Below are 60948 nucleotides of genomic sequence, written 5' to 3'. Positions count from 1 at the left end.
GAAAAAACATGTTATAATATGATGTAAAGATGAAAATAGTTTTGAGCGTTTTATGTTTTGGGTTATTTGTTAATATTTTTGTTTTAAAGACAAAAAAAACTTGCCAATCGCGCAACATTTAGTAGCATGTGCATTGTTTTGTGACAGATTTTACAATAACATATTTTCATCCCTCCCATTCAAATATCAAGATGCTCCCACCAAGTATGTATAACTTGGACGAGATTCCTAAACTTTATGGTGGGGAAATTTAGATTTGAATGTTGATCAAGTAAGTCAGAATTCCTTGAAGTTGCTTCCCAGCACATTTTCATATTTCATCTACAGAAGTTCTTAGCTAACTCATACATATAGAGCAGTGGGAAGAATTATACAGTAACCAAACTAGAGGGCTGCTTCAATTGTTCATAGACAGTTCTATTGTCAACAATCTCAGCTGCTGGTTTACTTCTCCTATAATCAGTTAGAAACTTACTTCTAACAGGCTCACAGATACAACAAAGAAGGTTTACAAATATTCTGTTAATGGTCTGCAATATCTGACCCATCTAGCTACTTCATAATAATATTGAGATCATTGCCAAACTTGCATACATACTCTACACACCGACATTAACAAGCATGGAATGGAATTCAAATGAAAAAAAATCTCAACAAGAGAGGTATAGATTCATGAAAAGAATGTTTTAGAAGCTCACCAAAATTACTCTCTATTTATAAAAATTACTACTCTTTTATACAATCGAATTAAGCTACTAAAGAGCTCAATCGCTTGAAACTCTGATTTGGCTGTGCATAGGTAACTGAATCATTCGCAGAAAGGCCATGTGCACCAAAACTGAGATACCGGTTCATCAACTTCTTATTGAAGGAATTCTGTTTGTGGTTCATTTGTGGTGGTTTACCATTAAATGACGGTGTTAAGTTAGAGGTTCCAGCAATGTCAACACCCTTTTGTTTATCCATTGAATTAGATGAAGACACTGATGATCCTGACATACTTGAAGGCGACCGTGCCGGAGCAGCTAAATGTGGCATTGCCTTGATAACACCTTGCATGAGTCCCACAGTAAATTTCTTCTTGGTGGATGGGCTTGGAAGATCACTCCTAAGAGAAAATGTCCTTTTGTTGTTTGGAAAGGATGACAAATTCGAGTATTTCTGCCGAAGTGGGATTAGACTGTGCTCCAAGTTTCTACACATACTGAATGATTCTAGCGAAGTATCATCTCTTAACACTGTTGTAGAGGCTTTCTTCTCTTTCTTACGGGGCCACTGGAGTAGAGACTTGAGGCGCCTTGCAGCATCACTCACGGAACCTGCTTTCTTGTTGTCAAAGGAGTTGGTTGAGTCACACCGACTTAGTTCACCTGAGCATGCACTCAAATCCATGCTTGCCTGATCATAACTGGCATCAGATGCATTCTCAATGCCCGTGTACAAGAATATCTCTGCATCAGGGATTCTGAAAGAAGTTCCAGGACTGTTCCCAATCCCCTGCATTTTTAGATGGGAAACAAGGGCACTTCTTGCCTCATAATCCTGACAATTGGAGATCCCCCCGGCTGAAATCAACTGCTTGATTAGAATTTCAGAAGATGCTGATCGTGGCCATTGCTTGAGAATATCCAGAGGGGTCATCCCATCAGCATCACGGATATTCAATCCGATTGATGGGACAGTCATGAGGAGTTCCACGAGATTACATTGGATGTTCTCAATTACTGCCATGTGAAGAGCAGTTCTTCCGTCATTGTTCCTGACATTGATGATGTCCTGCATGTTCACAATATTACCACATACCAACTCCGTCATGAGCTCAATCAGCCTGTCCAGTCTCCGAAAACCAGGGGTCCGGAAACCAGCCACGGCCATATGAAGAAAAGTATCTCCATAGTTGTTCGTTAGAGATGCTAACGAGGGAGATGCAAGAATCAGGACCTCTACCACAGCTAAGTAACCCCTGTAAGCAGCCACATGTAGTGCTGTATTCCCTTGATTATCTGTGAAGGTGATAATATCAAAGGATGCTACTACATATTTTACTACCTGCACAAATTTAATAGTCAGTATAGCAATGAAGTAACAGGTTTCATGAGGTCTGACAGAGTGTGAAAAATGAAGTGGACATATTAAAATACTGTTTTGCCCATCCACAAAGAAAATGTTGTCACAGCTTAAAGATTTGACTAAAACAAACAGAACTTTTCAAGAAAATGTTGTCAGCTAAGGATTTGATTTCTAGCTGCTTGTCAGCTGCATATATATAGAAAACTGTCTCAGTTCTTTGCCCACAAGTAATGTATCCCTCTTATCAGAATTCTCTCTGAGTTTGGGTTATATGCACCATTATGCAAATCGTGTATTTTTCAGATAAGCAATGTGTATTTTATTCAGCTTCAGGTGCCAATAGGCAATCACAACATGAAGATCGAGCAGCAACACCTTAAAGCCAAATTTCTGGGACTGGATTTGATTGCCGTATGAGTAAAAGAAAAAACGAACTCACTAATAATTTTGGAAAATATCTCCCTTTAAGGTTTTCTTTAAGAAAACCTTTCTCAGTCACGTGTATTCCCAACACAGCATAACCTCAAATCCATGAACAACATAATTTTTATTATGTCCTGAGCAACAATAGATACACACATGAACAAGAAAACAATCCGCTCCTTCTACAAGTTATGTTCTAAGCACCAAAAACAATCCATGGCCCTTTCAAAATCATACTAACTAGTATTAAAGCAACTGGAATGCACGAATTAATAGTTGAAGCATCTGCCAAGTATAAAAGATAGGAAGCCTCACCTCAACCTGCCCTCTGCCAGAGGCTGTATGCAAGATTGTAGATCCCTGAGCATCCTTATACACTAAAGCATCAGAACAATCAGCAAGAAGCAACCTTAATATCTCCAAATTCCCTCCTCTAGCCGCAGCATGAACGGCCCGGTTCATCATTTCCCACTTGAATTCTGGACTAACATTAACCAATTGCTCCTCCAGTTCACCTCCATTGCTATGGCAAGACCCAGGCGACAGAGCCAAATCAAGCAACAGCCTGAAAACCTCAGAATTCTTGCTCCTGGCTGCCGCGTAAAATACATCAGTGACACCATACTCTCCTTCTCCAAACACAAGATGAGGGTCTCTCTCTAGCAATTCCTTAACAAAACCCACATCCCCAGCTGAGGCAGCAGTGTACAGAAGCCACCCGCCATAGCCAGCTCTAATGAGAGAGTTATGACCCGTCTTTGTTTCACACTCGAGGAGGAGTTTTCTAGCCACCTGAGAGCGACATCTGGCAACGTCGTCGAACTGAGCTTCGTCGTCCCAGACTGTTTCAAGGCGGCGGATTCGACGGAGGGAGGTGAGCTTGATGAGGAGATTGGTGTCAAGGTGGAGAAGCTCCCTGACCAGATCATAGAGGCCATTGGCAGCCGCCCAATCAATGGGCGAAGCATACCACCATTGGTCTCCGGTGCTCTCCCACCTAAGAGGGAAGTACGAAGGCGGCATTTTAGGCCGGAACCGAATATAAAAACCACCTTCACTGGAATTTAGTCTTTTCAGGCCAAAACCGCCGCTCAGAACTTATAAAGTGGAGGCGAAAAGGTAAGAAACCGATTCTTTCAGAAGGGGAAGTTTCGGAAAAGCGAAGATGATGAGGAATAAGAATCAAACTAACAAGTAGAATACTCAGGCAACTGAAAGACACAAAGAGTGGGAGGCTGAAGAAGGCGCGCAATTATCTAATTAATTAAACAGGCGGATAACTGACCCAATGATAATGATTCAGAAAAAAGTAAGGAAACCCAGTAGATGTTATGCCAAGAAGAAGGGATATACGAGAATTGGGAGGGAAAAAGAGGAGGCAAAGAGAGCCATTATTGCCCAAAAGCTAAGCAGGCAATGAGAGAGAAAGAAAGAAAGAAAAAAAAAAAAGACTTTAAGAGCGTATGAGAACAGAGAGAAATAGAGATTAAAGTATCTCCACTGCACAAGATAACAAAAGGAAAATGACCACTTTATCTTAGATTTATGGTGGAGAAAAAGTTAGGCTGAAAGCATAGAAAGATTGAGATTCTTTGGTCCGTGAGAGCGCAGGATAAAGTTTGAGAGAGAGAGAGAGAGAGATACGTAGTGTTGGTGAGTGGTGGCGGACCCAACAAGGTTGGCTCAGTTTCTAGGAAATCTAGGGATATCGTTGTTTACAATGGATGTATACGGCTCAGTTTGGAAGGGAATTAGCGGGGGTTCGGTTTTTTCGTTAGTGGACACAGAGAGGGAGAGAGAAAAGACCCGCGACAGATTGGGAACATGTTGATGTTTCTGAGCTTGTGGCTTTTTCTTTTTTGTCCCTCGACAAATGATATTTTTTACACCATAATCACATTAGGTTGATGTGAACCCATGTTAAAAAAAAAAATAAATAAATAAATAAAAATTAAGGGCTACTACTTTATTCCACATCAGCATGTAGTGTGATTGTGGTGTGGTTTTGATGTTAAGTATAGCATTGCTCTTACTCTTTTGGTTCATCTGAGTTGCCTTTGTCTCTAATCCGCTTAATATAAAATTACAATTTCATCATAAATTTAAAAACAAAAATAAAATAATTTTTTTTAACAAAATAACAAGGGCGGCTGATCATCACAACCTACATCATAGTGATAAATAGAAATCATTTGTATTTGTAATGTAAAATTATAATAAGATTTTTTGTGAATGTAAATCATAGACCAAACCTCCTAAAATTACTTGTGTTTATCTTATTTTATTTTATTTTTATTTATATATTATTTTCTTCGTACATAAGCATCACCAACTACCTTTTATTAGTATTAACTTTATAGTTTAATGGTATTCCTCTCTCTTGAGAGGGCAAAAGCTGCCGGTTGTTGGGTCCGTAGGTAGTTCTTGATGATGCATTTCCAACATTATACAGACTAGAGTCGTAAGTTTGCCACAAAGGACGGTGGGTCGGTGGCTATTTTAGGGTTGACCTAACTATTTGGGTGAATAAATGTAAAATAAGCTATTATTTAGGAAAGTCTTCAAGATGGACACCCTCCTCTCCTTCTCTTCTTTTTTTTTTTTTAATTTTAATTTTAATTTTTTATAATAATGGTATTCATATATTCTACTGTACATCTCCCATCTAACTTTCCTTCCTCCCTTCTCATCTTAAAAAAAAAAAAAAAAAGAACTAGATATATGCCAACAACAAAGTATAGGTGGAGCCAACTCACTCGTGCTCTCTTTGATGGATGGGACTTGTCTTAATCAGTTTGTCTTTAGTTTTCTATTCTACAATTGATTTTTTTTGGTCTATTATATCTTTTATATTATTTCTTAAATTCACCTTCTTTTACTTATACTAGCTCAGCCCCCAAAACGCCGTCCTCTGCCACTCTGACCGCTGCTGGCCACCACTCCCCAAATCTGGCAGTTTTCGGCTTGAGTTTGAGAGAAGTAATGTTAAAACGTCATTTTTAGTATAAAATATTATAACAGAGTAGTCTTTTTACAAAAGAACTCAACTTCTTTAATCCATCTAAAAACATTTTTTTTCCAAAAAAAATTAAAAAAAAATCTTTTGTTAAAATATGCATCATTTTAAAATCTTAATCTGTTGTGAGGATAGGAAATAACGATCAATTTAAAAATCCTTGTAGTTTTATCTTTGTTAATTGATAGTCTATTAACAATCTCTATTGCTCTCGTGTTAAAAATCCTATTGCTACCGGCCTCAGCCACTCACACACACAATGCAGGCTTCATTATTTATCATCAATTTTTATTTTTTTATTATTTTTGAATTTATCATCAATTATTAGTCTATCTAACAATGCCATGTTGTACTTTCTGTTGGCAGTTCAGGTTGTCTAAAAAAAAAAAAACGTGAACATTGAAGAAAAACTAAGTTCCACCTCATCCATATGACGATCTACTTTTTCAAGTCTCTAGGAAAGCAACAGTTTTACTTTTTACTGGAAAACTCGAACCATGCTTGCTAGTAATTTTTCTAATAACCATTTTTATTAAGATAATCTAAGCTTATAGATAGGCATTCTACATGGATAAAATTTTCGGCAAATGTGAGAGAGTTTTTAAGGAGTTTATTTGTTCAAGCAGATCTCAAACAGTTCACCCACCTGTTCCGACAAATAAGCTCCATAAAAATTTTCTCATATTTACTATTTAAATTGCTAATAATTCAAAGAATAAATTGATGAAAATCAAATCCATAAGAAATATATACTTAAGATAGAGTCAGGCCAGCTAGAAGAGAGAGGTAAGACAATAATCATATATGAGGCAATGGTTTGGCCCCATGTTTGACAAAACTTTGACTGTGAAATCACAAGGCATAGTTAGACGTAGATTTGGTAAAATAATCATAACAGTGGCCCGTCATGCACATGGCCAACATCAGATATGGCCCATCTTATGATTTCTTGGATCGGGAGTCTCAACCTATCCCTTACTTTCATTCTTTATTGGCTTGAATGGACAAACATCACGTGCAACAAAGAGGCAAACAACAGACAAAATTAAAGATGCAATGAGATCTAACTTCGTAAACAGTATATGATTTGGAATAGCATAATTCTAATGAAGTGGCAGATCTTAAGTTGGTAAAATGTCCACAGCCCAAAGCACGGCACTTTTTTTTTTTATTTCTTTCTGGATCATAAGTTTGGTATTGGCAAATTCAGTGTTAAAACATTTTTGGGTATCAATTGGACTCTTGGCTATTGGTGGTGTTCCAACCACATTTTGTAATGATGTTCCCATTCAAGGGAACAAAAGATTTCTCACTGTAAAAGACTGACAATTATGGCATTTTTATGGGAAATTCTCAATTTTTGTTTGTAGATCTTACTGACTATATTTGGCTGTAATTCTTTAGGGACTCCTTTATATACTACCTGCATACTCAGGATTCTCCTTTTATTACTAAGATTTTCATGTTACTCACAAAAAACAAATAATAATAATAATTATTATTATGTTCTTTCTCATAAGAATATGGAATGCAGGTCCCTACTAAAATGATAATTGTGTAACTTTTTCTAAAGCAACTTTTTAAATATCAGAAAGTAGCAAATAACAATAAATTAGCTCCCTAATTTAATGGTTGTAGTGTCTAAATCGAATTCAGGCTTAATAATAACTAAACAATAGATGTTATGGATAGACATACCAGTCCTCTAATGGAGGTGTAATGTCTCCCTGACTGCACCATAGAAATCATTCCTGCGACTTTTCAAATGAAACCATACACGCAAGAGTATTCCATTGAGAGACAGCACCATCTCTGTGGCTTGAACCCTTTCATTCTCAATCAGAGAATCAGAAACCACTCTGCACAAAAGCTTCTTACCTTCCTTTTTGCTACTTGAAAACCTTTAGAGAATTTATCATGCATGTTATTTCCTGGAGAGCATAACACCACTACGCAGGAAAAAGTTAAAAACCATAACCAACAGAGATGGGTTGGGGGGCAGGAATACCATTTTCTAAAGACAAGCGAGATGATAGGAACTCAAGGAAGTTAAATGTGCAAAATTGCATGAGTAAAATTTGGAAGACATCAATAGGTTCCGCAACAGCAGCTCAGAAACAACCAATGGTACCATACAGAAACCAACATCCCCACCCCCCAAAAAAAAAAAAAAAAATAGAAACTGAAACCATTTTCTGCACCCATAACATTCAGAATGGATGAACTTATATCAGGATAAACAAATAGGAGAATGTTCCTTACAGTCTTATGATGATCATTTGTGATTCCAATTAAGATGGTTTGCTGAATCCTCAATTAGTTATACGCAGATGCATTTAAAATTCTCCACGAGGAAAAAAAACATTGCTTTTTCTTCCCAGTCCATCAAATGCAAGTTGTTTATCAAGTAGGTGACATGGGAAAGCATGAACTTAATATGTCCCACAATTGACAGTCTTCGTGTGCATCCTACTGAGTATTAATACCTTTCGTACATGAATATTCCCAATCCTTCCAAAGCTCTTATTTGGAATACTGCCACTGATGGCAGATGTCCTGTGGCCTTGCCTGCTTTGTTGATATGCCTTTGATGATACTACACTAAAATGCCAATTCTCTTTGCCTGCAACATAAGAAGAAATGCTTAGATTTGCATGAATGATATAAATACAGCATTTTTATAACACACAAATTTAAAACTCATAACAAGTTAGCAACGATGTATTTTTAGTCTTTCAGACTGCATGATTTGACCAATTCTGACATACGAGTGTAAAGCCAAGCAATTACAGGGGTGGCAAGCACTTTTTGATGTGAAGCAGGTACATTTCATTATTTCTGTCTTGTATTCTGGGAATATTAACATCTACAACAACAAGATCGTTTTAAAGAGAATTTTCCCTGCTTCACTTTGGAATCATGTGGTCTACGGCAAATTCAAGGCTTACACTATTAAGTGTTGTTTACTATCTCCAGACCTTAAAGATCAATCCCAGATGACCAAGAATGATTTTTAGATTTCAAATTAATTTAAACTTCGAAGCTGCTTCAACCTTGCACATCGGATATTAGCAAATTAAGAGTACAGCTAGCGGTGTGTTGTAAGACAAGGAAGTAGATATGTTATGTTCTCTCAGAAAGAGCATTAAGAATAGCTTGTTCACCTTGACATGCTTGTTACTCGAACAACTTATAACTTTTTCATCAAACCTTCAATCCTTTCAGCAGCATCATACATACTCTTCTGTTTGACTTCATCCAATAGCAAACGGCATGTCTGATATCTAGGAGAGATTCCTTGACCAATCATCTCCTCAAAGAGTGAGTAAGCCCGCTCACATTTATTTGCTCGGCAAAGCCCATGAATAAGAAGTGCATAGGTTGATATATCAAGACAAAGGTGATGCTTATTGACCATGTCATCCAATAATTTACTCAAAAAACTGTCCGTATTCCCAGTTTTAAAGCACACCTTGAGCAACGGGTAGTATGTCTGAACATCAGGCTTACAAAGGCCTGATTTTTCTATGTACCTGAGGACATTCAAGGCTTTTTGTTCCTGACCATGATGGCAAAACATAGCAATCATTGAATTACAGGTTGACGTATTTGGGCTAACCCCAGTGTTGGGCATCTCCACCTCAAAAACACGAACAGCCTCCTCTACCCGGCCAGCTCTCCCGAGAGTATGGATCAATGCATTGTAGAAGAGCGTATCAGGTTTACACCCAACCGATCTCATTCTGTCGACAATATGCAACGCTTCCTCGAACTCCTCCGACTTTGTCAGTGAACACATAATAGTGGTGAAAGTAACAATATTCGGTGGGCACCCCTGAGCTTGCATTTCATCAAGCAGCTCATAGGCCTTAGAAAATTTAGATTGCCGGCAATAAAACTGAATGATTGTTGAGTAGCTAATGACACAAGGGAGACACCCGTTTCCCCTCATCTCCTGTATAGTCCAATGCGCCTCATCAACCCGATTCATTTTGCACCAACCATGAATGAAAATGTTAAACGTGTGAGCATTCGGTAAAATATGTGGCTTGAGCTCCAAGAACACCTCGCGCGCCTGCTCAACCTTGTTCTCTTTGCAAAGGGTGTCGAGCAACAAGTTCATAGACTCCGTATTCTTCTCCAACCCCAAAGTTCCCAACTCATCAAACGTCGTCACAGCCTCTTCCCACTGCCCAGCACCAGCAAACCTCCTCATCACCTTCGCTACAGTGCTAAGCCCGACAAGCTGACACTGACCCATTTCTTCCAGAACAGCTTTCATCTTACCCATTTGCTTCATTTTCCCCAATATGTCCACCAACATATCATATGCTTCTTGTGTGTGTCTATAACCCGACCGCGACTCTGCCCATCTGAACACACCCAAAGCAGACTTCCAATCATCCTTAAACCTATGAAGCAACTTATCAACAAGGCCAGAGGACAACTCTATGCAATTACATGCTTGATCATTCAAGAGCGACCGAACAACTTCATCTTCGCTGATTCCAACAGGAATTTTAGCGATGACAATGTCTAGATCGGACAATGTTTTCGACTCCAACGGAGCAGAAAGACATGAATAAAGAGCGCGAGACGATATCGTTGGACCGACAAGGTTATGAATGTGTTTAGCGAATTTCTCAACATGGAAGATCATGGAGATGTTCCGTCCAAATGAATTCTTGACGGTGAAATTTTATCAGAAATACTTTGAAATTCCACAAACCTGAATATGGTGTTGGTCGTAGTTTAAATCATTTAAATATAAATATTGTAGAGGCCGGCGAGGGCCAGGTATTGGCCATTTCGGGCATCCGGCCATCAACATGTGGGTTTTGAAATTCTAACCGTTACTCGGCTACAGTGAATTTTATCTGCCGGGTATCAGGTTTGCGGGGTGGGCGAGAACAGGGCCAGTAATGCGGGTTTGGCGGGGGTGGATTCGGGAGAGAGAGAGAGAGAGAGAGAGCGTGAGTCAAAGAGAGAACGAAACAGAGAGAGCGTGAGTCGAAGAGAGAGCGAAAGAGAGGGAAACAAAGAGAACATGAGTGAAACAGAGGAAAACAGAGTGAAACAGATGGATAGGTAGAGAGAGAGAGCGAAAGAGAGAGAATGAAAGAGATTCAGAAAGAGATTAACCTGGATGCTGGATGATTGGAGCTCTGTGGACGCTAAGCACGGTTGCGTGAAAAAACTGAGAGCTTGAGTTTGAGAGGAGATGAGACCGTGAGTCTGAGAAGATGCGATTTGGGTTGCAGTAAATTCAAGCGGGTATTCAGATTTTTTTTAAACAAACTGCGACCCGCCCCGTCCCGTACGGGTATTCAAAAATTAAACACGGGACCCACGTTTTTATTAGGGCAAATGAGCGGGTCGGGTGGGTTGGGTATATGCCCACCCCTTTAGTATACATGCAAGTGGCAACACAACCCATGTACTTCACAAAATAGAACTTTGGACTATAATATGTTTGAGAAATGTTATGGGTATTAATTCTTTTACTAACTACTAACATGAAGAGTCTATAAGGAGTAGTTTAATCGGTTGTGAATCATACCTCATGAAGTGGACGTCACTAGTTTGAATATTCCATCTCCATTCCCTTGTTTGAACATGTAAAAAAAAAAAAAAACTACTAACATGATGAGGAGCTTATTTATTGATATTCGTAGCATTTTTTATTTATTTATTGTTTTGAACATCTCTAATGAATAACCTTCACATTATGTTAATACTCATATATTAGTAAAAGATTTACTACCTCTAACATTTCTCAATTTGTTTATTAGGGGGCTAGAAAATGCCATTTGAGCCAAAGGCAGTTGGCAAAGGTAGTTTAGAAAAAGATATTGTCATGCATTTGCTTTAAATTTTTAATGACTTCTAAACATTGTGCAATCCCATATATATATATATATATATATATGTATTTTTTCTTTTCTTTTCTTTTTCTTTTGAGAAATTTGCCGTCCCGCGGATGGTTGCACGAGACTAATATGGATTTTGGATATAAAAAAATGATAAAAATAAAATTAAACCATATAGAGTTAAACGTAAGTAAGGAGAATATGAATTATTTTTGAACGAGGATAATATGAATTATTAATTGTGATTACTCGTTAATTTTGTCTTTCACTCGTATATACACACATGATTTTTCGCCAAAGGGATTTCTTCCCCTTGATGAAAATTTCCTAGTGACTTTATTATTGTAATTGGTGATTTTTCATTGATAAAAGGAATGGCAAATTTTTATTTATTTTGCAGATTTTTGGAAGAATTCAGTGTTCACCTCGCGTAAGAAAAATAATGTGTGTTTATTATAACACACGAGCCAAAGAAATAATAAAATGCTAATTAAGGAACAATCATGGAACACGGACACAAGTTTAATTTTATCTATCTTTCATTGAAGATTCTTTCTCAAGTTCTTCCTTACAAAAAATCTCCCTCACTAGGGCTGAATTAGCCCTCTTTTATATGTACATACAAAAAATGGTCAAAGAGCTACTAAAGTCATGTTCTCCTATAGTCCACCGTTACGCTCCCTTGTCCACCGTCCATCATGATTGAGATCTGGGCCATCCCTCATCAACAAGATATTGACACGTGGGCCATTGGGATTGACCTAGTATGGTCTTCACAGGGGTGAGCCCATCGGTCGTACTATGCAGGGCAGTTTCGTACTATGCAGGGCAGTTTCCATACTCTCTATGATAGAGGTAGTTTTGATTTGACACTATACTGCTACGAATACACAAGTGCTTTCCCTTATTGGACATTTGCTTTCACTTTAGTTAGGGATTGGGTGAGCGAGGCATGGCACACCGTATGGTTCTTTCGTACTGCTAGTTGGATGTAGCGAAATGGTTTGTCTTGCGTGGCTGACTTGGTTTAGTCCACTCATGGTTTGGTAACAATGAACCTTCTCTGGTTCGCATGAAACATCTCCATGTTCAATGAGGTTAGTTTGAGTCTCCATCAATGCTTGTCATCTGCACTCTAATGAAGGGCCTCGATACAATGGCGGAGCCAGACGTTTTAGAATGTAGGGGCCGTAAAAAAAAAAAAGTTGAGTCCTAAAATTTTTATTTTTTGCGTCCTAACATTTTTTTATTCACATTGAAAATTTGGTAATTCACACAATATATGCATCACAAAAAAATATATGTAAAAGTTCATAAATATGTGCTCAAATTAATATATTATAAATGTAACATGTTGGCACTACTACTTGTGACTGTGAGAGACTGAGAGTGAGAGAGAGAGAGAGCGATTGAGACAGTCTGCACTCTGCAGACTTGAGAAATGAGAGAGACTGAGTCACTAAGGGGGAGAGCCGGAGAGAGAGATGAGGAAGATGCGTGAAATTGAGATTATGAGAATGGGGGAAAACAAATTTTTTTTAATAAATTATATCAAACCATGCAGCCGCCAAAGGCCCAAAAGAAACATAAACTATTTTTATTTTATTTTTTTAATATGGAGGGGCCAGCTACGATGCATTGGGCCCTATTTATAAAAAAACAAATGAGCTTTAAGGAGAATGGAGGGGCCTATTTAGGCTATTTAGGAAAAAAAAAATCTCAATAAATTAATATTAATCCTATTTAATTTTTTTTTTCAAAAAAAAATTTATTGGGGGGGCCATAGCATGTGGCTCCGCCACTTGCCTCGAAGAAACTCGCTTTTAGTTTAAAGTTCATGGGTCTCAAAATGAGTTGGTTAAAGAAAAATGAACTCTAATTGATTTTCTCCCCAATAATACGAAAGGAAAGTAGAAATTAAAGTAAAATAAAATTATGGTGTAAATAAATAGAGCATGGTGCAACTTATTTGCTTGCGAGAATGTTAAATTTTATGCTTTTAATCTTTGAATTTCAAATCTGTACAATTTCATTTGAATGAGATTGAAATTCATTCGACCAAAAAGGAATCTCCATGTGGCAGTCATAAGCATGTTTCATGGGAATCACTAGGACGGTTCTGTTAGCTTTTGCTCAGACATAAGACTATATTTGACCCTAGATTTTCATTAGGAAACGTGGCACAAAGCTGTGCACAAATAGGAGGAAATAATAAACAGTTTGTTGTGACAAAATAAATTTTAAGATCTCAAATTAAGAAGCATATAAAAGCAGAATAAATCTAAAATAAATTTACTATTAAAAGATTGAATATAAAAAAACAATAAGAATAAAACTACTAAAAGCGTTAATATACTCAAATATAATTTACAAAAAAGGGTAACCGCTCAACATAGTCAAGTTCAAGAGTAACTGCTCGTCTGCTCCCAGTATAATTAAAGGCACAATTCTTTAGAAATTTGAACAATTATACCAAGTAAATTTCATTATTTTCAAGTTAAATGGTGAAAATTTTGGCATAGCACCATTTCTGACTTCAATTAATAATTCATAACATTACTTAGATCGTGAAAAATCTCGTAAAATGGCCACTTCCGCCTTTTCATTTGAATTAGTATGCAATCAATTAACTCAAGGATAAATGCAAAATAAGTCAAAATGATTGACCTAAATTACAAATCGATCTCTATGGTATAAAAAATAATTAAGAGGTTCTCGGGATGAGCCAAAATAACAATTTAATGTCTACAGTCAAACTTCGTCAAAACACTTGATGGGTTCTATTAGTATGCCACGTCAGCACCAATAAAATGATGATATGCGAAATAACAACAAATAAAATATTGATGCGTTGCTAAAGGGCTAAGATTAGGGCTGGCCAGCAGTGGATTAGGTGGCTGCCTTAGGCCCTCAATTTAATAAGGCCCATAATTAATAAATATTAATGAAGATTTTTTTCCATAAAAGAAAATATTTGAAGCTTTAATTACCGCCACTATTATTTAGTTAATGCCCAAATTTATGGTAAATTGGGGCTTTAAAATCTCCAACATGAAACAAGTATTATAATAATTGAAAACATTAAATAAGAAAATCAAATAATATATTAACATCAAAGTCATTCTTAAATAAAATTCTCATGTTGAATGTAGAGATATTTTGGGCATTGTGACGTGTAATCAAAGATCCCCCTTGTAATTTACAATGACAACTAATTAGCAATAAATTATGATACCAAGTCCTTATTGGCAAATGGATAGTTATTGCAATTTGCATGAGATATGCTTTTTTTTTTTTTCTTCTCTATCCTTTTTTTTTGTTTTTGACATATCCGCACAAGAAGGGGGATTTGAATTAGTGATTTTCGCTTTATTAAGCGTGGTCCCAACCGATTGAGCTACCTCTTGGTTCATAGGGGACTTGTTTTTCTCTATCTAACATGAGAGTCTGAGACATAGATTGCTTTCGTGCACAAAATATGAATTGATGATTAGATTTCAACCTTAAAAAAAATTAAATGTTAAGAATATGAAATGTCTTTAAATATTGTTTTCAATTACAAACTCATATTTATAAGTTTCTATTTTTTCTCTCTATTTATCTATTCAAGTATCTTATTCAAATTTGAAATCTTTTTTTTTTCCCTCCAATTTTATTATTTTTCAACAACTAATTGTTCAAATCCTTAAAATCATTTCATATCTAATTAGTGATTAAAAAAAATGAGATGTTAGAAAAACTTGAATATAAAACCTTAATAAGTAATTTTGCATTTCAAAAAATGAGAATAATGCCTTTTAAATAAAAATATAATATTAAATTAAACATTAGGAAAAAATGCGAAATTAGTCATTGTGGTTTAGCTTATTTACAATTAGCTTCATGTGGTATCAAAATGAACTCAAACGTGCTTGAAGTATGCCAAAAGACAATTTAGTCCTTACAGTCAAATTCTATCAACTAATTTACATATTCCGGTAGTGTGATACTAATTTAAATAGGACAAGTATCATAATTTTATTGGCTCTAACATTTCACGCTATCAGAATCTGTTAAGTCAGTGAACGAAAGTTGACTGTAGGGATTAAATTATTTTTTTGGTATACCTAAGGGCCTTTAAGTTCATTTTGATACCGCAATGAGTTAATTGCAAATTAGGTAACCACATGGACTGATTTTGCATTTTCCCCTAAATATTATTATTTAATGTTTAAATTTAATGAAGGCCTCACTAACATTTTTGGCCTTAGGCTCCAAAATGTATCGAGCCGACTCTTGCTAAGATTGTGTCATTTTATGAGTTTTTAAATGAAATTTGGTTAATTATAATAGGTCATAAAATGGCTGAGTTAAATTTTTATTTTTTATTTTTTAAAAAACAAGAAAAAAGAAAAAAAAAAGAAAAACGGTTGAGTTCATAAGGACCGAACTTAAATTTTCAAACTCAACATAATATATATTAGTCACTATATATATTTATATAAGTTTTGACTTCAAAAAGAAAACAAAAAAAAAAAAGTTTTGAGAGTTGGGGGTGGCCATGGCCTCTACGTGCTCTCCCCCTGTATTCATCCATAATCTTAGGTCTCAACATTTATCAAGCTGGCCTTGGAGATGCATGATACATGAAGTCATGCCCACGTTGATGTTGGTTAGCATTCTAATCACGTAGATGATTGCAATTAGAAATTAATCAAAGCTAACATGACACATGTGTAACTGTGTTCATTCTAACCTTGTTATATTTTGATCTAATTATGACTAAAAGAATTACTTAAACTTAGGCTCTGTTTGTTTCGATGCTTTCCATCAGAAAATATTTTCAACATAAAAATTTATTGAAAAATAATTTCCTGAAAAATATTTTATAGTATTTGACGTGTACGAAAAATTACAATAAATACTTTCCGACGTTGGGTCCCTGTGGGGTCCCAATAGGATCTTGGACAGGTCAAGGGCTAGTCTCTGTGGGGTCATGGGTTGGTCCGGTTGGATCCCAAACGGGTCCTGGTAAAGGTTCGAAAGAATCAAAGGAAGCATGAAACTGAAAGTACTCGAAAAATGACAATAGTGTGATCCAATATTGCTGGCGAGTCAAAATATTATTCCAGATCTAAACTTTTTATAAACCAAATTATTTAAATAAGGCATGGAACTTGACGCCAAGCTTATTTTAAAGTTTGCACCCACTTCACAAAATGGATTAAACGAGAAACAAACGTAAAACAAAGAGAGTTGTAGTCGGTTTAGTTTTACGGTTTTAAGATGTGTAACTTAAAAAAGAAAAATATTAGTTTCAAAATCTGCAATTTGAAAATGTAATTTTAAATTGCAATTAATTCTTTGATAAAATCGTAAATTGACATTAAAAATGTGGTTTATTTAAAAACACACCTCCTTGCATACAATTTGAAATAATTATAATTCTTAAATTAGGACACTATTAGCAAGACAAATCCATATCAGTAATTTTTTTTTAAAAAAAACCAAGAAGAAAGAGAAGAAGAATCAATATTAGTAATATCATAGAGGTACTATCTAACCACAACCTCTGCACATGCTAGTAACTAAGTAAATCTTAGCACTGTATCCAACTAAGCTTTATTTTTACCCTGAATTAATAAATCTTTATAATAGTTGGCATTATATTAACTTCAACCAAACTCTAGGCCTTCAAAGCAGAACTGGATCATTTTAAGTGAATTGAAGAATATTTAATTACTTATATTTAATGGGTAGTTTTGTTCTTTTATTTTTTTAGGGAACAAAAATATCACTAAAATATAACTTATTGAATATTTTTTAATTTATTTAAATTGGAGATGATCATAATTTATCTAAAGCTTGGGTAAATTTAATAATAGATTAAAAAAATAAAAGAAAAAAAAGTGCAACACTTCTGATCATAATTTTAAATGCTATTCACCTACTTGCCAAAAAAAAAAAAAAACGCTTTTCACCAAATTGCAAGGGGTGGTTGGAAGTGGTTTTAATGTTACAGCGATGAATTAATTATTGTAGGAAATTTGGTTGGAGGTGCTTTTAATGTAGGAACTAGGCAGCGTTGGGTTAAACTCATCATTCAATTCTAGTGTTAAGTTTGAAACTTTGACACGGAAAGCAGTTAAGACACAATAACTATATATACAGCTTCACATTCTTTATTATTCTTTTTGAAAATATAAATTTTGTGTAAATAATTTTACATATTTAATAATAAATTTGGTCACCTCTTTAATGACAATGATGTCTAAAATAAGAATATAGACAAAATAAAAATTTATGGACCACCGTAGATTTTGTTCTTATCTTATCATTTATTATCCTAACCATTTGTTTTTTTTTTTTCAAGACTTCTTGTAAGTTGTATGTATCCTCCCTGCAAATCCAACAGATTAGAAAAAATATAAACCAATTTTTTTTTTTTTTGGTTGGCCGGATTGATAAAGAGAGAAAAAAAAAAAAAAAAAAGACTGCTATGCAATCTAATAGGCAATCTAATAGGCAATCCACGCTTTTACTCTGTGGATTGCCTAGTGGATTACTGGATTTCCACTAAGGGGGGCTTATTAGTGGATTGCCTAGTGGCAATTCACGCCTTTGTCGGGCGGGTAGTTCCAAATTCAGGATGGGCCCCCCACCCCTCGGTGTGGGTTAAAACGTGCAGCAGCTCGATAATTTCTTTAGCTGCAATAGGTGGTACTGGGGGACCACGTGGCAGCCTTGACAAGTCAACTTTAACTTGTAAATTATACGGCATCTACGTACCAAAAAACAAGAAGAGAATCTCCAAAGTGATTATGCATTGTTGTTTTAAACAAGAAGACGTATTACAACGGAACAGAAAAGGAACAATATATACATACGATCTCATAAATACAATAGACCGTGGTGGGTGAAAGCAACAATACTTTAAAAAAAAAAAAACAAGTAGTACTTTCATATTTACTTGTTTGGATGAAGAAACACCGAGAAAAATAAAAAAAGCAAAAGGCTGTGAAGAAACAACAACCCTTACCACTGAAACGCGAGAGATTCATGTGCAAGAGAAGCTAGGGAAAGAGAAGAAGAACAAAAAGAAGAAGAAGAAGAAGAAAAGCTGATTGCCAGAAAAGAAAGGGTATAAAGGAAGAAAACAAAGGTATGCAGCATAGTTGAAGCGAGCATATATTATCCCTGCAGGCGTTCGTTTTTCCATACAGGCTACCGGCTTTGTTCATGCCCTACCTGCCAGCTTCGTTCTTGCTGTTGCATATGATCTCCGGTAAGTCTTTTGCTCTCTGTGACGTGTACGTAGTTCTATACGGTGGCGGAGCGCGCAAGAGTTTTGATTAGGGGTCAAGATTAAAAAATAAAATTAAACAAAAATTAATTAGAAAAATATAAGTAACAAAATAAGTAAACAATCTTAATTTGAACCATGCTAAATGCTAAATTAAAACGACGTCATATTTTTTTAAATTACATTTTTAAAAATGTTTGGTTAGATAACTTGGGCCTAACCACCGTGTTTTCCCAAACTTTTTTTATTTTTATTTTATTTTTTTATTTTTAAATGCCCATATAATCCTTAAAATTACATTTCACCTCCCAATTTTTTATTTTTTATAAAAGATTACAGAGCCATTTGCTTTTCAAGAAAGGAGAAATTGTATATATAAAAAAATAATAATAATAACTTTTTGCTTTTGTTCTAGGCATTCTTTTACTGTGCCTCAAAAAAAAAAAAAATCCAAGCAGTTGATTTGAATTATTAAATACCTTATAAGAAAAATTTGACTAATTCAAATTTGCAAATCTCAAATTGAAAGACTGAAATCGTTGTGGCACTCATATATTCTTGAACTTGTTCAAATTTTGTAAATTATGAAATCTCAACATTTTTAACTTGTTTATATGTATAATCTGACTCTGTGTTATTTTTGTTTTTTATTTTGCTTTATTTATTTATTTTTTTTTTACGGTAGCTAATATACTTTGATTCAAGGTAATTTTTAACCAAAAAAAAAAAAAAAAAAAAAAGTAAAAGTCACAAGACTCACAATTCACGTTGAATAGGTCCTTTAATGAAACGTTGCGTTTCAATGACCCTTTAAAGGCTTTAATTTAATTTAATGAAATGACGGTTGAATGAGATCTGAAACGCACCGTTTTAATTGTCTTCTTCGTTCTTAACCTAATCTCTGCAACTATAAAAGTCTGAGATCTGAAACTCAAAATAATCCTCTCTGCTTGCCCGGCCAATAATGTCGCTGCCCCTTACAACTGGTTGTGCGTGGGCATTAAACCAAGATAGATATAAAAAAAATTATAGACTAGTGGGAGTAAAGTTAATTTATGGGGGGTTGAGAGGGGTTATTAAATCAAGATATCTTTTAAAAAAACTATAGTGGGAGTAAAGATAGATGATTTATAATAGTATATATAGCACTCTGTGAAGAACCTCTCTTACTTTCTGTGAATTTGTCTGTCTAGACTAAGCTGGGGTTTGACTAGCACGGCGCATGGCCGATGGCTTGCTCATGGAAACGGCATACCGATACAGTTTTTGAGACTTCCGATGGTGGTCGACGGCAACGCCTACGGCCTACTTCTTCCCCCTCCACCTCTACCTCCAGGTAGGGAAACGTCCAAATAAATAAATTAATTACTTTATGCGTCATACGTGGACCCAGATGACTGGATGCCACGAAATAGCGGTAAACAATCATGTAATTTTTGTTTTTACCTTAAGTGGTTAAAATATAAAAGAAAAAAGAATAAAAAAAAGCAAAAAGAAAACAAGAAATAAAAAAACAAAACTGTCTACCTGTCAGTGTCGGAGAAGACACGTGATTTGTTGGAAGCGTGCGGTGCGTGTAAGAGTTGGAGACTTGGAGTTCGAAACGCAAGATTTTTTCTTATATTCATCAATATCATCATTATAGAACCCTAAGCCTAAACACCTTGATGGTGAGGTCAGCCGCCTCCTTTTCCCCTCCAGTCTGTGTTGCAGTCTTTCATCGGAACTCCCTCACCATGCGCACAGTTTTGCTTTAAACCAGATTTGACTAAACTTTGTGTGTCAGACTGAAACTATCTATTTTTATTTCTTTATTTAGTAAATCAAAAACCTTTTGCAGCTCTGATCTGACGTTGGTTGTGGGTGGATGATGGCATCCGGATCTAATCTCTGGCCATAAACGATAAAGGATGAACCTTAGAGTCTCTGCACAAACGGTATGAAATTCAACCAAAGTTATGTGTTTGTATTTGTATTTGGTTTTGTTCCTAATTTAATACATATAGATATACCTGGTCAATCCTTCGGTCTATATGTATATACTTTAAATTTAATGTGGGTGATAGGTTTTACAAAGTCACAAATAGTACCAATTTCATTTAATCGTACCAAACAGTGATACATAAGATAGATCTAAGTTCTCTTTCTCGCGAAGAATATAATATAATTACCAGAAGGGGAAGAATGGTTACAATTTTGTTGGGTGAAACATCACCTACATTTGATAATAGAAGAAGATAATGAATCCATATAATAGAGAACAAAGCCATTAACGAATTGTTGCTCATACACTAGAGATGCATTGGTTACAAATGTTATAGACGAACCGATAAAGTTGGACAAATACACCAACAATGTTGAGAAAATAAAAAATAAAAATAGAACTTGAAATCAGTTTAGGTTCTTTTGCGATTATAATTTAATTCCTTAGTTTTTTTATTTTGACAATTAAATCATTTAGATTTTTTCTTGATTTCAAATGTTCCTCGTTCAACTTACTATCACCCGATATTTAATTGATCAGTCGTACATGGCATATACTAAACTAATCTAGCTGAACAAAGAAATCTACAGAAGAACCCAGTAACCTAATTGTCGATCAAGCAACATAGTTTTATTTTTTTTAAAATGGTCGATTATGCCTATTAAGCGCTTTAATTTTGAAGAGAAAAGCTCATTTTGTTTTTTATTTTTTTTATTTTTTGGCTTCTTTATAAGATACATATCGGATCTGATACATGCACCGACATTTTGCTTAATGTTTTTGACAAACTAGTTTGATCCATTAGCAGGAACCAGTGACTGGGTATTCGTAAAAATGTTTGCCTGGGAGAATTCTCATCGTGAAGCGTGCAAATGGTTGGGATTTCGAGGAGAGCATCTTTACAGGTTCATTGTTTTTTCATCATCTATTTACCTGTTATCATAAAAATTTTGTTTTTTCATCATCTATTACCCACTCCTTTTTTCTCCTACTCTCTCCATATTGAGAGTGACAAATCTATTATGAGGTCCTTGGGAAAGACACCGAAATAAATGAATGAAGCATGGCAATCTTATAACATTGAGGCTCGTGATGCATGCCATCTTGTGAACAAAAATGGCCTTTAGTACGAATTGTGTCTTGCAAACTTTTAGTCTAACTACAATCATTATTTTTTTTCTTTAAGTAGATAGGTAAAGGGTTACAAGGAATTAAAAAAATAAAACAGAAAGGACCTGAAGAATTTGAAAACAAAAAATAGGAAATTGATTGATAAAGGATCATAATTCATAAGCGACTGTGTCTTCTAGATATGGGGCAAAAGCCTAGAAAATGGATTTGAGGTAAATTTTTTATTTTATTTTTCCAATTATTATACGTTAGTACTATTAGACACTAAAGAAATTGGTTTTTATTTGAAATCCCACCATAAGATTATGGGAGTGTCGTTTTCATATTTATGGATAGGCATCTACAAGTATATTTGAAAATGCATCAATAACATTTGAATTCTCGTTCTCCTCATCTTCTTCTATCTTATTATTGGTTTGACTTCTTATTCTTGTTGCAACCGTGTGGATCCTTATCCGGATCATTTTTGTTTGAATCTTCAAATGGTTCAATAGACACAATGAATGAAATTATGAAGCACATTTTGGAGTAGTTAGTGCAGGGAAAATTACTTCTAATTAACTCCATATTCCCCCATCAAGGTTTAACAATCTTTTCTACTCAACTTTGCTTTTTATTTTTACTCCTAGTCCAATTTAGGACTCGTTATGGTTAGTGATAATGGATTAAGTCCTTCATTTTTATTTTTAAGTAAAATAATAAGGATTTATTATGCGGTCAAAGTTTTAATTTGTTACATTTTAATTATGCTAGTGATTTAAATAATATGATAATATGTATGACAATATATATAACATTTGATTTTTTTTTTAATAGACTAAATATATATATATATATACTTGAAAAACGGTCATGAATAATCATGACCTAAGTTAAGATACAGCTTCACTTTCTTCAGTATAAATTGTATAATCAAATTTTTTTTTTGTTTTTTTGTTTTTTCCTAAGCGAAATTGATGCACAGCAAAATAAAGATGATCACATAACGGGATTGACAGCTTAGTTGTGAAGGTTAGGTGGTTGATGGCTTTGATAACGGGATTAGCTGGAATAGGTGGTACTGGGATTACTTTAACGGAATGGGCAGCATTGACTAGTCAACTTCAACTTGTGAATTCTATCCCTTTTTTTTTTTTGTTTTGTGTAAGAGTGAATTATATATCCCGTTTAAAAACAAGGGAACTTGGTAGCACAGAAATCGAAAGGAAAAAAAAAAAAAAACAATTATTTGTACTCTCAACAGTACCTTCATTTTTACAGCTCCATAAAAAAAAAAGCACATCACCGACACCTTCATTATTGTCAAAAGGTTGTAAAGAAACGAGAAGAATTAAAAAAAAAATAAAAAGCAAAAGCAAAAGCAAAAGTGAAACATTACCCGAGAATCTCTCGGACAACAGGCCAATAGAAAATAGCCGGTGATTTCCCAAAAAAGAGTTAAAAAGAAGAAGAAAAGAAAAGAAAAAAAAGAAAAGAAAGCAAAAGCAAAAGTGCAACATTACCATAGAAAGGCGAGAATCACAACAGGCCAATAGAAACTAGTCAGTGATTGCCAAAAAAGAAAACAGGAGAGAAGAAAAGTAAAAAATATAAGCAATAATGGCAATTTTAAGGGTATTTTTTCTGCATAGCTTCTGTTGCTCGTTTAAGGTATTTTTCCTGCACAATTCTCTTGCGTATTTTTTCTGCATCAATCCTCTTGCTCTGTCTCTTGGTGCTATACGTGGTGGCAATTTTTAGGGTATTTTTTCTGCACGAATTCTCTCTCTTGCTCATTTAGGGTATTTTTTCTGCATGAATTCTCTTGGTTCTTGCTCTCTCGTTCTCTTGGTTCTTGCTCTCTCTTTCTCTTGGTTCTATACGTCGTGGTTTGTTGGAGGCTTTCTAAGTTCGGAAGAGTTAGCAAGTATATATCCGCGACAGTCCCCCTAATTGTATATTAGCCTAATTAATACCTTAGCAAGGTTGACGCCCCTCCGTTTCCTCCGGTCTGCCACAGTCTTTCCATCATTGCTGCACCACTTTGCCTAAACCAGATTTGTCTATGTCGGATCTATCATATCAAATCTACCACCATTGTCGTATTGCTTGGAACTAGAATAAATATTTTTCTTTGCTCCCGAGAAAGAAACAATTATATTCGGTTTCTGGAAACCTTTTGCAGCAGCGATCTGACATTGGTGGTAAACGACTTGTGTTGTAAGAGGTGGAGACAGCTTCTTCATCATCATCATCATCATCATCATCCAGGCGGATGGCGGATTCCGATCTCCTGAGAGCTTGAGCCTCCATGCAGTACAAACGGTGGTATGAAATTCAATGGAAGTAACGTTTGAATTTGCTTTTTATTTTATTTTTATTTTTTATTTTTTATGTGATATTCGTTTATTTTTTTTATTTATTTTTTTTTATAGCGTAGGAGAACTTTACTCAGATTAATTGCACGTTGCAAATACGTCGCAAACGCATATTGTACAACCATGTGTTTATTATTATTATTATTATTTTTTGTATATTAATTTAATACAAATAGATATACCTGGACAATCAGTACATATGCATGTACTTTAAATTTAAAGGAGATAGGTTTGTAAGGTTTCAAATACAGTTTAATTGTAACAATATTTATATGGATAGAGCTAGTTCTCTTTCTCTCGTTTATAATATACCTACAGTAGAATTATTATAATTTTTATCTATGAAACTTTAGCCGCATTTGATATTAGAAGATAAACTAGAATAGAGAACAAAGCCAATAACGAATTTTGAAGAAACTAGGCATGCGTGGTTATAGACTAACGGAGAAAGTTGGACAAATGCCACCAAAGTTGTTGAGAAAAAAAAAATATATATTTGACTTTTTGCCCTAAGCAATAGGTCTATTATTCAGCCGATGTCTATGATTTCTAAGTCTAATCATTTGGAAAAGAGAGTCATAGACCCCTGTTTTGATGTCTAAGCCTTTTGCAGGTGCAATATGACGTTAATAATAAATAAGCTTCCAATTGATCAAAACTCTGAAGACAGCAAGCCAAGACATAGAAGCACGAGAAAAGGCAAATGGGATGGAGGAAGTCCAACGTTATGTAATGGTATGTGATGAAATTTGTGTGTATTCAGTTTTGTTTAATAAAGTTAAGGGAAAAATAAAATCAATCACTTAGTTTTCAATTTTGACAATTAAAATTCCTTAAAATTTCTTTAGCCTTTTTTTTTTTAAATTAAAAAATGTTATAGATTACGTGTCCTATAGCCGGGTAGTATTTGGTGGCTACTGAACAGATCTATTAGGAGCAATTTGATGAATCATTTGAGGAGCTGGGTTTGTGTCTCAAGGATGGCTATAAAGGTATGCTCCTTCTTTTCTCTCTTCCTCGTAATCTGTTCTCCTTTTTAGTTTTAGAGCATATATTAGAATGATTACTTCATCATTTTCTCTGCTCATTGTTTCATTACTTGACTCTACAATTCCATGTGATATGCAGCACCTAATATTTTTTTAAATTATGATTAGAGTACCATATCAATTATTCAAGTATGTTTTAATTTGCATCTTTAGATGCCTTATCCTGTAGTATGTTGATAAATGTTCCTTCTTCTTTGAAGATGGCTCTTGCTGATTGTTTTGCAAGGAAGTAGTTGAACTTGATGTCTTTTTTATTCTGCACTATATTGGTTAAATATTGCCTTAAAGGCTCCTAAATTTATTTGATTCTATATACCTTGATGCAGGGTAAACTGGTCCTCTCCCAACTGTCGAAAATATATTGGAAAAGTAAGTTGAAGTGACATGGATATTACAATTGGAGAAATTCATGAGGGTAAGTATGTTTATAGCTTAGAAAATTATTGAAAGTAGCGTCAGTTGTAGTATTGTGTTGTTTGCTTGAACATTTGCTTGCAACCTATGTAATACTAAGTTTAAAAGGCTCTTCTTAAAAAATTATCATCATTTTCATTGACAAATTCTTTTATATAGGTCACTTATAAAAAAAAAAATCTTTTATGTAGGTCAAAGCCAAGAATCTAACATGTTCCTCCTTTGATAACTCTGGCAAACCTGTACTGGTTGACTTTTATGCCACTTGTTTGGTTCTTCCCTACTTCTGTTTATTTTTTTCGCTTCCTATCTTTTTTCAGATTTTGCTAACTGCTATGATGTCTCTGACTATTTTGTAAGCCTATGTTATCACCTTAAGCCATAACGTGCGGGATCATCTTGCTGAAAAACTTTATAAGCATTTTATCGTAATTGTCTAGATTTATGTTTGTCTTGTAAGTAATCTTTCATTCGTGAAGCAAATTCCTATTGTTCACCTTATACCCTATTGAGAGGGGTGTGGCCTTTAGTTTAGGAATAATTCCATGTCCTTGGTAATCTCTAGAATAGCAAAATTGAGTAGGATCATATTTAAATTTAATCGGAAGAATGAGTAACCCTAGGTATGGTTTGCATGTGGTCTTTGTCAATTCATGGATCCCATCCTCAACGAAGTCGATACTTAGCTGGAGTATAAGATATAGATGGTGAAAATTGACACTAAGAAGTATCCTAGCATTGATGATAAATACAAAATAGAAGCGTTGCCTACATTCATCATATTTAAGGACAGAAAACTTTATGATTGAATTTGCATCTCTCTTGCTCTTGTGTGGAATCCAACTGTATCCCTCTAAATGTTTTTTCTTACGAAAGTAATCAATAAGCCCAATCTTAGACTTGTAGAAGGACCTCTTCCCTCTCTGACTTGTCTTGGATTGTACAAATTTTTTGGTTTTGACCTGTCTCATTTATGTTGGCTAACTGGTTCTCATGAGAGATTTTAATTGTGTAAATTGCATTTTTTTTTTGTTAACAATGAAGTCAGTTAATCTCCCCTAAACTTTAAATGTGAGAAATCAACCCCCTAGACTATGGGGTCTATTGCAATATCTCTCTTCCTAAAGTTTCTTTAATATTCCCTATACTTAAACTTAAATTCACATACTTATCACATTTCATGGTATCACATGCTTATTTTTCTTTTATTTTCCGGTGCTCGCGAGTAAGCATGTGAAAGTTAATCATATTTTTTAAATTTATACAGTGGACATTGCAAATGACCCTATTGTTTAGGGTGGGAAAGTTCAATTTACCTTAATTTTATTTGACTTTCTAGAGTCAGCTTTCATGTTTCTATATTAGAGAAAAATAGACATATACATTGCTTTGGTATAATCCACTCCAGACAAATCAAGGTCTGCTAGGCAAGGATTTTTTTATCCTTTGTGGCAATGTGTCATGTTGTCAAGACTCTAGAATATTAGTGTTTACCGTTTAGTTTAAGCCACTGGTAAAATAATCAGCACCATATAACTGAATACTACTCTCTCTCTCTCTCTCTCTCTCTCTCTCCTATAGTAATATTGAATTTTTTTGTTGATCTACTTCAAATTAGTGTCTTAATATTACCTATATATATGTGTGTGTGTGTGTGTGTGTGTGTAGTTTTTCCCTTATTAATCCTTGGTGAGTCATTATATGCAAAATGGAATTTATGTAGGTTCAAAGATATATCAGGATACTAGCAAAGGCTCTTGCCAAACATTTTGGTGCTAGATTGTTGATTGTTGATTATTTTTTGTTGCCTGGTTTAAGCTTTTTTAACGTCTTAAAAAGCTACGAAGATAGAAATTTATCTTTTTTTCTAGGAATTTTATTACTATCTTCTAAGCTACAAATTTCTTCCAACACAACAATTGTTTTCATATTTTTGTTAACATAAGCTCTAGGGTGAACTACAGATTTTCAGTTTTGCAAGCATGTTAATAAGGTTGCTCAATTACCGTTTATGTAGTACTTATCAAAAAAATTGTTGTAGAGTAGGTGAATGATTGCTTGCTCAATTTTGTGAGAACAAGGTTGTTCAATTTCATAAGTTAAATATGTGTGTCATTCCTTTTCCTTGTAACTGATGGGAGAGTTGTTTTGTTTTTGTTGATCTATTTCTATCCAAAATATGAGGTTGTCATAACTTTAGTTTACTGGTAATAGGATGGCATCGCAGATAATGTTACTTTTCTGAACACGAGTTCATTATCGAGCTTGAAGTTCACCAAGGACTAGGTCATAGGTTTAATATTTCTTCTTCATGACGCACCCAAATGGAAATGAATAAATTTATGTTTTCAGAATGAGTTTGGAAAGTGGTATTTTTTGGAGCTGCACTTGAGATTAACAAATGTCGCATAAAGAAATAAATTTTTACTATATTGAGTATTAATTTTTCTTCCTATATTAGTAGATTATGAACAAAACCATATGCTTGGTTTTGTAGTTAAAATATGTGCGCACCATTGAGATTAACTCTTACATAGAATTCTTTTTGTTGTACATTATATCTAATCACTTCTCTGATGTTTTCCTATCAGATCACATATCTAAGAATTTAGATATTAAATTTTGCTGGGAAATAATTTTTATGTATGACATTGAGTTTTTAATGTTAATTATTACATAGATGTATTTTTTGATTATATAGATATATTTTTTACTATCAAACACAACATGCCTTCCCACTAGTTCTCTAAACAAAGGTGAATTTTGCAAGTCCTTTGTGCAAAAAGCAAGAAGAATGATTTAGAATTAAAATGACCCAAGTGTGTCGCCCTCTTACAAAAGAAAAAAAGTGTGTCGCCCTGGCCTCAAAATCTATTAAGAGCGTTGCTTTTTTTTGATGGGTGAAGTGTGCGTATACTTCGAGCATAATTTATGAGGAATGACCTTTTGGATTATCTTTCATTTTGCAATTCATTGGTTGATGTTTTAATTACAGGTTGGTTGGTCGTTTGATGAGTTGATTAATGTCCAAGAAACAACGTTGCGTGGAGTAACTACAGGTTAGCTTATCTTGCTTATTTTGTAGTGTCTAATTTTTCAAAATTTGAGGTTGGAGATATATTATGATTTTAGTTTTCTTAACCTTCCTGTTTAACATTGGCAACTAAGTGGCGGCATATATGAAAATCATTTGGTGAAACATTGTTCATAATTGAAATTATGTGCTTTTGAGATACAATACACTTACTAGGGAAAAAATCATTTCAATGAGAATAACTCTTCTATTGAAACTACTATCCATACCCTTAAGAAGGAACTTCTTAAAGAAGTCCATCACTCCATAATACACTTTTTTGAAAATTCAGCCCATCACAATCTTTTCTTTTTTAAGGCCCACTGATCAAGTTAGTTATTTTTATTATATTAATTAAAATATATATATTTAAAAACTTTGAAATCTTAAGAAAAGAATTTAGAACAAACTGGTGGTAATTTTGAGTGTCGTTACCGTGTGAAAGATTGTTCCCTCTTGCATTTTGTGGTGCTTTGGACAGAAGGAAAAATTAAAATTTTGAGGATCGCAGCTTAAGTCCCTTTTATTATTATTATTTTTTTTTTTAATTTTTTTTTAATTGTCTTTATATTTGGACAGACGGCAGCTTTATTTATAGCTCATTTGGTGATTATTTTTAATAATTTTCTTCTTTTGTTCTCCATCTAGATAAGCACATTTATGTTATATAGTTTGGGTGAATTGTGCTCGATTTCCCGAGTTGATGATAGCCCCCTAGTCTTGGAAAGTGGAACAAATATTTTTTGATAATCAATTTTTTGAACCCCTTTGCAGATGCAACTTTAACATTGAGCTCGATAGAAGGCAGCAAGTAAAGGCGCATGAGCTCGATAGAAGGCAGCAAGAATTTTTTTTTTTAATGATATTTTTTTTTAAAATGTGTATTGTAAATATTAGGTTTTGTTTTGTTTTGTATTAATTTTTATTTAGTTTTTTTTCCTTTATTTTTTATTTATATATATATATATATATATATATATATATATATATATATATATATATTGTAAATATTAGGTTTAGTTTAATTTTGTATTAATTTTTATCTAGTTTTTTTTTTTTCCTTATTTTTTATTTGGTAAACAATAGATTTTTGCTTTATTTTTTGCTTTTTATTGGGCCCACAATATTAGGTTTAGTTTAATTTTGTATTAATTTTTATCTAGTTTTTTTTTTCCTTATTTTTTATTTGGTAAACAATAGATTTTTACTTTATTTTTTGCTTTTTATTAGGCCCAGAAATTTCTTATGGGCCTAATAAAAGCAGAGTCCAATTTCTTACTTGGATCAGTCCATAAAGCTCCTCATAGCCCACCCATCCCCCAATGGGCCTCTGTCCAGCCCATAATTCCCTCAGCCCAGTCCATCTTTGGTCTCACGGCCCAGCGAGCCCAGCCCCTTAAACCCTAAGGTATAAAATCCCCTTTTCTTGTCCTAAACCACTTACACTGTATACCCTGCTCCAAAACTAAATACTCTGTTTAGGGTTTAGGGGATCATGGTGAGATCCGAGTGACTCTAAGGTGTACCCTGTCACTAAACCACATTGCAGCCTTGACGAGATCATATTGAGATCGTCGGTCTTCACTGCAGCTCCACGAGGTAACAAAGTTAGCATTAGGGATTCTTAGTATGTTTGATATTTGTTTGAATTTTCAATCTTCACTGCAGCTCCTGCATATTTGTTTTGCATATTAATGTTCAATTGTACGTGTCCTTCCTCCGCAAAGTTTCCAATGTCGTGTTCCACTTCCTTCTGTGCTTTAGTCTCACTATTGATATTTACATTATCTGATCCACGGCCATCATGCTTTTTTAACAGCAGATCACCTAGGTTCTGCAACTGTTAGAAAAGCAGACAAGATGATTATGTTTATTACTTTAGTAGGGAAATAAGTGTAGGAATGATATACCTGTATGACCAAAGACTGCTTCTCATTCTTGAATGACTCGAACTGGGTGGATTTTTTAGAGAGAGTTTAACACCAAAACCTCAGATGTTTTATATATATATATATAGAGAGAGAGAGAGAGAGAGAGAGAGCCTCTTGGGTCCAGACCATTTGTAAAAGGGCTGTTTTGCAGCCTTCAATCTCTATTTGATACATCACCTTTTCAAAAAAATTGCAAAAAACTAAAGTGAGAACAAAAACAGTAAATCAAGGTGAACAACAAAAAGATCAAAAACCCATGCTCCCATGCCGCTAGACCCAGCTTGGGTCTGGCCTAACCCACGCTGTGGGTCCTGCCGGACCCATGACGTCATTGGTCTGGTGTGACTTGTCTCAAAACACGTCTGAAACCATCGTGACCCAAATTACAATCCGGCTCTAATGCCTTAAAACTCATTTTTAATGTCCAAAAACTCGTTTTTGAATTTAAAACTAAAACTTAGAGGTAAAAAGTGAACTCTTTAGGGATTTTATCACTTTAAGAGGCCGAAAAAACTGACTCCAGCAGCAGAGAAAGTGACTCAAGGCTAGACCGGTGGGTTTGGCTGTGACCCGCCCCGTGGGTCTGGAGTGACCCGCTGCTCAGCCCCTTTGAGCTCAAAATATAGTGTGTGGGTGTATGATATTTTTGTGGATTTAGTTTGTGTTTACTTAGGTGTGAGTTTGTGAGTAGAGGCTGTAAAATGTGCCTTTTGCAAATGGTTCAGATTGAAGGTTTATTCATATATTTATATTATTATATATAAAGGTTGGCGATTGGCGGTTGACGGGGCGGTTATAACTGCCTCATTTACTCACCCCTATGTTATCCTTTGTAACTGACATTGCAATGAAAATCAAAAGGCATGGTTTTGGAATTCTCCACAAATCATGTATGTTACGATACAAATGTAAAGATAGATCAACATGTAATTTAAGTAACATTGCAATCATGAAAACCTCAATGACCATCCGATTGACTTTATGTAGTCGGCAAACAAAATTAAAAGAAGAAATTTAACACCTTGGTTATCTCTAAAACTTTCATAAGACAAAAAGATTCGCAGCATCCTGTTGACCTTCAAAAAGCCATGCCTCCTCATTCTATTGAACACACTGTTGTAGAACAACCACATAGAAGCACAGTATTAGTAAGCATTTAGAGCAGAAAATAATGGCATACACTTGCTTTGACATGTATGCATATGGGTACAATATATATATATATACATAGGGGTCAGTCTATGACCCGCCCCCGCAACAAGTACTACGTATAGCATAACCAAATGGAAATGTGGCTGGAAATGTATATATCTCTCTTTTGATTGCTCCCTATCTGCTACGACAGACATACATATCTCTCTTTTGCACGTCTTCATTGCTGCATAATGTTGTTCTGTTCTTTTCTCATAAATTAGATGTAGGTTGTTGTAAAGGTGGTGTGATTGGGAAGTTGCTGATGCCAAATTGACTGCCATTTTTGCTTTTGTTTGCCCTTCTTTCGTTTGTAAAGAGAATGAAAGATTGTTTATGAACTTATTCGGATCCAAGAACTACTAGTTATTGGTTTGGATTAGATATAGAAATGGCTGCATATTTTAGAAGCATCTTTGCTACTTAGCTGATTCCAAAGATCCTATTGTACAGGGAACATTGCAAATGACCCTATTGTACAGGGGACATTGCAAATGACTCTAAGCTAGATTCTTTCTCTTTGACTATCTGTCTATTTCTGCCCATCCAAAAGTTCTTAGTTTGTAACAGGTAGGGGTGGGCAGATTAACCGATTACCGATTACCGACCGATTACCGACTTTAACTGAACTGATATTAACCGTAACCGATAGTTATCGGTCAGTAATCGATTAAAAAGTTTATACCGATAAGCTTATCGGTCGGTAATCGGTCAGTTAAAATTTTTTTATCGGTTAACCGATATGACCGATAAGTTATTTTAATTTTTAATTTTATAAAATTTTATATTTATTATTAAAAGTTAAAACCAAAACAACGTCGAATTTCCTTCCAATGAAGAATTTCAATTTTGCCATTTTGAATCAGATAAAGCTTGATTTTTTGGTTGACATATTTTGTTCATTGGAACGAAATGGGCTTCTAGAAGCTAGAACAGTAGAACCGATTTTGTATTTCTACTCATGGAGCAATCTCAGATGATGCTCCCAGTAAGAGAAAGAGTTTATTATATTAATATAAACTAAAAAAAAAAAAAAAAAAAGCTAATAAAAAGCCCACAAAACTCAATCTAGCAATTCTCAAATTAATTTTTGGCCCCATTAGCAATCAGTAAAAAAGCCCAATAAAAAGCCCACAAAAGCCCAAACCGGTTTAACCGACCGATTAACCGATTTGACCGATAATTTTCGGTTAAGACTTCTTATCGGTCGGTAATCAGTTAAGATTTAGTTAACCGATAGCTTATCAGTTAACCGACCGATAAGTCCATTAACCGGTCTTAATTGACCGATACCCAACCCTAGTAACAGGGCAATTAGGACAAAGTTTTCTCTATCACCAATCATATCTATAGTAGCTTTAGACTTTAGTGATCATCACTGCATTGTACGTCTAGAAATAGAGAGCTGCTGCTATACGGTCTTGGCAAAAACCATGGGTTTGTTGCTCACCAATCAACACGTGACACGTCATCAATACAAGAAAAAATGCAAAAAATTAAAGTGAGAACAAAACACCAAATCATATATGAGAGCAGCCAAAGGGGAGGAGCTGGGCCATGTGAGCAGCCACAAGGGGAGGAGCTGGGGTGGCTGGCGAGCAACCCCAGCCGCGGGGTGGCCCGCGCGGCCACTCCCAGGCCATATGGGGGCCACCCCATGGCCACGTGGTGGCCCGTGCGGCCACCCAAGGCCATATTAGGACACCACTTCAAGCCCAAAAACATAAGCTAATAGATTTGGTTCCACTTAGGTATATTAATCACTCTTATTCTTTACACTTTTTCAATGTGGGACACAAACCTCACAAGTTTCAAGGCAAAGTCCGAGCTTAGATTTTGGTCCAATTAAATACACAAAATCTTTCGTTTTGATGTTCCATCTCTCCTAATAGATTTTATGTCCTTTTTTTTTATTTTTTTTTTATTTTTTTTTTATTTTTTTTATGCAAGCTTGTCCGTGTTATGGTTAAGTGGAATATGATGGGTCTCTTAATGCTTGATTTGTTGTGTTTATTGTGCGCATAATTCTTGAGTGATTCTCACTCTTTTGCAGCAATTTATGGTTTCTAATACCCGTTTGGCTCTTTTTTATGCACGCTTGTCCGTGTTATAGTTAAGTGGAATATGATGGGTCTCTTAATGCTTGATTTGTTTTGTGTTTATTGTGCACATAGTTCTTGAGTAATTTTCATTATTCTGCAGCAATTTATGGTTTCTAATACTATCTTTACATCTATCAATATTTCCAACAATTCATGTACAATTCTAGTATCTCGTTTGCCAGAATTTTTTTCTTTTCTTTTTGCTATGGATGTATGGAAAGCCAAGAAATGTTTTATATGGTTTGGAAACAGAAGTACTTGTATGTTATCAAAATTGCCTACTCATTTTAAGGAAAAACTGGAGTTATGTTAAGAGAAAGGTCGACACCATGTTAGCATTATACCTTTTAGAAGGTGACGTGGGAGGTTTTTGTTAAGAAAATCATGGGTGTTTGGAAGTTTCTAATATGCTGCCACTTTAGAAATAAAAATAAAATTCTTTGTCAAGAAAAGCCTGTTAGACAATTAGGTCACGCTTCAGTACAACATTCCAAGAAATGCAAGCAATAAGATCCTGCTCTTATGTGTTCCTAGCCCTTAGGCTTCAAACAGTGTTTAAATCAAATGGGGAACATATATGTCATTCATTAGCCACTATAATATTTAAAGATAATTTGAAAGCGAGCTACTGGGTTGTTATCCTTGTAAAATCTTTTTTTTCTCTTTTTTTTTTTTGAGAAACTTCACTTATCCCCTTATACTTTCGCGTTTTTTGCAGATACCCCCCATTGTTCAAAACCTCTCACTTTGGTGTATCAAACTTTCGTTTCCTTTCAAATACCCCCTACCGTTAGCTTTTGACCTTTCTACCCCTAATTGTAATTTTCCACCCTATTCCGTTAGGATTTAACAGAAAATCCTAACGGAAAGGGCAAAGTGAAAGGAAACGAAAGTTGGATACATTAAAGTAAGAGGTTTTGAACAATGGGGGGGTGTCTGCAAAAAGCGCGAAAGTATAGGGGGTAAGTGAAGTTCCCCATTTTTTTTTTTGATCTAATTGCAAACAGTTTACTTTTGAAGTGCATCATTATTTAGCATGCATGTCATTGATTAAGGAGTAATTAGCCGATCTCTGTTGACCTTATGTATGTAGTAGGCAAACAAAACTAAAAGAAGAAATTAAGTAACATTGCAATCATGAAAGCCGTCTATAAAATTGATGGAAGTTTATGTTCGTGACAATAAATAATTTAAAAAATTTAAAAACTTATTAAAAATTGCAAAAATATAAAAATAACTAATAACTAAAAGACTTTAAATATTAAAATGATCCATCCTCTTTCACCTCACAGTCGGATCAAGTCCCTGATTCTTATAGAAAATTTGGCTTATTTTTCACAATTAGTCGTATCTTTCATTTTATTAGTACTAGTGCTAGTATACCAAACCCTTTTGAAACCAGATTCAATAGGATCCACTAGAAGCACTGAATCAACTTGAACTCCACTGGCCGAAACCCTCTTTCTCTCTCTCAGAGAGAGATAATTTATTCATTAAATTAATATTCTATCAAGGAAGACAATATGTAGTTTGACCCTAATATTACAACTTAGCAAAAGAAATTGTGAAAATTGGTGGCATTTTATAGAACAAATATTCAGGTGACCTCATTCATTTTTTTATAGAAGTTATTTTCTTCTCAATAAAGTTTGTATAGAATAGGAGATTATTTGCATACATTAGGTTTAGATCTTACACCATGTCATGAAACTATTGTTAATGAAGGATTTCGCAATTAATGCATTCTCAAGTAAGAAATATTTTTCTTGGAATCTCGAGGAATGAGTTTTTATAAGGGAGGAAAGATGTGATACCCTATTTCATAAACAAAGCAAATGACAAGAAATATTGTTCTTAGACATACAAATTAACAAAATTTATTCAATCACACAATCAAAGCATGGGGCATTTATATTTGAGGCATCGGGTGAGGTTAGAAGTTAGTAGTAGGAAATTAACTTGAGGAACTCATAGGACACGAAACTGTTAATAGGGGTGTACCTAGGGATCACAGTGGTGCTGTAATGCCCTAGGCTCAAGACCTGGTTTGTTAACCTTCAAGCCCCATGCACTCAAATTACATGTTATGAATCCCCGCCATGTACACCACATCGTCACCAAGAATACTAGTACAGGTCAACCTCATGTCCTTCTTGTGCCCTTTCAAAATTGATGAGACTTAAAAAGAAATCATTGAATTTGTGATTGATTACTTTTGAATTTTGATCCAATAATGATTTTAAAAGTCAAGTCAATTTAGGGGGACACATTTAGGACTTGAAAATGACATTAAGAATTATTCTATCACCAATCATATCTATAGTAGCTTTAGACTTTAGTGATCATCACTGCATTGTACGTCTAGAAATATCGCAATTAATGAATGTCTTAATTTAGACATTAATAACTGTCATTGTGGAAACAATTTATTGTAAAAATATTGTGTTTAACCCCAAAGGTTGAACTCTCACTATTTGTGAAAGTGGATAACTAAAGAATGTAATCGATATGTGCTGTTTTTTCTTTCTTTTTTTTCCTAATTGATGAGGGAAAGAGGAGATGCTACTTGGTTGGTGGTTTCTTGTGGCTCCAATTGTTTCTCTCATGAAGGAGATGCTCTTTTAATTATTTTTTATATATATATTAATGTTTTTCAACAGTAAGACACTATGGATTTTGGGTAGCCTTATAAGAAGGCAAAGTTGGAATCCAAGGATTAAGCCAAATTTTAATTTGGTACTCCGTAGAGATGGCAAGACAAGCTCCTTTATCAACAATAGGTCTATGTTTTAGGATTCCTTTCCAAATGTAAGATGCTCCAGCTCAGGGAGGAACTACCAAGAAATTGGAATTATTCAAATACTTTGTTTTTAGACAATTTACCCAAAGAGCCGAGCCAAGTGACCATTAAAAAGTTGCCAACCCAATCTAGATAGCAAAGAGCTATTAAAAGCAGCCATTGATTTGATTCCCAAACCCCCCAAAGACATCAGGTTTTGTGATTTTAAACCATTGGTAACTAATATATACATAGATATATGTGTGTGTTACCAAAAACATGCTTTGCTAGCTGCCTTAGATAGAAAGAACAAGAGATATAACGGATATCAGATCCGACTTTAGAGTAATTCAAATTCAGAAATGTAATTTCAATGCATAACTTACAATAACGTGAAAGACTAAATTTTGCACAAGTTTGACATGAGGGCATTCTGCCATGGAATATGATAGAGAGTGACATATATGACGCAAGATGTTAAAGATTTTTCCCGCTAAGCAGCAAATAAATATAAAGTTCATAATCTCGCTAACCAACAATGAGGTTTGGTAGAGTCTTATCATGGGTGAGTAGCTGCCCCTATCTTACGAAAATGAACTTTGAATCATAAATGTCATTTTATTTATTTTCTTAGGTTCCTAATGTTTTACTATGTTCAATCGAATTGTAATTGTTTTTATTGTACTTTCCAGATGAAGTATTTTGCGAATCAATGTATCTCAAAGTTCCTACATGTGATTGGATTTATTGATGAATCCTTCCTCACAACAGAATTTAAGAGTTTCTCAGGTAAGTTTCTTTAAGCCACAAATCAATGGACTTACTATATTAGTTAGAAACTAATTACATATCTTACATAAATACATGCAGGTGCTAAGATCTTACGGTACGAAAACTGGAGGCAACAAGCTGTCATGCACACGATCATCATGAACTCTGACGCCTCTCTCAAGCTTGATGACGAATTGAACCGTGTTGGAGTTGGAGTTGGAATTGTTGCCAGAAACCAAGGCAGCATGCCAATTGGGTGGCAGTTACATTGGTTCAATATTACTGGTCCTTTGGTAAGCGACCATATTTTAAGTTCAGAGGCGTTTGCAATGTATAACAATGTTAATCTAGCGGAGCAAATGGGACATCAAATGGTTTCTTTCCAAACAGATTCGCTTTCTGTTAAAAAGATACTAGACTATCGGTACCAAAAGATGATACCAACGGATGTAAACATGTACCTGGATAAAGCACGTAATATCATTAATGCTAGGCGTTGGAGTTACGATTTTGTTCACCGACAAAGTAACACGCCAGCCGACTTTTTAGCTAACTATGCTAGGGGCCTAAATGCAATGGGAGGTTTGGATGAAGCTACTCCGTTGTTTAGGAATGACGTCCTTCCAATGGGAATGAAGGAGATGTTTATCAATGATCTGGGTATGTTCCATGTGATTGTGAAACCACTCCCACAATCACTCCCAACCGGAGGTGGTTCTACTGGTGCTATTACTGGTGTGAAACTTTTAACAGCTACGAACACTATTGACAGTAACAGTGCAACGATACAATATTGGGCAAACGGTATGTGTGTTTACTCTTTTTTTTTTTTTTTTGTTGAATCTTTGATGAATCTGGTTTCCACATAAATTGTACTCACTAACATAAATCTGGTTTTGTGTTAGTTGTGACGGAGCATATGGATAAGCGTAATCTAAAATGTTACTTCGTTGAGGTGTGGGACGGGAACATGTTGCTCCTACAATTTGAAAGTAAGTTGTCTCTTTTAACATAATAACATTTTGACATTTTGACCCCGTTTCAATTATATTTGCTTTCAAATGTATATATGCATTAACATTTTTACCATTTTCAATTCAGTGCCAGTAAGAACTCTTAAGGCCAATTGCGTTAGTAGTTGTGCAGACTCAGAAGAAAAGTAAGTATCTAGAATCTTTAAACTAGTAAATTCTATTCAACAAGCTATAATTTAATAGATAAAAAAAATTTGACACTCAGATTAGTTGAGCTACTACATGACTTTGAATTGTTGAATCCACCGACGCCCTGGTTGCCGAAGTGCAAGGTATGTATCTTGAGACATTTTTGTGTTAGTCAATTACATTCTTTATATATATTAAAAAAAAAATGTTTAATGAGTCAATAGAATAGATGAAATTATTTATATTCATTAATTCTATCAATATCAGGGATTAACTGCGAGATTGACTTTACAATTTTATGACCCCTCCAAAGTAAGTAATGCAACTCTTCAGATTTAATTTGAGTTAATTTTTTCTATTTGAAATATATAATTGAGTGTGGTATCAACACAGGTGGATTCCAAATTGATTCTTCGGCCAAAAGACAAAATTGGTCTGCCTGCAGATTATATGCATTTGGGGCCACTCGACTATAAGTATGCGGCATTCTCCCCTAAGGTAATAGGGTTTGACATCAATTTTTATTTTTTTAATATATAAAGTAAAATAGGATTTTGATTGTATTTTGTTTGTTGTACTTAGATTTTAGCCAGAAAAGTAAATCATTATCCATCACTCGAGAGGCTGTTGGAGTCGTACACAAAAGGTAACAATTCTTACAAAAATATATTTTGATGTGTATTTACTTATTAATCTCTATGTTTAAGGATTTAATGAAATTCAATTTACTTTTTCAGCAATAGAGAACATACGAGAAGAAAACTTTTTGGAGGAGAGTGAACAAGCAACTTTGGTTTGGCAGGTAGGTTGTCCTCCTTGATTGTTGTTTTGATTTATTTATAATACATTTTTTGAAATTTAAAAGTTTTTAAACTGAATGTTGATTATGGGAATTATGCAGGTTGAAGGTGAGCTTTATCAACAAATATAGGAGAAGGAGAGGGATGCGAAGAAGGTGTAAGAGCCTCGGAGAGAACCTTGTGTTTACTTTTTTTGAGCAATCGTGCAAGCCATCTAATCTCATATGTTGTCATCTTATCTCTATTGGATTAGTAAGAGAATATGAAAAACTATGAACAAATTATTAACACTAACTATTTCTTTTTTTTCTAATGTTCAAAATTATATGAGCCTCGGAGAGAACCTTGTGTTTATCTTAACCCACAAAATTTGGGAAGGCTCCAAGCACAACTAATAAACTCCATATCCTATTTTCAAGCGTCCCATCTTAGGTAAATTCCCCTAATCAAATCATTCAACCTGAATCCATGTCTTAAAAAAAATTTCTCGATAACCCCAAATACAATTAGGCTCTCAGCCACAACTTATCTTAAAATCAATCATTTGCTAAACATAAACATTTTCTTATAACTAGAATTTATGTCTTTCGAGATGACTAAGCCTTGTTCTTAAAGAAGTTGATCAAACCTCAAGAACTCCTGAATTACCTAGGGCTGAAATTCCTATAAATGTTGCCCAATAGAAATCTTCCTAACCTTCACTAACAACCCTTATCAATGACCCAAAACCCCAAATTTTTTTTCTCAAAATCAACTCCAATATTCTTACTTTTTACATCACTTTAATCACTTTTTATTACTATTCAAATAAAAAAAAACTACAAAACATTTTTTTTTTTTCACTTTTTTATATAAAACATTTTTATTTATTTATTTACTTTTATTTATTTATTTTTTTTCACATCAATCAAATTTGCTAAAGTTTTAGTCTACTTCTTTTTTCAAGTCCTTTGCCAAAGACAACCATGACCTCCAAGGTCAGCGACCCTTAAGTCATTGAGAGATTGTGAGTCCCTAGCCAAAAGGCTCGTTAAAAGGGAATTATCAGTGGCTATAGCTGGCTTGAAGTGACTTGTATGGGCCCAAAAAGTCTTGCATCCGTTCAAAAAGTCCATAACTCTAGTTAAAGTAAATGTCAAATCAATGAAGATATTTGTTATATCAGACTCTTCCGAATGGATCAGGATACCCTCCCATTGGAAGGAAAATTGGAGATTCTCTAATTATTCATCTTGATCGTTCAACTTTCATCCAACAGCCTACATCATGCCACATGTCTCACTCAATTTTAAATAATAAAATATTAATTAGCTTTTTTAAAAAAAATTAAAAATTAAAATAAACTAATAAAACTATGGGGTGGCCCACCCCATTTTTTACTATAGGGGGTGGCCGCCACCACTGAGGCACGGTTTTTGCCACCCCCCCCAGCCAAAATGGTCGGCCACCCACCGGGGGTGGTCCGGCCACCCTCTAGAGCCAAACCCATAAAATGAAATTGAATTTGAGATTATTATTATTATTGACTTTTAATCTATTGGTTATTTTAAATGGCACATTACAGTTGGGAGGATACCAAGAGAATACTAGAACAGCACATATCATTTTTCATATATATAGGGAAATGTTAGGGGTTCTCCTGGTGTTCTCCTAGTGTCTTCCTAGTCCTAGGTGAATGTTATTTTATAAATACCAAGGGGAGAAAGGGAAAACAATGGGAGGACACCAGGAAAACACTTGAAGATTACCTAGCATTTCATGGGGAGAAATAAGACCAACTTTTTTTTTTTTTTTTTTATAAAATAATATTCATCTAGGACTAGGAGGGCACTAGGAGAACACCAGGCAAACCCCTAGCATTTCCTATATATATATATATATATATATATATATATAAAACTAAAATAAAGGCAATTATGTTTTACCTGATTTTTTGTTTTGTTTATGTGATTTAGTCGATTTTCGACCATTTTTAGAAGTGTTTTTATGCTTTTGAAAGCAAAACAAGGCAAACATTTATTTGATTAATAAACACAAATCAAACATAAATACTTTTGAAACACCAAAGAAATATTAAGCATTGCACCTTATGTGATGATTGATTTGATTGCGTTAAAGTTTTTGTAAAAGATTTTGTTTTATTTTGTATTCATAAAAAAATATTTTGTTTAATTTGCTTTGTAGTTTTTTTAGAGTGTTTAGAATTATATGAATTTTAATTTTTATTGAAATATAATATGTATCAGACCAATTATATTAAAAACTAATGCTTTGATAATCAAAATCCACATGTTTTCTTCTTGCTATTATTTTCTTTTTAAACTACTCACATGAGAACAAATATTTTAATATTTTTACAAATATGTAGTAATTCATTCGAATGTGTTAAGAGATTTTTTTTTTTTTTTTAGTTTGTGTTATACTCAAATTTTCAGGCAAAAGAAAGCAAAAATTTATTTGATTACTGTGCAAAAAAAAAAAATTCGTTTTTTGGAAACATGAAATAGATAATTAAGCATGAGAAGCTTTATTTAATTACATTAAATGTTGTGTAAAAAATTTTGTATTCATAAAAAAATATTTTGTTTCTTTTTCTCTATGTTTTTTTTTTTAATTTTTTTCATCTTCTTTGAATGTTCAAAAATATATGGGTTTTATTTGTATTGAAATATAATAGATATCACACCAAAAATATAATAGATTATTACAAATTTCTATTAATGCTTTGATAATCAAAATCAAAGTTTTATTCTTTATTTATTTATTAGTTTCTCTCTCTCTCTCTCTCTCTCTCTTTATACTTCTTTGTCATTTAAACTACTCCGATTGGACCAAAGATTTTTTTTCATGTTTTAGTTTATATAAATTAAACTAAATTCAATGGTCTTATGTTTTAATTCATTTGTGCGTGATTGTGTCATTAAGTACATGTTCAGTACACTAAAAAAAAAAGTGCACATTCAATAATGTATTGGTGTATAACTTTTAGTATATCTTTTCGTTAAATTGGGTATGATAAATTTTCACATGAAAAGTTAGATGGGGATGGGTTTTAATTTTAAAATTAAATTATAAAGAAGAATCCCGTGCATAGCTCGGGTTATGTGCTAGTCATATATATCTAAAAGCCGAATCACTCTCAAAAGTGCCTTAATATTGCGACAAGTGGCATGAACCCTTTCTATTTTATTTTATTGTTTTTTTTAAAGAAATTCATTCTGATATAGTTCATGAATAATCAAGAGTACAAAAACTCTTACAATCAAAGAGAATAAAGTTCTGAAATTCCTAGCTGAAGCTAAAGTATTACACGTCATAGAGTTAAAAAAACATACAAATCTTACATTGAAACCCTATGACATCTACATCTGCTACCCTATGCCCAATCTTTAGCTTATAGAACAGATCTGCCCGATGTAGATTCAATTTGGGACATAGGTAGCCATTCTCCAAGCATGAGTGAAAGCACCATGCCAAAATTAGTCCTTCTCGACCCGAAAGGCCAGAAAATTATTCACGTCCTAAACCCAACCACCAGAACAACAAGACAAGCAAGAAAATACAAGGAAAAAACAAAAACAACAAAACCCACAATACAACAGCAACCATCGGAGTAAGGAGCGGTGGAGGCTGTCGGCGATGCGAACAAAAACGGTGATGGAGATGTGGTGGAGATCGGCAGCACGATGGAGAAGAGCAAGGCTTCCTCCCTCCTCCAAGGACCTGCGCGGCGCTCTCTATAGAGAGCTAGGGTTCCAAATGCTCTTTTCTTTTTGGTATAATTTGTGAACCGGCTTTTTAATGCTAAACCGGCTTTTTTCCTAATGCTATTTTCTTAATGCAAAACTGGTTTTTTAATGCATAATTTGTAAACCGACTTTTTAAGAGTAAACCAGTTTTTACTTAAAAAATCGGTCATTAAATTAGCATAATTAATGGCGTTTAATTATATTTCAAGAGTTTTTCATTTATAAATTATTTCATAAATTAAGTATTATCAATGTCCAAATCAAATAAGGAAATAAATAATACAAATCAAATCATATATCATATATAATAGCCGAAACCTTCTTTTTTAAAGTGCCTTCAAATCGCGACATGTGGTGTGAACCCATTTTTTTTAAAGGCTAAACTGATTTTTTAACTCATTATTTTAAAAAGTAAACAGTTAAAAATTGGGACAGAAATTTCCTCCAAACCGGTTTGGATGAAATTTCGTCCAACCCACATAAAATGACGCCAAGTGTATAAGCATTTAATATGCATATTAAATATTAAAGGTCATTAATAGCCGTTTACTAACTAAGGTTAACTTTTTCTTTTTCTTTTTTGGGTTAAACGTTAGACTAACGTTTTGTTTTTTCACCAAGGTTAATGAAGTGGAGGTCACTAGTTCGAATCCTCCTCCCCCTCTTGTGCGGCATGTCAAAAAAAAAAAAAAAAAACTAACCTTAAAAAGGGAAGACCTAACGTTAGAAGAAAAAAAAAATTACATTTAAACAAGGTTAAGTAGATGAGTCATATCAAAAGCATACATTTTTCTCCATTCTTTGTTTCTCAAGTTCTCAGCATATGCGACTGAAAGATTGTTGCTTTAGGAGAAGAAAACATATGTGATCAGGATTTTTTGCTATATACGTGAAAACTGCTATCATAGTATGCTACTCTTCTTAATATTTTAACAATTGAGTCTTCGTGTTTTGGATAATATTTTGATTAATTTTAATCTCTATTCAGTTATCCCATTAACAGAGAGTTATCTAACATTTTGATTTTTTTTTTATTTAAACTATTCACTTATCACATTAACTTTTTTTTTTAATTTTTTTTTTAAACTATTCATTTATCCCATTAACAGAGAGTTATCTAACGTTGTTGCATTTTTTTATTTTTTTTTAATTCTTCTAAGCCAACATTAGCTTCTTTAGTTCTAACTTTTTTTTTTTTTAATCAAATATGATGTTAGGTCTTCCCCATTTAAGGGTAGTTTTAACCTTGGTGAAAAAACAAAACGTTAGTCGAACGTTTAACCAAAAGAAAAATAAAATAAAAATGTTAACCTTAGTAAGTAAACTGCTATTAATGACGTTTAATATTTAATGTGTATATTAAATGCTTAGACACTTTGCACTATTTTATGTGGGTTGGACGAAATTTCATCCAAATCGGTTTGGAGGAAATTTATGTCCTAAAAATTGAACCTCTTCACATTTTTCTTCTCTCTCTATCTCTCATTTTTTTCCTCTCTCTCTCTCTCTCTCTCTCTCTCTTTTCCAAGTCATTCATGTCTCTCATTCCACGTCTCTCTCTTGAACCGGTTCATATGTTTCTCTCTCTCTCTCTCTCTCTCCTTTTTTTCCTCTCTCTCCACATCTCTCTCTTTCTTTTCTCTCTAAGTCTTTCACTCTCATTCCACGTCTCTTTCTCAACTTTCCAACATTAACATCTCTCATCTTTTTTCTCTCTACCTCTATCTTTCTCTTTCTCCACTCTCCAACAATATTAACAAAAACATAATTTATTGGCCTAAAAATTCAACTTGGAGGTAATAATTCTTCTTAACCTCTCTTTTTTTTTCTTTTTTTTTTTAAATTTTTTTTTAACATATTCTAATTTATATAAATTGAACTAAAATTAAAGGTCTTATGTTTTAATTCATTTGAATGTTTATGGATTTCTTGTTTGTTTGTCTAATTTACTTGGATTTTCAAGCATATTTTTTTTCCTTGCTTTTGAAAGCAATATAAGACAAATCGATACTAAGTTAAGCGTCCACAAGAGGTAACTCAATCGGTTGTGACCACGCCTAATGAAGTGGAGGTCATTAGTTAAAATCCCCCTCCCCCTTCTTGTGTGGACATGTAAAAAAAAAAAAAAAAACTAAATTAAGCACCCATTATGGTGGGGGAGGGACACGGGCTAGCTATAACAAAAGTTTTAAGGTTGAAGCTGCATGGAAGTTGGATGAGGAATACGATCAGACAATAACTGATGCATGGAGGGAGGTGGGCTGGTGGGTTCTAAGATGCAATTGGTTAGGCAAAAGCTTGGTCAATGCCAAAATGACCTCACCAGATGGAGTGTACGTAAATTTGGTAATGCTGAAAAGATTTTGAAGCAAAAAACCAAGGAGCTGGAGACCTTGCAGATGGAGGAGGGACCCGAGAATTGGGATGCAATAAAGCTGTTACAGTCAGAGATTGACTTGATTCTCGAGCATGAGGATATTTGTTGGAAATAGCGTGCAAAGCAGAACTGGTACCAATCAGGGGATCAGAATACACCATTTTTTCATGCTTGGGCTAGTCACAGAAGGAAAATTAATACCATTCGACAGATTGAGGATGAAGATGGGGTTAAGTGGAAAAAGCCAAAGGAGATCGGGGAGGCTTTTGTGAAGTTTTATCAATCTTTGTTTTCGGCAGGGGAGACACAAGGGGCACATATCTGTCTGGCAAATTTGCACAGCCGGGTGACAACAGAATGAATGAAGGGCTGCTGCGAATGTTTACTCCACGTGAAGTTGAAAATGCACTCTTCTAAATGCAGCCTCTCAAATCTCCAAGACCTGATGGATTTTTAGCATGTTTCTACCAACGATCGTGGATCAAAGTATAGTGAAAACTGAGGTTTGCAATGCTGTCCTTGACTATCTTAATCATGATATTTTTGATGTAGAGGTCAATGTGACAAATATTATGCTTATTCCAAAGTTAAATAGTCTAATCCATGTATCTGATTATAGGCCTATTAGTCTCTGTAATGTGGTGTATAAACTTATATCAAAAGTGTTAGCAAATAGATTGAAAAAGGTGTTACCATCTATTATTTCACCTACACAGAATGCCTTTATACCAGGCAGACTCATCATTGACAATATATTGGTGGCCTTGCATGCTATGGATAGTCAAATGAAGGGGAGAGAGTGTTTTATGGCCCTTAAGTTGGACATGAGTAAGGCTTATGACATGGTAGAGTGGGATTTTTTGGAGCTTTTGATGAGGAAGATTGGGTTTGCAAATCGGTGGGTTCAGTTGATGATGACATGTGTTCATACAGTATCTTACTCGGTTTTGGTAAATGGGCAACCGTATGGTAAAATCACTCCAAGTCGTGGTATAAGGCAAGGGGATCCGTTATCCCCATATATATCCGCTTTCATTTTTTCTCGTGGAGGACCACCCCATAGATTTAATATTACTTCTTTTCATGACTCAAGTGAAGATGAATGAATTTATATACGTTCTTGTCAGTCAGATACGGCATATATATCATATATATTTAGCCATAATTAGTCTTTCTAGTTATGACATGTTTTTGTATTATAGCTATAGTATTTTGTAATTATTGGGTGGATTTTAGCTACCTTATTTGTTCTCCTAGATTGCTGTAATTGCTGAGATACAGCCTGTAATTAGCTATACAATTCCTATATAAGACGAGCAACCTCACATTGAGAGGTATTCAATACAATTGACATGGTATTAGAGCCAAAATCATCTAAATTAGGGTTGTGATTCGAGTTTTCTGTGTTGGGTTGGGACTGAGATATTGGTCTCTTTGGTTGTCGGTAACTTCAGGGGAAGTTGTCAATAATTCTTGTAAGGGTTCAAAACTCCTATTCGACAGTTTCTGTTGATGGTAGGGGATTTATTCCTATCTGAATTTCATCTTAGGGGCTGACAGCGGCGTGGTTGTTAAGGATTTGGGGCTTTCGGCGATTCTGGAGGATTAGGGGCTGATGGCGGCGTGGTCGTTTTGGGCTGTTGGTGATTCTAGAGGATTTGGGTCAACGATTCTGGTGGATTTGGGGCTGCCAGTGATTCTAGAGGATTAGGGGCTGACGGCGGTGTGGTCGTTTCGGGCTGTTGGCGATTATGGAGGATTTGGGCTGATGGCAGCATGGTCGCGTGGTCATTTTGGTTGCTGTTTATGTTTGGTTAGTGACCGGTAGCTGTGGGCTCATATTTTTTGGTTGCTGTTTGGTGAAGACGTGAGATGCTGTTTGGTTGTTGTTTGGGTGCTGTTTGGTGGGCTTGGGCTTGCTGTCCAACAAATCTGGTGGGTTTGGGATTGTTACTTCTTTATCAGGTTTTACAAATTTTGATTCTAGTAGTTTCAGGTGTTCCTTTTTGGTTTCATCATGTCTTCTAGCTAGTCTTTCGGGGTTCGTTTTACTGGAAAAAATTATTCTGATTGGGAATTCCAGTTTCAATTATTTGTTATGGGGAAAGAGTTGTGGGGCCATATTGACAGTAGTGATCCAGCTCCTACGGAACCTAAGGAGTTGGCTAAGTGGAAGGTCAAAGATGCACGTGTGATGTCGTGGATCTTAGGGTTTGTCGATCCTCTTATTGTGCTCAATTTGAGGCCCTATAAGTCTGCAAAGACTATATGGGAGTATTTACTGAAAGTTTATCACCAGGATAATACCGCACGTCGTTTTCAGTTGGAATATGAGATTGCTAGTTACACTCAAGGCAATCTCTCCATTCAGGAGTATTTTTTTGGTTTTCAGAATTTATGAGGAGAATTTTCTGATATGGTTTATGCGAAGGTACCTATTGTATCTCTTTTTGCTGTTCAGGCTGTTCATGAGCAGAGCAAGAGAGATCAATTCTTGATGAAATTGCGCCCTGAATTTATGGTTACTCGCTCAAATTTGATGAACTGGGATCCTTCTCCATCTTTGGATGTTTGTTTTGGAGAATTACTTCGCGAGGAGCATCATCTTCTCACACAGGCTACGTTCTAGCAAGATTCAAACCCAAATCCAGTAGCCTATGTAGCCTACGGGAAAGGGAAGGGTAAGGATATGTGCAAGGTCCAGTGTTTCAGCTGCAAGGAGTATGGTCATATTGCCGCCAACTATGCAAAGAAATCTTGCAACTACTGTAAGAAACAAGGCCACTTTATCAAAGAATGTCCCATTCGGTCTCAGAATCGTCAAGCTACCGCCTATTAAGCTGCAGTGAACACCTCTTCTGCTCTAGTGATGTCCTCAGCTTCTTTTTCTGTGGCAGGATCATCTGTTCTTACTCTTGAAATGGTCCAACAGATGATTATGTTAGCCTTTTCCGCCTTAGGGCTCCAAGATAATGGTACTACTTCGTATAAGTCTTGGCTTATTGATTCTGCTGCATCCAATCATATGACCAGATCATCTGATACTCTTTGCAATGTTCGTCCATATCTTGGTTCATCTCTTATTTAAGTAGCTAATGGGAGTCATTTAGCTATTAATGAAGTAGGAGATATCAATCCTTCATTCAGAGATGTTTATGTATCTCCTGGACTTTCTAATAGTTTTATTTCAGTTGGCCAGTTATGAGGAACTTCGGGCTCTCCAGGACAATCATACATGAGACGTAGTTCCTTGCCCCTCTTATGTTAAAGCCATTGGTTGTAAATGGCTCGTTCAGTTGTGTTTCTTCATCTAGTTCTTGGTCCTTTATAGTCGTTCAAGCACGATAATTATTCAAAAAAAAGTGGGGGAAAATTTAAATATTTCAAGATGAATCTTGTTTCCCATACCGAGAAATTCAAACAAAAAGAAAATATATTTTGTTTAGGGATACAATTAAAGTTCTGAATAAAATATGTAGTTGGCTAGCTGGACCAGTTCTAGTTCTGCTCTCCATGTAGAGTCCCTGAAAAAGATTACTTTCGTGTGATGTGAGCAGCAATAATGTTAATTTTATTTCAATCTTCCTGAATTGAATCTATGACATGGAATAGCTTGTTTTTGCTTGGCAAGTTGATTATTTGTTGAAAAGAAGCAATCATGCATCCAGAGTCCTGTCAATTTATTAATTACGGCTTGATTTCTTTGTATAATTCAATCTCTCCCTACCATGTACGATTTTATTTTATTTTTATTTTTATATTTTATATATACAACACAGTTGTAGTTGTCATCATGGTCATCCTCATAGGCAGAAGCATCTCAATTCAATTTTCATTGCTATTTTGTTCATGCAATGAGATCGGAGACATGTATTTGACTCGCTCACAGGTTAATCATTCACGTAAGATAATTGTTTTTTTAAAAAAATTAATATAAAAATTTTCTTTGTATAATTCAATTTGTCCTACACATGTCCGTACACATAATATATATACTTTTTATTTTTTTTTTAAAAAAAAATTCTCGGTGTAGGGAAACAAGTAATATAAAATGAAAAGCTTATACAATGTAAGACAGATTGTATTAGAAATTGAACAAGAAGTACTTCTCTAAGATATAAATTTAATTAGAATCAAAGGCTTCATTGTAATCACTAATCAGATCTATACCTTAGCCCTCAATCCATTCATGTAATTTATTTCAAAACTTTATTAAAAATAAGATATAAAATTCTTTAAAGAATATCCTTCAGAATAAATGGATCTGACTCGGGTTTTCTTTTGTTCCTCTAAATCCCAAACCCTTCATCCTATCTTTATCTCAAAACCCATGTGGTGAACGACATTTTGCTGATCTATTTATAAAAGATGTCAAAACTTTCACAAATGATCAAAAGAGAAGGCCATAACTTGTATTATTGATTTGTGAACAAACCAAGAATTTGAAGAATAAAGATGAAGATTGAGATAATCTCCAAGGAGACCATCAGACCTTTCTTTCCAACTCCTCCCCACCTTAAAAGCTACAGACTCTTTGTTAGATCAACTAGCCCCTCCAATTTATGTGCCCATTCTTCTATTCTATTCTGCTGATGGATTTCCTGCCAGTGAGGATCATATCACGATGTACAATAGGCTTAAGAAATCTCTAGCAGAAACCCTAACCCACCCGCTTCGACCCTTTAGCAGGAAAGGTCAATAGAGATGCATCTGTGGAGCTTCATGATGAAGCTGTTATCTTTGTAAGAGCTCATGCAAGCATTCACCTCTCAAAGATTCTTGAAAACCCAGACTTGAATTCACTGAAACAGCTTCTCCCACTCAATCCCTACAAATTGAATGCTGATAAGCCGGTTCCGGTCACAGCGGTTCAACTTAATGTCCTCAGCTGCGGCAGAATTGGCGTTGGTGTGTGCATTTCACACAAGGTGGCCGACGGTGTAACACTAGCCACGTTTCTCAACGCTTGGACAGAAACCTCATGGGAGCCGGCGAAACTATCACTCCCTGTCTAACTTCAACCACCCTCTTTCCGCCTAAAGACGTGCATCACAAGATCACGCCGGTTGATTTGGTTGCGAAAGAGAAGACTCTGACGAAGAGGTTTGTGTTTGATGTAACCAGTTTAGCTACACTGAAAGCCAAAGCAGCTGCCAAAGGCTCGTGCGTTGACGACCCTACTTGTGTTGAAGCCGTAACAGCTCTTATAAGTATGTCTGCCAAAAATGCCAGAAGAGGAAAGTCACTGCAAGGAAGGTCATCAATGGTGATAACCCATGTAGTGAACTTAAGAGCACGAACCGTTCCACCGTTGCCGGGGCATGCTTTTGGGAATATTTGGCAGCTTACCATTGCACCAATTGTTGAGGTGGAAAACAAGACACAGTGGCAAGATTTGGTGGTTCAGCTGAGGAGAGCAATCGGGAAAATTGATGACAATTATGTGAAGAAGCTCCAAGGTGAAGATGGATTACACCAGGCTAGTGAGTCTATGAAAGAAGTACTAGACATAGCGTCAAAAGGGAAGGTTGAGTTTTACACGTTTAGCAGTTGGGTTGGTTTTCCATTTTATGAAACTGATTTTGGATGGGGAAGGCCTATTTGGGTATGCATTAGTAATGTGCCCATCAAAAATGTTGTTATGTTGATGAGCACTAGATCTGGCAATGGAATAGAGGCATGGGTGACCTTGGGAGAAGAAGACATGGCTACATTTGAAAACGATCAAGAGTTACTCCAATTCGCTTTTCCTGTATCAAGCTCTTAGAATTTACACTGGTGGTTCTCTATGAAGTCTTGCTTCACCTTCAATGTTTCACTTTCAGTTCCTTCTTTGTTAAGTTTCTCACTTTATTTACCAACTTTTCCCCAAATTATTCTGAATAATGCTATGATACTACTCGGTATTAAAAATCATCCACATCCAGTTTTGCGGGAAAGAGAGAGAGAGAGAGAGAAGACACGTTTGCTGTAATGGCAAACCAAAAGAGTATGCATGAATTTTTCCAATTAATATTGTTGAAATATATCAGCATCTACATAAACAAGAACTCACGCTGATGGAAAGTGTTCTATAAGATCAATCAATAAATATATATTATATATTACATGCACATACAGAAATGAAATTGACTAGTTCGATAAGTATCTCGGAACTCAGTAAAATGAAGTCCAACTGTGTAAATTACCTTTGATCTGTAACTTCATCTCGAACAATTTAAATATCAACTATGATAAAGCAGGTCTGCGTATTGCAAAAGTGGAGTGGAGCCTTTTAACTTAAATTTGCAGTGTAACCCGCATACAGAATCTGGTGCGAATTCCATAACTATGTATGGACTCCAGTGCTGTATAGAGGTGTCAGGTGTTTAGACCACAATCCATGAGCATCCAATATCTTCAAGCACATTAAACATTAATGCTCCAACACCGATTGATAGAATGTAGACCGTAGCACTGGCTCGACGATGTTTGGCTCGGTCTCGGAACAAGGGCCACCTGTAAAAACAAGTATTCAGTTAAAATATTCAAATCTTTAGGAAACACGTAGGATGCATAATCATCATTGACAGGTATGGAAGTCCCAAATCAGAAACTCGTCATAAAACTTGAAGCACAAGAGAGCTCTTACCCAACATCTGCCAGTATACTAAAAGCGTGTGGAAATTTTGACCTTTGATCGAGTAAAGCAACCTTAAAATGAAAAAGGGAACAAACTTGCATGCAACCATTATGGGATACTCTCCCACCATAAAGAATGGGAAACAATTAATACATAGAAGCACATATATTAGTGACAAACTAATGCTACCCTAGTTGGGCCAACAGGTAATACATGCACAGCCACATTTGATCAGTACACAGGGAGCCACCAGTTAATAATACGATGAAAGAGCATTGTAGCACTTGATCGTCCAATATTCCCAAACAAGGGATAGTGCGACACCGAATGCACCAAAGGAAATTATCATACAACCATCTGATCAAAAACTATTTGGCTAAGTTTTGATAGATGTATTATGTCCAACTCAAACATATGCATCCATGCATCGAAATAAATTTTGATGGCAATTACAAGCTCTTTCCTTGAACATGCCCCAATGACTAAGATGTCCTATTAATAATAAAATGGAATTAGGTGAATTCATTCGACCTAATTTTAGAACTTAACTTAATATACTACTAAATTATATTAAGCTCTTCAATAATATTTAAAAAGTCGTAATTAGTGCACAACTCTCACTCATAGCTGATTCCACGACAGCCAGAGCTATTATCAATTAAACAAGAAGTATGAATCTAAGTTTTGATCTTTTAGCACATGCATACTGATTTTGATTCACAATTATTGTTTATGAAGGAATGACTAGGGTTATCAAATGATTTGAAGAAAAGAATTACTCTTTAGTCTTTATACTTGGTTCACATTCACGGAAGATACCTAATAAATAATGAGTTAAAAACATGCTGTCTAATAGAAGATTAATACTCCTCATTCATTATCATTGAATCACTTATTAACAAACTAATCAATACCACCAATAAGAACAACAATGACCACCTTCAATACGATGATAGAATGCGATCACCAGATTCACCACCCCACTGTCAGTCAACTACTGCATCCACTATACCACCATTGCCACCACCATAACACCAAAAACACACCTTCGCCACTATCATTGCATTGCCATCCAAAAGCATTTACACATTTTCTAGTATTTGACCTCAAAGCATTTTAGAATAGCATTTCAATCCCTATTTTTATTAGGAAATTTTATCATACCCCTAGCCATACCCCAACCGTATCTCATCCTTGTCCCAGCTTTATCGTCAAAGTATCATGTTGTGTCCCAAAGCATCTGAAATAAAAATTCTTGTTCATGTATCTAACAATTTTACAATCCTATTGCCTGTGATTTTCATGGCCGAACTGACAAGTGTCTTCTGCGAATTACCCCCACAACCAACCAACCGCATCAGGACAGTCGAACCACAGAAATAGAGACAGTAGTCAATCGGTTTGTCAGGATAGTGGAGGGGTAGTAATGGTCAGGAATGCAAGATTATGCACCCCACCATCAAATCAGGGGATATCTTGCATCCCACCACCAAACTAGGCAGCAGGTTTTGGTCAGGTCGGTGGATATTGACTTATGAAACCCTAAACCCGACAGCCAACTCAAACCCTGTTGGAAACACATTTTCATTACTAATCACCACCCGACCAATGGTGGAAAATGACCATTGCATGTTTCGGATGGTTTTTCGGGTCAAGTCCCAAGGGGGGTGGTTGGGTATTTTGCCAACCCCTAGCTGCACCGCCATCACACTACAATCTCTTTCTGCCTCCATTTTAATTTTAATGTAAAACCTAAGAGTTTTACAAATTAAGGCAGACCACCTGCCTTGTCCAACCAATGACAGACACCAAATAACACTAAAATTCAAGTCCCGTCTCATCACTACTGATCATAAAATTCTTTTCTTTAAATTTACATTGCTGTAGGACCTCCAATTAACTACAACCATATGCATTAAGCTGCAAGCTCAATATTGGTTTGCTTATGAAGAACCATTTCAATCATTTTTTTCCTACTGGCAACAAAGAACCAGAAGTTTTCAATCATTTACACAATGTTCGGTGCAGCACATGCTGAACAATTCAGTTAGGCTTCAAAACTTAGAATTAGACAACAAAATTTGTCAAAGAATAGAATAGAAGTGTCAGCAAAAGCAATTTACACATCTGATAAAAAGAAGACCAAGCATAAATCCGAACCTAATAAGTTATATTTGATAATAATAAATGAGCAACCACAGCAATCTCATTATATGCAACCTGTCATATTAGCCACCCATAAAGTGGAAGATCAGACAGGTTCATATTAGCCCATCAGTCACTTCCACAGGGCAGAGCCGACTGGAAGAACATGTTGCACATCCAGCAACCCTTCAAGCAGTTAGCCCTAAATTTCCCAATGAACAGCAGGCGACATTTGTTTCCATTCAATGTTGTTTATACAAAATTTTCTTTTCTGACTAAAAGTGCATTAAAGAAAATTAATTACACAGAAAATTCAATAACATATGTAGGTTTTAGCTTACCACCATTAACAGTTAGCACTGAAAACATAAGCAACTCAAAATCATACTAGCTACATGCCCTGAGAAAAGCAAGGAATTTTAAAATGTTTCCAAGCACCACAATCAGATGTTAAATCTTGACAGATATATGAATTGTTTGACAAGTGTTGTAAAAACATCACAGTAACAAATTCCGCACAGTTCACAAGAATGAAACAATGTTTATGGGAACTGGACTTTCTAAAAGGCTAAATACTCCATATTGAACGCAAACAACTAGTACCTTTTGTGGCCTCTTAAATATTTTTCTTTAACATACTTCTACATTTTCCTTTTGTTGGAATCCTTTTTTAGGCTACCCTGTTTAGACTTGACAGATGTAACTACTGAAGAGTCGTAATCAATCACAAGAAAGCAAAAGAATTGCCATGATGAAAAGATATGATAAATCCTCGAAGCAGTCACAAAAACAATGCTGCTTTCACACTAGTGCCATTGGAGGCATCATGACTGCTACTAGCATATGGATAAACAATCCTCTATTACAAAACTACAGATGAAGCCCCACATATTCCAAGGAAGTCCCATCGTGGGGAGAAATTCATGGAGATATCAACCCAAAATTTGGAGAAATTCTATTTTATGGATGGACAATGACCCTAGCCAAATAAGCTCTCAATTAGTCTAACGTTTTGAGAAGTGTTACACTTTCCAAATTGTTTCTCCAAATATGGTCCCTAAATGATGTGTCACAATCTCATAATAATAGATTACATAGGATTATGACACATCATTTGGAAACCATATTTTGGAGAAAAAAATTTTTGGAAAGTGTAGCATTTCTCTAGGACAAAATATATGATTCTATTACATACTCAAACTCCAATAAGACTAGTTTGAGCTAAATCTAGCATTGACTAAGTAGCTCTTTTCATCAACATTATTGGAAATTGATTAGCACATATTAATACCATGCATGATTTGAACTTTAACTTATCAATAACATCAAGCAAGTGTAATCTATGTATTACCTTTATCAAAGCAAACAAGGCAGAATCAATAGCATGTATGATCTTAACAAAAAACCAATTTGCATACGCCTAAAACTAATGACCCACCAGCTCAGAAAAGAAAGTGACACAAAGATATTTGGAAAATAACAACAATCTTAGGTTTCATACTGATAGCCCTTGTGTTTGTCAATGGGAAATGGAAATAAGTACAATAAAATCAACCAGGGTTAAGTACCAGCAAGCAAAAAAGCTAACTTTACAGGTTTTATTAGAATGGTGGCCACAAGACACCCTTCTTCTCACTTAGAAAGAGACTAATTACCATTTACTCAAAATAACTAGAGCATGTTTCCAGATTCAAACTACAGTTACTACAGAAAAGAACCAGAAAAATAGCAAGTGGGAATAATAATACTTTCAAATAAGCTTCAACATAAGAAGTGTGAGCTGAATTAGATTAACATCAAAATTTGTATGGCTCATTACCTGAAAATGTGTACTTAAGCAACGGAAGAGTTGGCGGGAACAAGGTTACCATACATTGTTGAAATGTCCACAGCCCAAAGCACGGCACTTTTTTTTATTTCTTTCTAGATCATAAGTTTGGTATTGGCAAATTCAGTGTTAAAACATTTTTGGGTGTAAGTTTCAACATATCCTGTATCAATTGGACTCTTGGCTATTACTGGTGTTCCAACCACATTTTGTAATGATGTTCCCATTCAAGGGAACAAAAGATTTCTCACTGTTAAAGACTGACAAATATGGCCTTTTAATGGGAAATTCTCAATTTTTGTTTGTAGATCTTACTGACTATATTTGGCTGTAATTCTTTAGGGACTCGACTCCTATATATACTACCTGCATACTCAGGATTCTCCTTTTATTACAAAGATTTTCATGTTACTCACAAAATATATATATATATATTATTAGGTTCTTTCTCATAAGAATATGGAATGCAGGTCCCTACCAAAATGATAATTGTTAACTTTTTCTAAAGCAACTTTTTAAATATCAGAAAGTAGCAAATAACAATAAATTAGCTCCCTAATTTAATGGTTGTAGTGTCTAAATCAAATTCAGGTTTAATAATGACTAAACAATAGATGTTATGGCTAGACATACCAGTCCTCTAATGGAGGTGTAATGTCTCCCTGACTGCACCATAGAAATCATTCCTGCTACTTTTCAAATGAAACCATACACCCAAGAGTATTCCATTGAGAGAAAGCACCATCTTTGTGGCTTTAACCCTTTCATTCTCAATCAGAGAAACAGAAACCACTCCGCACAAAAGCTTCTTACCTTCCTTTTTGCTACTTGGAAACCTTTAGAGAAGAGAATTTATCATGTTCTTTCCTGGAGAGCATAAACACCACTAAGCAGGAAAAAGTTAAAAACCATAACCAACAGTGATGCGTTGGGGAGCAGGAATACCATTGTCTAAAGGCAAGCGAGATGAAGGAACTCAAGGAAGTTAAGTGTGCAAAATTGCATGAATAAAATTTGGAAGACATCAATAGGTTCCGCAACAGCAGCTCAGAAAAATTGGTACCATACAGACAACCCCAAAAAAAAAAAAAAAAAAGGAAAGAAACTGAAACCATTTTCTGCACCCATAACATTCAGAATTGATGAACTTATATCAGGATAAACAAATAGGAGAATGTTCCTTACAGTCTAATGATGATCATTTGTGATTCCAATTAAGATGGTTTGCAGAATCCTCAATTAGTTATACGCAGATGCATTTAAAATTCTCCACGAGGAAAAAAAAAACCTCGCTTTTCCTTCCCAGTCCATCAAATGCAAGTTGTTTATCAAGTAGGTGACATGGGAAAGCATGAACTTAATATGTCCCACAATTGACAGTCTTCGTGTGCAGCCTGGTGAGTATTGATACCTTTCGTACATGAATATTCCCAATCCCTCCAAAGCTCTTATTTGGATTACTGCTGGTGATTGCAGATGTCCTGTGGCCTTGCCTGCTTTGTTGTATGCCTTTGATGATACAACACTAAAATGCCAATTCTCTTTGCCTGCAACATAAGAAGAAATGCTTAGATTTGCATGAATGATATAAATACAGCATTTTTATAACACACAAATTTAAAATTGATAACAAGTTAGCAACGATGTATTTTTAGACAGCATGATTTGACCAATTCTGACACACAAGTGTAAAGCCAAGCAATTACAGGTGTGGCAAGCACTTTTTGATGTGAAGCAGATGACCAAGAATGATTTTTAGATTTCAAATTAATTTAAACTTCGAAGCTGCTTCAGCCTTGCACATCAGATATTAGCAAATTAAGAGTATAGCTAGCGTTGTGTTGTAGGACAAGGAAGTAGATATGTTATGTTCTCTCAGAAGGAGCATTAAGAATAACTTGTTCACCTTGACATGCTTGTTACTCGAACAACTTATAACTTTTTCATCAAACCTTCAATCCTTTCAGCAGCATCATACATATTCTTCTGTTTGACTTCATCCAATAGCAAACGATATGTCTGATATCTAGGAGAGATCCCTTGACCAATCATCTCCTCAAAGAGTGAGTAAGCCCGCTCACATTTATTTGCTTGGCAAAGCCCATGAATAAGAAGTGCATAGGTTGATATATCAAGACAAAGGTGATGCTTATTGACCATGTCATCCAATAATTTACTCAAAAAACTGTCCGTATTCCCAGTTTTAGGGCACACCTTGAGCAACGGGTAGTATGTCTGAACATCAGGCTTACAAAGGCCTGATTTTTCCATGTACCTGAGGACATTCAAGGCTTTTTGTTCCTGACCATGATGGCAAAACATAGCAATCATTGAATTACAGGTTGACGTATTTGGGCTAACCCCAGTGTTGTGCATCTCCACCTCAAAAATACGTACAGCCTTCTCTACACGGCCAGCTCTCCCGAGAGTATGGATCAATGCATTGTAGAAGAGCGTATCAGGTTTACACCCAACTGATCTCATTCTGTCGACAATATGCAACGCTTCCTCGAACTCCTCTGACTTTGTCAGTGAACACATAATAGTGGTGAAAGTAACAATATTCGGTGGGCAACCCTGAGCTTGCATTTCATCAAGCAGCTCATAGGCCTTAGAAAATTTAGATTGCCGGGAATAGAACTGAATGATTGTTGAGTAGCTAATGACACAAGGGAGACACCCGTTTCCCCTCATCTCTTGTATCGTCCAATGTGCCTCATCAACCCGATTCATTTTGCACCAACCATGAATGAAAATGTTAAACGTGTGAGCATTCGGTGAAATATGTGGCTTGAGCACCAAGAACACCTCGCGCGCCTGCTCAACCTTGTTCTCTTTGCAAAGGGTGTCGAGCAACAAGTTCATAGACTCTGTATTCTTGTCCAACCCCAAAGTTCCCAACTCATCAAACGTCGTCACAGCCTCTTCCCACTGCCCTGCACCAGCAAACCTCCTCATCACCTTCACTACAGTGCTAAGCCCGACAAGCTGACACTGACCCATTTCTTCCAGAACAGCTTTCATCTTACCCGTGTGCTTCATTTTCCCCAATATGTCCACCAACATATCATATGCTTCTTGTGTGTGTCTATAACCCGACCGCGACTCTGCCCATCTGAACACACCCAATGCAGACTTCCAATCATCCTTAAACCTATGAAGCAACTTATCAACAAGGTCAGAGGACAACTCTATGCAATTACATGCTTGATCATTCAAGAGCGACCGAACAATTTCATCTTCGCTGATTCCAACAGGAATTTTAGCGATGACAATGTCTAGATCGGACAATGTTTTCGACTCCAACGGAGCAAAAAGACATGAATAAAGAGCGCGAGACGATATCGTTGGACCGACAAGGTTATGAATGTGTTTAGCGAATTTCTCAACATGGAAGATCATGGAGATGTTCCGTCCAAATGAATTCTTGAGGGTGAAATTTTATCAGAAATACTTTGAAATTCCAAAAACCTGAATAAGGCGTTTAGACTGTTTAGTTGAAGGTCTTTTGTGTTGAACACGTCTTTTGGTCTCTAGGCTGATCGCGGATATGGTGTTGGTTGTAGTTTAAATCATTTAAATATAACTGTTGTAAAGGTGGGCGCGGGCCGGGTATTGGCCATTTCGGGCATCCGGCCCACAACATATGGGTTTTGAAATTCTAACCCATCACTCAGCTATAGCGAATTTTATCCGTCGGGTATCGGGTTTGCGGGGCAGGTGAGAACGAGGCTGGTAGTGCGGGTTTGGCGGGGGCGGGTTCCGGAGAGACAGAGAGAGAGAGAGAGAGAGAGCATGAGTCAAAGAGAGAACAAAACCGAGAGAGCATGAGTTGAAGAGAAAGCAAAAGAGAGGGAAACAAAGAGAACGAGAGTGAAACAGAGTGAAACAAAGAGATGGGTAAATAGAGAGAGAATGAAAGAGATTAACCTAGATGTTGGCTGATCGGAGCTTCGATGAATGCTAAGCACGGTTGCGTGAGAAACTGAGAGCATGAGTTTGAGAGGAGATGAGACCATGAGTCTGAGAAGATGCGATTGGGGTTATTAGGGTTATATTGGGGTTATTAGGGTTATAGTAAATTCAAGCGGGGCAGGCGGGTATCCGGATTTTTTAAAAAACAAACCGAGACCCGCCCCGCCCCGTATGGGTATTCAAAAATTAAACCCGGGACCCACGTTTTAATAACGGCAAATTGGCGGGTCGGATGAGTATTGCAGGTGGGTCGGGTATATGCCCACCCCTTTAATATACATGCAAGTGGTAACACAACCCATGTACATCACAAAATAGAACTTTTGGACTAATCTGTTTGAGAAATGTTATGGGTACTAATTCTTTTACTAACTACTAACATTATAAGTCCTCAAGGGGTAACTCAATCGGTTGTAAACCACGCCCCATGAAGCGGATGTTACTAGTTCGAATCCCTCCTCCCAATTCCCTTATGTGGACATGTCAAAAAAAAAATAACATGATGAGGAGCTTATTTATTGGTATTTGTAGCATTTTTCTTTATTTATTGTTTTGAACATCTCCAATGAATAACCTTCACAACATGTTAATACACATATATTAGTAAAAGAGTTAGTACCCCTAACATTTCTCAATTTGTTTATTAGGGGGCTAGAAAATGCCACTTGAGCCAAAGGCAGTTGGCAAAGGTGGCGGTTTAGAAAAAGATATTATCATGCATTTGCTTTAAATTTTTAATGACTTCTAAACCTTGTGCAATCCTATATATATATATATATATATAATTTTTTTTTTTTTTTGAGAAATTAGCTGTCCCGGGGATGGTTGCACAAGACTAATATGGAT

The 60948-nt window shown here is 35.3% G+C and overlaps 4 protein-coding genes and 1 long non-coding RNA gene across 9 annotated transcripts; 2 read left to right on the top strand and 3 right to left on the bottom strand.

The window, feature by feature from the left end:
* Nucleotides 1-612: 612 nt before the first annotated feature.
* LOC132177485 (uncharacterized) lies at nucleotides 613-3977 on the bottom strand. Its single transcript, XM_059589829.1, has 2 exons — nucleotides 2809-3977; nucleotides 613-2049 (listed from the first exon to the last, which is right to left on the bottom strand). Exons 1-2 carry the CDS (start codon nucleotides 3514-3516, stop codon nucleotides 748-750), a joined length of 2010 nt encoding a protein of 669 aa, XP_059445812.1. The 5' UTR covers nucleotides 3517-3977; the 3' UTR covers nucleotides 613-747.
* Nucleotides 3978-7675: 3698 nt separating this feature from the next.
* LOC132178553 (pentatricopeptide repeat-containing protein At3g04130, mitochondrial-like) lies at nucleotides 7676-10751 on the bottom strand. Its single transcript, XM_059590996.1, has 2 exons — nucleotides 8674-10751; nucleotides 7676-8132 (listed from the first exon to the last, which is right to left on the bottom strand). Exon 1 carries the CDS (start codon nucleotides 10167-10169, stop codon nucleotides 8700-8702), a length of 1470 nt encoding a protein of 489 aa, XP_059446979.1. The 5' UTR covers nucleotides 10170-10751; the 3' UTR covers nucleotides 7676-8132; nucleotides 8674-8699.
* A 7577-nt stretch (nucleotides 10752-18328) lies between these two features.
* On the top strand, nucleotides 18329-29608 carry LOC132177096 (uncharacterized). Of its 5 annotated transcripts, none has more exons than XR_009439737.1 (10): nucleotides 18329-18643; nucleotides 19855-19997; nucleotides 20502-20598; nucleotides 21438-21550; nucleotides 23944-24083; nucleotides 24747-24868; nucleotides 25059-25125; nucleotides 25509-25597; nucleotides 28592-28655; nucleotides 29444-29608. It is a non-coding gene; the product is annotated as an uncharacterized LOC132177096 (long non-coding RNA). The 5 variants fall into 5 exon arrangements; XR_009439735.1 differs by having other exon boundaries at nucleotides 23941-24083; nucleotides 25014-25125; XR_009439734.1 differs by having other exon boundaries at nucleotides 18331-18643; nucleotides 21454-21550; nucleotides 23941-24083.
* A 20905-nt stretch (nucleotides 29609-50513) lies between these two features.
* Nucleotides 50514-51299, top strand: LOC132178479 (stemmadenine O-acetyltransferase-like). Its single transcript, XM_059590908.1, has one exon. The coding sequence runs from the start codon at nucleotides 50514-50516 to the stop codon at nucleotides 51297-51299; it is 786 nt and encodes a 261-aa protein (XP_059446891.1).
* Nucleotides 51300-51560: 261 nt separating this feature from the next.
* Nucleotides 51561-59529, bottom strand: LOC132178478 (pentatricopeptide repeat-containing protein At3g04130, mitochondrial-like). The gene is made up of 4 exons (XM_059590907.1): nucleotides 58034-59529; nucleotides 57313-57674; nucleotides 56761-56963; nucleotides 51561-52030 (listed from the first exon to the last, which is right to left on the bottom strand). The coding sequence occupies exon 1, from the start codon at nucleotides 59527-59529 to the stop codon at nucleotides 58060-58062; it is 1470 nt and encodes a 489-aa protein (XP_059446890.1). The 3' UTR covers nucleotides 51561-52030; nucleotides 56761-56963; nucleotides 57313-57674; nucleotides 58034-58059.
* Nucleotides 59530-60948: the final 1419 nt, after the last annotated feature.

The sequence above is a fragment of the Corylus avellana genome, chromosome ca4, assembly GCF_901000735.1.
Source record: "Corylus avellana chromosome ca4, CavTom2PMs-1.0".
Taxonomy (NCBI): domain Eukaryota; kingdom Viridiplantae; phylum Streptophyta; class Magnoliopsida; order Fagales; family Betulaceae; genus Corylus; species Corylus avellana.
This window is presented reverse-complemented; position numbering and strand designations above follow the sequence as displayed.

Excerpts from the sequence above, each read along its gene's own strand:
- LOC132177485 (XM_059589829.1), bottom strand. The coding sequence starts at position 3,516 with ATGCCGCCTTCGTACTTCCCTCTTAGGTGGGAGAGCACCGGAGACCAA. Across the intron at positions 2,050-2,808 it reads CTGGCAGAGGGCAGGTTGAG|GTAGTAAAATATGTAGTAGC; the intron begins GTGAGGCTTCCT and ends AAATTTGTGCAG.
- LOC132178553 (XM_059590996.1), bottom strand. The coding sequence starts at position 10,169 with ATGATCTTCCATGTTGAGAAATTCGCTAAACACATTCATAACCTTGTC.
- LOC132178479 (XM_059590908.1), top strand. The coding sequence starts at position 50,514 with ATGGGAGCCGGCGAAACTATCACTCCCTGTCTAACTTCAACCACCCTC.
- LOC132178478 (XM_059590907.1), bottom strand. The coding sequence starts at position 59,529 with ATGATCTTCCATGTTGAGAAATTCGCTAAACACATTCATAACCTTGTC.